The 72,089-nt window shown below is 44.3% G+C and overlaps 1 long non-coding RNA gene across 1 annotated transcript; it reads right to left on the reverse strand.

The window, feature by feature from the left end:
- Positions 1–9,216: 9,216 nt before the first annotated feature.
- LOC138917953 (uncharacterized) lies at positions 9,217–44,876 on the reverse strand. The gene is made up of 3 exons (XR_011426667.1): positions 44,214–44,876; positions 23,953–24,401; positions 9,217–9,314 (listed from the first exon to the last, which is right to left on the reverse strand). It is a non-coding gene; the product is annotated as an uncharacterized lncRNA (long non-coding RNA).
- Positions 44,877–72,089: the final 27,213 nt, after the last annotated feature.

Below are 72,089 nucleotides of genomic sequence, written 5' to 3' on the forward strand. Positions count from 1 at the left end.
ATGAACAAAATCCAGCCCCTGCGCTCGTGGAAACATATTTTAGAGGAATAAACAATAAATATATAATTATATAGTAGGTCATACAATTCTTTGGCTCAGACATAACTTCTTAAATTACTGGTACAAATTGCACAGTCACTCAGTGGCATTTGCAACTCAAACCCATGCTATTTCCATTTCTTGCTATTTTCAAATACAACGTATTTTATGATGACAAAATTCTTACCTATTTTCTGTTACTGCTCACAGTAAATAATCTCATAAGTAAATGGCACTTTCAGTTTTATATAACGTTAGGTAGTGTTCAAAAGTATTTCCAAAAGGTTCCAGTAGTCCTGTTGTATTTCTCTAAATTCCATGGGCCAGTGTGAAAACTGGTAAGCAAGGAAAGCTCTGTGTTACTGATGCTGTGCACTGTGCTTTTACATATTATAATCCCAAGAATACATTATTACATTTTGCTTTCAATAGCCGATTACCTTTTAAAAAGAATTAAATAATATTTGTAAATGTCTTTTATTTCCAATCACATGGTCGCCATTTATGGTGCTCTTCGTGTCTCTACGTAGATCCAGATTTCCATCCTGTATCACATTCCTTCTGTCTGCAGAACTTCCTTTCACATTTCTTTCACTGTGGGTGTGCTGGTGAATAACTCTTGCTTTCGGTTTTTGTGCATCTGCAAGGTCTTTATTTCACCTTCATTTTTAAAAGATGAGTGGTTGTTAAAGAATTCTAGCTCGACTGTTTTTGCTTACCTTCATTTTTCCTCGCTCTTGTTTGTCTTCCTGTGGTTTAAAGACGTCATCCTCCGTCTTCTGGCTGCATTGTTGGCTGCTTTTATGACTTTCTCTTTATCACTGTTTTAAGACATCTGTTTTGATGTGCTTTGGTGTAGTTTTCTTTGTGCTTCTTGTGTTTTTGGTTTACCTATGGATTTATAAATTTGTCATAAATGTGAAATTTTTCCAGTCATCATTTCTTCAAACATTTTTCTGTCCATTTGTTTTGCAAGGACTTCAATCACACACGGATATTTGGCCAATTGCAGTTGCCCCACTAGCTCACTAATGCTCTGTTCATTTTCGTTTAGCCCTTTCTATTTCACTTTGGATAGCTTATATTGCTATGTCTTTAAGCTCACTAATCTTTTGCTTTACAATGTTTATTCCACTGTAAGTCCCATCAAGTTTATCCCTAAAAGTCCAACTTAGGTCTTTTTTATATCTTCTGTGTGTCTGCTTAACACTCTCAGTCTTATCTCTACTTTCCTGAATATATGAAATGCAGTCGTAATAACTGTTACAATGTTCTTTTCTTCTGTTTCATCCGTTTGGACGTTGATTTTAGTTGTTTCAGTGGGTAGGTACCTCCAGTTCCTGTAACTCCATCTTGGTCAGAAGCAGAAGTTTCTTTAATTTAACTATAATCCAAAATTTTTTCTTTAAAATATGTGATAAAAATTATTCAGAAGAGAAATCCTGAAGAACATGGATTTGGTATAGAAGGAACACCTTTAGGATGGAAAACATGACAATTTAAGATGTGGGTTTGAGAAAATACACCGACTCAGATCATCTGTAAAAGCCACTTAATGATATTCTCAAGCTCATTCATTTATTTCTTGATCAATGTGGGAGTTACACAGGCGTTCATTTTACAACAATTTAAGCCACACATTTATATTGTGTGCACTTTTCTATTTCATAATTTTTTTGTTTTTTAAAAAGACATGAGGGGCCGGTCCGGTGGTGCAGCAGTTAAGTGTAACGTTCTGCTTCCATGGCCCAGGGTTTGCCAGTTCGGATCCCGGGTGCAGACACGGCACCACTTGGCACACCATGCTGTGGTAGGCATCCTACATATAAAGTAGAGGAAGATGGGCACGGATGTTAGCTCAGGGCCAGTCTTCCTCAGCAAAAAGAGCAGGACTGGCAGCATATGTTAGCTCAGGGCTAATCTTCCTCCAAAAAAAAAAAAAAGGACATGAAGTCATGTCTTCAAAGAACTTATAATACCAGAGTAAAACTACGTACACAAATCAGTAATACCTTGGAGATAACTGTCAGATGCATGATCCTAACAAGGCACTGCAAGCTTCAGGCAGGGGGAGAGCATTCCAGCCAAGCATAATGAGAGATGCTTAATACAGGAAGTAGTCCATGAACCAAGTCATCTGCAATAATAGCTAAGATTTGTAGGACTCGTTACTGCTTACAAAGTTATTTAGCATGACACATCATTTGAAGGACAGGTAGGATTTCGGTAAAGATGAAAAGGAAAGGCATTCTAGGCCAAGGAAAGGTGTAAAGCTGGAAGTATATTCAATGAATACAAAAAACACTGTTTGGCTGGGACTAGGCGTTCAGACTGGAAAACTTGGTTGGGGATTTATCCTGGAAGGGCTTAACTGTCGAACGTGGGCACAGACTTGATCAGGTAGGAAGTAGGTAAAATTCTCCTCTTCTAGTCTTCCCTGTCTCAGCTATCCAAGTCAAAGACCAAAAGCCATCCTTGATTTCTCTTTCCCTCAACCGCCACATCTATCCATCAACAAGTTCCACTTATTCTGCCTCCAAATTATATCCCCAAACTATTGTTCTCTCCTTCTCTACTGCCGCCACTCCAGGCCCGCCAACCACTCTCTCTCACTTTGGGACTTGAGAGTCCCAGGAAAGCTGAGCAGAATAGGTGACATCTGCTCCTACTCAGTATGCTGATGATGCTTCCAGGAATTTTCTGAACCCTTGGCCAAAAAAACCAGGAACTTCGGCTGGCATATGCATGTGTGGTCTCAGCCACCACTCAGCCCACGTAATATAACATAGACCTAAAATGAATTTTTTCATGGTGTTCTGTATTCCTCTCTCAGAGGAAAGACAAACTAAATATCAAAGCTCAATGTGAAAAAGAAAAGATAATCAGCTAAAATTAATGTTTCAGCTAAAATTCTAGAGAATTTCTGGTAGCAAATAGCCTGTCAAACTGTCAAGTTCAAGTTTCCTTTTAAAAGTGTCTTTTCTTGGGAAATATGATTTGGTGCAAATTATTCAGATCTCCTCTAATAATTTTTTTTAAGATTTTATTTTTCCTTTTTCTCCCAAAGCCTCCCAGTACATAGTTGTGTATTATTAGTTGTGGATCCTTCTAGTTGTGGCATGTGGGATGCCGCCTCAGCATGGCTTGATGAGCAGTGCCACGTCTGCGCCCAGGGTTTGAACTGGCAAAACCCTGGGCCACTGAAGCAGAACGTGTGAACTTAACCACTCGGCCACAGGGCCGGCCCCTCCTCTAGTAATATTTTTACAGCATCTGATTTGATACTCAAATCTCTCACTAAGTTTCTGAATAAAAGCTTCCACTCCTTCGGACGTAGCCATTCCTGCTGTGTCCCTAGGATCTTATTAAGACAGCCATGGAAGCCTGCTCCTCTCAGCTGGTGTCTTCTCTCCACTGCCAAATGAGGTTATACCGCTTCCAGGGTCAAGCTCTTTGATCCAGTGCAACCATTAGCTACAGAAGCAGGCAAAATTTCATCTTGGTCCCATGAACATCACCAACCACACTCAGCAGAAAGCAGTGCCCACTCAAGCTGCATTAGTCACAACAGATTTTCTCGGGAAAAGGAGACAGATGTTAACAAAATAACCCTTCTTTCTGTCTAAAGTTGCCCAGGGTTTGTCATCTGTGCTAACCAAAACGAACACGAATAGATTACAAGATCCACCCAGAAGCTTGTCTGGAGGAAGAAGAAGAGGAAGAGGAAGAGGAAGATGGAGGAAGAGGAAAAGGGGACGGCATGGGCAACAGCGTAAGCATCTGTACCGAGGTGAAAGAGATTGAAAACTGAGAAAATGCCGCTGAACTAATGATCAGGAAGTCACTGCTGTTCTCCGAAAAATTTCAATAGCAGAAAGGATAAAGGGCGCTGCTCAGAACATATCTCTCCCTCTCTATCGATGACCCAAACACGAAGGACTGACCTGCTAAAGTCAGTTTCAAAGTGGCTATACCAGGATACCAATAGAAACCCAAGCAGCCTACTCCTTTAATTAAAATACAACCAAGCCACTTAACCATTCAATATGATGCCTTGGGTGGACAGATACCCACAGCATGGTCCTTAAACCAAACTGTGGGGTGGTGGATATTGTTAACGCCTAACCCCAGATCCCCTTGCCCTCCTTAAGGTCACTTCAAGTTAATGGTTCTCAACAAGCTGACAGTTTCCCACCTCATGCACCTGTGTGTCTCCACCTGTCTACCTGGTGGCTTCTCCAGAGGGAACGTGCTTGACAGGAAGTAGGCTCAACCCAGAAATGCATGGAATGGACACTTCAAATCCCCAACCAATAGGACACAGAAGTTGGTAGATAACCATCCCAGCCTCCCTGTCCTCTGCTGGCACAGTTCTGAGGTGTGTCCACACAGTTTTCAGAAGGTCTCCAGTGGGAATGAACCCCATTTACCCAGAGTAGTAACCATTTATTGACTTCTCTCTCTTCCTTTTCTCACTTTTCCCACTTCTTCACTGTCCTGGGTGCAGACAACAAAATGATGCATTATGTGCAGAGAATTTTAAAACAATAACAAAACCAACTTAAAGTCAGTCTGCTTTCTATTAACACCATTGATAATTCTAAACAATGTCAGTGGTAAAATGCTCCTCTCTGGTGGGACAAACCACTCCCATAGGCCCCCCACCCACCTTGGTATGCCCCTGCTACAAGGGTTCAACACGCCCATGACGACCTTGGCATCAGATGGACTTTAGTTCAACCCAAACTCCATCACTTACTAGCAAGGGACATGTAACCTCGAGTAAACGACTTAACCTCTGTAAACCCCATTTCTTCATGTGTAAAATAGAAATACCAGTAGGACGTAGGACATAGGACACAGGGTTGTTGTATCAAATGAGAAACGCACAACTACTCACCAAAATATCTGATCTCAATAAACAGCAGGTTCAATTAATATCATCTGACCTGCGTATTTACGGCACATTTAATCTGCTGAATTTAATATCAACCATTAATGTGTACATTAGTCCTTTTATCATCCAGAAAGAACACGTGGTTAAATTAAGATCAGCACAAACTATTCATATCCCTCAAAGTATCTAGTCTAATTACACTCTTTTCCCTGAAATAAAATGTTAAAGTCACCAGATATCTCAAACTCATAACCTTCCCAACATTTATTCAACTCCTCTCTAGGTCTCTATCCGCTTCCTTCTCCTTTATCTTCATTTTTCCCCAGTCCCCACTGAACTCCTGATGGGACCTCCTGTGTCCTATTTTCGGTCCACTACGAGAGCTTTGTAGCAAAAGAGAAGTGGATTCTGAGTTCCTCATAACCCACTGAAGCTGCTGCATTACCTGTTTGAATTTTGAATTTCTTTGGCTCTTAAGATTTTTAAATATCCTTGCATCTAGCTCTAATATCTTTGAATATGACACAATCCTGCATTTTTTCATATACTTCATATCTGATATGACCTTATAATTCATAACTATATTCAAATAATATTCAATTAACTTCTGGCTATTTCTCATGGCCTTATCTGGCTTTGCCATCCCAGCTTTTAAGGTCATTCTAGACGAGCACTTGATCAGTATCTGCCTTGAGGCAGCCAGAACAGAGAAGAGAAGTGTTCACTCTGGAGTCAAAACGTGGGCACGCCAGTCACTGCTTGTTTCACCTTGGGCAAGTCACTTATACTTTCGAGGGCTGAATTTCCTCACTGTAACATGGAGAAGATAATAATAGTGCCCATCTTATGGAGTTGTTGCAAGGATTAAAAAAGAAATGTGCCTAAAATGCTGCCTCACACTTAACATGTGCTCAATAATTTTAAGCTATTATTATTTCCAACTCATAATATGTAGTTTTTATACATATTTGCTATTTTTCCTCCTTGACAGTAAATTCTTGTATGTCAGAACTCAAAACAGGTTCATCTCTTTGAGGAGGTTTCCACATGTGGCCCATAAACACAAGTGCAACTGAACACATAGCAGGATTCTTTGGCTCCTAGAAAACTTGGGCGAATGTTCATTTGAACAGTTTCAGTGCTCCGCTTCTGCACTTGCTCCACCAGCGACTTCTACTAACATAACACACAACGGCCAAAAGGAGTTCCCCCTGTTGTTTCCCTCAGGCTGACAGACCTCTCCTCACTGCAGCTAACTGTCCTTTACAGCTGCCACCCATCTCTCAGATGCAGTCCCTCTGCTCTGCACGCTACCTCTTTGAGGTGCTGATGGAGCCCCACTCTTCAGTATCAAGAGTCCTGGTCACTGATGCCTCATGCCGACTTTCCTGGGTGTGTGATTTGCTGCGTCCAGCTGGACTTGTTTATGTGGCTCCATCTAGATCCACTGCTCATTCCTACAATTAGAGTTGCCTGAATCGTTACAATCATTATACGGCTTTATATTTTATAAAATTATTTCAAAAACATTTTCTTATTTGATCCTCCTGTGAGATAGGAAGGACTCATATTATTATTCCTAATGTGGACTGGGAGAGACTAGAAAAAGTCAGAGAGGCAGTGACTAACGGCACTGAGACCAGAACAAGGATTCACAGTGTGATTGTGTTGTATGGACACTAAGAAAGCGGAAAGACAGGCCAGAGACTGTGCTGAATCCAAGAGAAACAAACCAAAGGTGAGCAGCGCACCCACCCCCCCCCGCCCCGTTGGTGTAACGGATGGGTCTCTTCATGGATTAGGAAGTACCTTGAGTACAAACCCTGGAAGCTCCATCTCTAACCCAGGCAAAGAGCTGATTCCATAAAGCCCTGATGCTAAAGGAGACACTGGATTCCCTAGAGCCTTGGCACAAAGCTAGTACCATTCTAGATGCAGAGGCGAGAAGTTAATTCATTATATTCATTGAAGTTAATTCATTATATTCATTGAGTGCCTTGAAACTTAATTCCTTAGTGGAGTCTTGGTTGAGCAGAGTAAATGAGCATGAGAGAGTCTGCAGTAGACCTACTGCGTAAAACTCACTCCACCGGAAATAAGTGCTTCCTCTTAAGTATTAAAACAAAATGTCAGAGCTGAATAAAGGATTCCAGTTACAGTTGCTGATCCAGCAGTAACCTTCTATTCTAGGAGTCAACCTTAATAAGGGCAATGCCTTAAAGTTAAGTCCTATGCGTATCAATGTGGCAAAAGAAAAAGTCTACTAACAATCTGAAACTATATGGCTGTTGAAGCCACAGGTTTTATTATACGGGCACCAGGGAACAGAATGTGAACAGATCAGTACCTTCCAGCCCTCCCAGGTGGGAGAACCTCTCCAGAGAATGTTCTCCAGGCAGTGGGCCAGCCAGAACAGCTCAGTCTATGAACAAGAGTAACTTCAGGTGTCAAGACAGATGATAAACTTTGGAAGCAGGCTGATTGAATCAGGCTGGAGAGTATTTTTCTGCAAAATACGTTCAGAGATTTGTAGAGGATGTTTCTAGAGGCTGGAAAATTGATCCCCATTGACTCCAGCAGGGAAACGATGACTTACAAGCACTGTTTGACTGTAGATTGGTGAGTCAGGGTCATCCGGCAGTAAAAACAAACCAAGTGGGCCTGTTCTAAACTGACAAACCACCTCCACACCAAAGAAACAAGTCTGCCTTTGCCATTAACACATTCCTTCACTAAAATAACAAGCAAAAGCTTGATTCTGGGGAACCAAGTTAGGGTGATTTCGCCTCCCTTTTATTTCCATCCATAAGCTCTTTTTCATAGTCTAAACATGTTTACTTTGAGGATGAAGAAAGGAAATAAATGCCCTTTGAGAGGAAAAAGAATCGCAAATTTAGAACAGACGCATAAAGTCCTAAGGAAATGGACCCCCCCCCCAAGGAATCAGCATAGAATATTATTTGAATAAATTAGCTTAATCAAGATTAATTCTGTTTATTAACAAGTAGAATTGTTATTAAAGCTAAGTAAGCAGTGGTCTGTGTCCAATTAGAGCAGACGACTCTCGTGGGGGACACAGCCAGGAGCTGAGTGAGAGCTGCCCTCCGAGTACGAGGAGAAGGTCCCTGGCAGAGGTCTCCAACGCAGGACCTGCAGGTGGATGCGACGCAGCTGGACTTGAGACACACTCCCCATTCGTTCTCCCTTTTACGAAATTAGGAAGAGATAATAATATGAATTTTACATGGAAACACAACCTGAGCCATTTATGAAAGTCACAAAAGCCAACGCTTCATCTACACCAGATGCCAAGCTAAGTGTGTGTGAGCTTTCTCCTGTAGTCCCACTTTCCTGTCGTCCCCACTACGACCCTGGAGGAAAGTACCATATTCTCTTTTGACTGAGTTGATTGGTCTCTTTTCTGCTACTTGGTACTTCTTTTCAAACACTCATTGTGTTCCTCCTGTGCACCAGGCACTGTGCTGGACTCCAGCTATGGCTGCTGCCTTCAGGAAACTTACAGACAGCACAGATTACAGGGGGGAAAGTCAGAGGACTGTGGTAGGAACAATGAGGGAGAGAGGAATCTATTTAAGTGGCCAGGTCAGCTGAGACCTGAAAGATGAGAAGGAACCAGCAACGTGAAGAGCAAGATGGAAGAGCATGCCAAGCAGAGGACACAGCATGTGCAAGGGCCCGGGGCTCAGAAGGACCGGGTGTATTTCAGTTTAAGAAGAAGGGTTGGTGAGAGAAGAGTGAGCAAGAGGGAGGGGGGTACAAGATGAGTCTGCAGCGACGAACAAGGGTCAGACCCTGTAGGAGGCTAAGAACTTGCTACAGATCTTCAGTGTATGTTAAGTACAGTGGAAGCTCCTGAAAGATCGTAGAGGCGGGTGATAAGATCTGATCTGTACTTTCTAAAAAGCACTCTAACTGATCTTTGGAGAGTAGATTATAGGAATTCAAGAGTAGAAACAGAGACAAATGAGGAAACTCTTGTCCAGGTAACAGAGACAGTGGTGGCTTGAGCTATGGGATGTCCATGGAGAGGAAATAGAGTCTATATGCTTTGGAGGAAGAATTAGTAGAACTCAACCTTCTACACAATTCTATGATAGCACCTACCACAGTTTCTTGAAACTGTTCCTTTGTCTCTTTCTGCCAGTGACAGTGACCTCTTCAAATGCAGGAGCAATATTCCACTAAGCTGAGGTTCCTCAGAGCCAGCTGCAACATCTGATAAAGTCTCAGTAAGGATTTGATAAATACATGTTAACGAGGTGAGAAAGATGCACCTACCTCTGGAGGGATGAACTCTCTATCCTGTGCGGTCATACCTCAGTTAGGACTGTGGCAGAGAAAAGCCAGAAGAACCATCCTGAAAGAGACAGAGTCATCTAGTTACTCCTCCAGATCAGGGGACCCAGGACCACCATGTGGAGTGTGGATGGATCCAGCTAAGGCGTCTGTTGACACTGTTGAGCTTGGATGACCCAGTCTCCTGCTGTTATGATATCAGAGGAGGTATATAGAGCAGTGATTAACAGAACGGACTGTAGTGTCAGGTTCAAATCCTACCGCCGATCCTTCCTAGCTATGTGACTTTGTGCAAGTTACTTAACATCTCTGTTTTATCACCTGTAAAATGGGTAATAATAATACTTACTATGGTAGACAGAATAATGGCCCCCCCAAATATGTCCGCATCCTAACCGCTGGAACCTGTAAACACGTTATTTTACATGGCAAGGGGGAATTAAGGGTGAAGATGGAATTAAGGCTGTTAGTCAGCCGACCTTAAAATAGGGAGATTACCCTGGGTTATCTGGGTGGGCCCTAGGTAATCACAGGAGTCCTTAAATTTGGAAAAGAGAGATAAAAGAGTCATTCTCCAAGCGATCCCTTGTGAAAAAAAGACTCTATGAACTGCTGGCTTTGAAGATGGAAGAGGCCATGAGCCAGTGAATGCAGGCAGCCTCTGGAAGCTGGAAAGGCGAGGAAACAGATTCTCGCCTTGAGCCTCTGGAAGAACGCAGCCCTGCCGACACCCTGATTTTTAACCCAGGGAGACCCATTTTGAACTTCTGACTTCCAGAACTGTAAGACAGTAAATGTGTGTTGTTTTAAGCCACTAAATCTGTAGTAATCTATTACAGCAGAAATAGGAAGCTAATGCACTCTGACCCTTTACAGGCACTATGAGGATTAACAGCAAGACTGTTCTTAACACACACCGGACTCCTTTGAGTGTCATCCACGATCCAGGATGAGAAGGAGGCCTGACTAGTTCAGTGCCCTTGGCTGCACAGCCCACTCAGGAAAGCACTACTTCATTACCCAACTACAAAAATTGTGTTAAATATATTCAAATAGAATTACATAAATAGAAGCCTTCAATACACAATTTTAGACATTGTGGCTTGAGAAATGGACAACGTTCTTAAGCATTTTCTAAGTTCCAAGATCATTTCTCTCTCACCAAGTTGCTCTATCTGGATAGGACACGACTGAACTGACTCTGCTGATCAGAGTCCAATGATCCCAGATGCCAGCTCTGAAAGTCCAAATTGTCATGGGATTCTTAGCTCCTCCTTCCCATCACCCAGAAAGGAGGGTTTTTATATTCATTGTTAAGCATCTTTGTCATTAATGAATAACCTGGGCCAACTCCAAGAGAATCGTAAATATTTTCACTAATTAAAGAAGAAGACACTTTCATCATCAACCACAATCAATCGTTGGTTTAGACTGAAATCTCCTTGCTTTAACAAACTCATCCCTGCCGTTCAGTAAAATACGACACGCTTTGCCAGGAACACCCTTCCACCCACATGGCCTGGCTCAGTCTCACCAGAGATTCAAACTGTAATATCAAGGGAAAATTTAACGCCCAACCCCACCCCATTCATAACTAAACCAGTCTTACAAAAATAGGGCCATTCCTGGAATGTTCCTGACTTACAAGACTAAAGATATCACTGTCTTCCTGAGGACCATTTCCCCGGCAATTTATTGAGAGGAAAGCTATGCCTATTCCAGTCAGGTTTCACCCGTCCATTTCAAGCTTTCTAATTTCACTTCTTGGTAATTGTTCCCCCAGCATTTCCTGTAACCGTGCCTTATCTGATGCCTTCACTCCAGAATGTTATTTTTATTGCAACATAGAACAGAACGCATTTTTGAATTATAATTGGAAGTCCTGACTGGTTTCCTATTTAATGCTGAATAATTTACTCCTGGCTAATTAGGCACGTGGAACTCCCACCCGCCCTGTGGAAAGGCTTCCTCTGACTTCTGGTGATGCTTCTGGAATATGGCTAATTGTCAGAAGCCATGTGTAGTGATAACGAGCACGTCTTTGCCTCACTTGCCCGCATGAGGGAAACTGGAACTTCTAAAGTGGTGTTTCGATGAGCCATGACGCTTTTTCGGCGTTCTAAACTATGAACTGGAACATCCTGAAGATGACTGGGCTGTCGTCTCACGACTCTCAGTTCAGAGGGAATGTGGCTGCCTCGAGACATCCTGTGGGATTTCCCAGGAAACAGAAAGTTAACCTTCAGTCACTTTCACTTCTTTTATTTAAGAAAAATGGGCAATTACCTTTGTTCTGCAGCCTTCACAAACTCGAGTTTATTCTTCTGAAGATTTAAGCAGAGTTACAAGGTGAAGGTTTGTGCCTCCACTAATTAGCAGTTCCACTTCAGTTTGAGGGCTTACACTGTGGAAAGACAAAGGAGACCCATAGCACCAGACTACCACCGGAATCTTTATAGAACTGCTTCTTTGACAAATGTAAATTTGCAAACTGAAAAATCACTTATAACCCTAAATAAATTTTCATCAGAACCTGGCAGTACTGCAAGTGCCTTCTGCCTATATTCACTTTGTGAAATGTTTTCATTTTTTAGAAAAGTTTCATCTGTTCCTAAAAGGAAAAAGAAAGCTGTCAACGTAATTTTAATTCTTTTTCTGACACATCTTTTTATGCTTCTATATTTGCATTTTTCCTTTTTTGCATTATTTGGTCCATTATAGGAAAGGATCTCCTTTCAAGTACTGATGACAGGAAATTCAGAAGGATATCAAATTCAATTAGTTTTATGTATTTATTTTTTTAAGGGCTGAAATGTATCCAAAGAATAAGATTTTCAGAGCTGAAGAGGAGCTTTAAGATCCTTCTACACCTGGGAGCATGTGGAAGTCCCGCTCAGCATGTATCCCCTACACAGACTTGGGACTGGCTGCTCTGTGAGGCCTGCCCAGGCTTTTCAAAGGCTGTGTAATAGGTCAGGGGTCATCCTTGACAAATAAAAATGGCAAGTAATAGGATATATTGAAGTATATGAGGAAGCCATTTTGTGTAAACCTAATTCGGCCTGACCTTGTCTTTCCAAAAGGGCCTGACTGTGGCCATTGAGCATGCATTGTATATCTGCTTTAGAGATTCCCTATGGCAAGAGCAAAGGCCCTTGAGATAAAGGTGCAACTTCTCTCCCCCTCCCAACGTTGGCGTCTCCTTAAGGATTAAGCATCTTTCCTTAGGCAAGAAACTGATTGCTGCGCTCATCTGTGACCGCCCAGCTGGAGACAATAACTTGCCTCCTGCTACGCCCACCGAGATAGCAGACCACTACCTGCTGTGTCCATCAAGTGCTGTGCCAACAGGGCAATCTTGTGACTATTGAGGGAGGGACATTTCAGTCATATGTGAAATACCCTCTTTGAGGGTATATAACCACCCTGTGTACCCCTACTTCTTTGGAGTGCTCTGTTCCTTTGTGGAAAGACTCTCCCGGGTTATAATCCTAAGAGTTAAGCTCAGAATAAACTCACCCAAATTTTCATTTATAGATTGGTTATGGATTATTTTCGTCAACATCCTTGACCACAGTCCAGGCAAGGATGTGGTCAGAGACTATCGTATTACACTCCTGGAGGCTCACCCATTTACACTAGCCACATGGGCCTGCACACAGGTGGGTTTGGCCAACAGCCTCATTTCTTAGCAAATGGCACTTGATGTGGGGTCGGTGAGCCAAGGAGTCGAAAGAAAGATTTCTTGGGCTCTCAAGATCTGGCAGTAGTGCTCTTTTATTTAGAGAATAGTGTGGAATAGCATGCGGACAGGGCCCATGGGCAGTCAGAGCTGCTGCGGGCATGTTGCTGCTGCCGCTTCTGCTGCAAACATGAGCTGAGGGTAGGGCTAATTTTAAGGCATAGGTATGTGAGTTGTCTCTTTACAAGACAAAGGAAAGAATATGGAAAAAAAGTTAAAATGGTATCAGTGCAGGTGGGATCTGGTTATTGGGTGATCCCATGACTTTTAGATAAGAATCAAATCGGATTAAGTAAAGGTCAGAAGCCACCACCCTAAATCAGTTATATGAGATTGCCAGACAGTAACCAACTTAAGTTCTTGCCTTCCCCATTAAGAGTTTCTGGAGACAAGGTCATCTCCCTTCCTCCTGGTGCAGAGGGGGAGGCATGGAGATTTCCTTCACAAATGCAAATGTCTCCATCAAAGGACAAGCAAATTCCAGGCCTTGGAGCCTGCTTCTCACCTGCAGTTTTAAAATTAACCAGCCTAAAATCCTCATCAGCACTGAAGTCCAACAATCTACCCACGATCCATCGCGGGTTAGTGGCAGTACGAGGGGCTACAAGCAGAGAGCCTCGGCCACCAATTCACTGTCCTCTCCACTCTGCTACATCCTTTGCCACATTGCACAGACTGAAAAGAGTCACTGAGTTGTTACTGTGCATATCAGCCCTGCTTCTTACACTGGGGACTCTGACATCCCCTCCTATACACAGAGACGGTGCCAGATGATTGACAGCTGAATAAAAACTGGACAATTTAGAGGCTGTCAAAAGTCAAAGACTTCTTCATATAAGCTCTAATAAGTAAAGCTCTTTTACTAAAATTCCCTCCAGTTTTTGGTTAATAGTTATTATTTATTGAGCAATTAGTATGTGCCAGCAGCATGTAAAACAGTTTACATTTAATCATTTCATTTCACTTATTCCTCGCTCTTCTATCAAGTAGGTCTTATTTTACAGATAAGGAAACTGAGGCTGGAGACCTTAGTAAATCTCCTCAGGTTACACAGCCAGCAAGTGACCGAAGCAGAACTTTATTTGAAAACAGAGCCTACTATGGTACTACAACCGGGCAGTCACTCCTCTCCCATACAGGCAAATCAAGAAAAACTTACTGAAAACAATTTTCAACCTATTTGTGGTTTGGTCATGGCCTGTCCTTGATCAAACAAGGAAAACTCCCAAAGCTTGAAAATTTTACTGTCAAACATGTTACAACTTTCTTTAAAATCCCTGGAAAAAGGACTGATGCTACATCCCAACGGTAGAACCCTTTTGGACTCTGGTCTAAATTCATTATATTGATTCTAATGATGTTTTCAATAAAATAGAGCAGAACTGCTCACCACCCATCAGACTAAATCCTCTTGTGTTCCTCTCCCTTCTGCTTTTCTCATGGGTTAGCAGCTCCCCATCCTGGAGGTTTTATCAAAGGGCCCGTTTCCAAGGGCGTAAGCACCTCCACACGCTGGTCCCGGATGAACTGGCTTCTCCACTGGGCTGGTGTGTGCCACAGCTTCCCCATCTCCCGGCTCCCAGGCCGTCCTGGGGAGACGATGCCCTGGACTCTTTCCTGATAGTGATCTTCCTGAGGACAAATGCAGTTAGGGCTCTCACACTGACTCTCTGTTCCCTGCGCCCTTCATAAGAGTCCTGTCCCCATTTTATGAAAGAAAGGCCGAGCTCGCCCCGCCCCGCTCACTCTCACAGTCAGTGCACAGCCCTGCAAGGAGAAACCTCAGGCAACAAGGGGACAATTCAAACCTCGCTGCTGAGAAAACCAGTGGCTCTCTCACTGGGCTAAGCATCCTTTTATAAGTCAGATGGTTTCCAATTTACTGCTTTTAACCTAGTTAAATAGAGACTGAGTCAAACAATTCACTGATAAAAACGTTTCCCCCACTCTAATGAAAGATCACTAGGTGATTTTTTCGGAATTTAACTTGAAAGGAGTCCAAAGAATTGACCAATACTGAAATAACAAAACTGTCCATTTATTCACTTATGAACAAGGTATCAAATGCTTACAAATATACAAATGGAAAACAGGTTTAATATTGATGCTGTTTCATCCCAGCAAAATTCATCTACGAATATAAGAACTAATTTTTAACACTTCTGTCTCATGACGTGATGCATTTCCAATTGATCTTACTTTTTATATTTAGTAATCACCCAAACCTGTAATAATAACTCTATACAGAAAAAAATGTAACACTCTGAAACTCATGGCAAGAGAAACACATTAAGATAAATCCTACTTCAGTGTAAACTGCTGTGGTCTTTGGACACTGAAATGTGTTGGCTACGTTGCAGAGGAACGCAATAAGACAAAATAAGAGGAATGCAACAGGTGTGTTTCGAAATGTTCATACCTACATGTGGTAAATTACATCTTTTACATTTACTTAAACTTACATTAAATGTTTACCTTACGTAAACTTGTGTTAACTTTTAAGTTAATTTCTTTTAATTAACTTAAAAATGTGGGAAGGAATATTTTGTTTTTCAAAATTCTTCAGAGGCAAAAAGGAAAATATTTGAAGATACTGTCTCTGAACCCACTCCAAAGGCCTTTTGATCCTTCTCAGTGTTTATTCCTACAGCCTAGATTTAAAGGTCTTTAGCAGAAATATTCTACAAATTCACGATGTCTTAATTAAATCTTAGCTCAGAGCTGCATACTGTAGGAGAATTACTTTGTAATTCCTACAGCTTTTTCACTTCCTGTTTGAACATCTCAACTTCCTAAGAGATGGTTCTAATTCCTCACTGGCCCACAAATTCTTTCCTATCACAGGTATGCTTAACGAGTGTGCAAGTATGATATTTTCCGTCATATTAAGACAAAATTAGGAGCCGGCCTGGTGGTGCAGCAGTTAAGTGCGCACATTCCACTTCAGCGGCCCTGGGTTCGCTGGTTGGAATCCCAGGTACAGACATGGCACCACTTGGCAAGACATGCTGTGGCAGGCGTCCCACATATAAAATAGAGGAAAATGAGCATGGATGTTAGCTCAGGGCCAGTCTTCCTTAGAAAAAAGAGGAGGATTGGCAGATGTTAGCTCAGTGCCAGTCTTCCTCAAACAAACAAAAACAAACAAAACACAAAATTAGCACGAACCCAGAGGGAGCAGGACACATTCACTCTTTGGTCCTCCCCCATTCGCTGCTAGGGAACAAGGAACGCAGGATGGCTTGGAGCAACCAGTCATCTCTTACTGGCTTTCCTTTGTCCCTTTCTTCCCGGGGTCAGACAAAGATGCCTGCAAACCTTGAGCCCAGTTAGATCCCTCTGTAAACAGGGATGAAGGGAAAAGGAAAAGAATGTTGGTTTCCCAAATCTGAAACATAAATCAATAATTTAAAACTTCTTAGACTGTGGGGAGCCAAGGAGTCTGGTCATGGTTGTGGACTCTTTAAAAACAAGATTAAGACCTCAAGGGACCAAGGGTCAAAGTCGCCATATATACCATCACAAAGGTATATATTCCGTCAATTTCATGAGAAGGATAGATCTATTGGCTTTCAGAGAGGATTGGGGGAATTATTGTAAGTCTGGAGCTTAGATCTTTCTCAAATCTGAGATCTTTCTTGGATCCTCTCTCTCGGAATCACCTCCACTCTTTGAGAGTTGGTTGAACTCATGTGGTCAACAAAATCTCCTAAGATTCTGTCTGACAAATGTTCCTCTTTTCTCACCCACAACAGGGGGGGTCACAGCCTGCAGAGAGGATGGGCCTAGTTACCCCAGTACCCAGTCCTTTTACTATGCCTCCCACTCAGGTTAGGGTACATCTAACCACAGAGGCATTCAAAGCAATCTTCTTTTAAAGATATTAATGGAAGACATTCAGTGAGCATTTTGGGGCCTCTACGTTCAAAAGCTGCAGTGGAAAGATGAATTGGGGAAGGGGGAGTGGGCAGGGGGAGAGGACAGGGGAAGAGGGCGGGGGCAGGAAAAGAAAAGGAGGAGGAATGTCCCCAGCCATAAAGAGCATATCATCTAGCTGGGAAGACAAGATAACAACAGAGAATGTGTTCAAGTAAAAGATACTATTCAGATGCTTAGTCATGACTTCAAACCAAATACAGTCTACAGACACAACAGGGAATAAGAATTAGCGAATTTCTTAATTAGGATATGTCTTAACCTTCTAGAGTCAATTCTAATTTTTTCGTACAACCAAGAATTCTTGCTACTTGCTAAATACAGGAACACCCATGAACAAAAGTGAATGAATTTCCACCAAGATGTTTGCATTTCACCATCTCACATTGCACCACAGGGACCCAGGTTCGGTCAATGTCACACTGTGATTCCCACAAGTAAGGTATAGGGTGGATGTGAAGCTGGCATTTTCCTTCCAGATAAATGTGTAATTAAAATCCTGATTCACGGATTTGCTAATTGAACTTCCTGCTGTGGATAGAGGATATTCTAGGCAGGAAGAACAAGGAACTGTTCCAGAGGGCTCAAATTGCCTTATTTTTTAGGTACTTCAATATGCCTGTCATTGAACAGTGATTGGAAATAAAAGAATGTTAGTGGGAGCTAATTCAAGAAGGGGATAAAGAAGACAAAGGGTTGTAGAAATGTGGTGGGTGCTTCTCAAATGAGAAGAAATTGGAAGGGGAGTTCATCGACTACAGTGGGTTTCTCTGCTCTGGAAACCCAAGAAGTCATTTGGCAGCAAGGGGTTTGCTGTTGGTTTCCATCATGGCATGGACAGCAACGTCAGCCCCTGGCCAACTCCAGCTGCCAGCTGTTTGTGCTCTTACTAAGTCAGGAGGCTGTATGTCAACAGCCCACATCCTGCCAGGCAATGGGGTTTGGAAATTACAGAGAATGCTCCTGGCCCCAGGGAAGAAGTGCCAGGCTGCTACTGAGCAGGACTGCTCTGGCAGGCCACCCCATCCATGCTTTTCAACACCTGCACAGGTGTCTTGAGTAGCTGGCTTTCTCCATTCCTCTCCCTCTCCACTCCAAACTCTGAACTTCAACTAGCTGGCAGGGTCTTCCTTGGTGGCCTCATTGCTGCAAACCTTATCTCTAATTCATAGGAAATGCTCAATAAATATCTGTTGAATTTATGAATCATTATGCCCCTTTCCATCTTTCCCATCCTGGTTCTCTGAGAATTTTAGCACAGCACTTTCAAAGCCATTTCTCTATTCCACAAGCTCCTGATTCTACCACTACACTCGGCCCACTAGACTCTCAATGCCTATCTGGAACTGCCAGATTTACTGCCCACTGGGTCTGGATCTCCAGTGGCTGGTAACTTCATGGCAATGCTCTCTTACTGACTTCCCACTAACGCATCTATTCTCCACCTCGGAACCCAGTTACCCCCTTCATTCCCAGCATGTGCACAGCCAGCATCATCTATTCGTATAGCCTAATTTAGCATTCCTAACATCTGTTCTGTTCTACTGAATGCTAATTCTGTGGGATGTTAACAGATGTTACAAGGAAAAAACCTGTGAGCAAGGTGTGGAAACACCATGTATTATTTTCCCGTCTTGGAGATTCACGTCATTGAGAAGTTCTGGTGAGGGAGTCAGGGGTTCAGGGGGCAAAACTTTGTCTACACAGGATTCCAAACTTATTCCAACGTGCACCCTTTTGTCATGGGATGCCCATAAATATCCCTCAGAGCTTTATCCTCCAACACATTTTCAAATACACTGATATAACCCCATTCTGGGAGTAAATTCTGAAATTCAGTGTGGAGGACACACCAGCAAGAAAGCCATCAGTATACTGATCAGTGTAACTCAAGGAAGACTGGGAACCAGCTGAGGCTGGGGCTTGATCTTGAGAAAGTGAGGGCTACAACTGGGAGAGAGGAAGCAGGGCGCTTCAGGGTGGGGGGATGTAGGAAGGGTGAGTGTGAAACATCGCAGAGTTGGCAATGAAGCTGGAAAGGAGGAGACTCCGGGGGATGTGTTGTGTCTAACGGGCTTTGGTGAGGTGAGAACTCTCGGGGGTGGGACCCCCTGACCATGAGAAGGATCAGGAAGGAGTGGAACGAGTGAGCCACCAAAGGAGCAACAGCCCACACCCAGTAGTCTTTTTTTAAAAAAAAAAAGTTTTAGGTCAAAAATAGGCTATTCTAAGGTCTGCAGCCATAGCCTATTGTCTAAAAAATAAGCTTCTTTTTACATTCTTGGCTCCCTCTGAGCCTAATTTTTCACATTCTGATTGAACTCTCCTCTATCTGCTCTTGTCCTTCAAAAACCTAAAATACTACTTAGAAGAAAATGGTGTCCAGACTTGCTATTTACCTTTCTGATTTTACCTATAATATAACCACATTTATCTCTCCAGGGATCTGCAGTGTAAACTGAATAAATCTCTCACTTCAATAATACAGCCCCGCGGTAATTTAAACCTCAGCTCTTTCCGAAATATCATGTTGGTAAAGTAATCCTACCACACAAAGTTTTCCTTCTCACACATATGCCAAAATGAGATGTACCCGCTAAATTGTACCCCAGGCGCTGAACAGCAGTCTGTTATTACTAAGAAAGGTTGCAAAGATACCTGCTCTGCCAAGTGTTTGCATATATAAGTTTCTAAAAGCCTGAGATGACAGCCTATCTGTTGTGCATCTGAAGATAAACGCTCCTACGTTCGTTATAAGCAGGCGATGAGCAGCATGGAACATGAGTGAAGCTAATCCCCGGCTAGTGTTTCTGCCTCCACAGAGGGTTGCTGTTGTGTCCAACAAAACATGAATCAGTTTTTCTGTAAGACCTTCCTCAACTCTCACAGAGCACATACAAGGCTCAGCGCTCCTACTCAGAGGACAGATCATCTCTTCTCTTGCCCAGTGTGGAACCCTCACCGGCTAAGGAGACTTCGTGTCAAAGCCGTCACCTGTCGAGGGAACGCTCCTTTCATTGTGGAAAGGTCTTCAGAGGCCGTAGAACCAGGATGGTATAGGCAGCTTGATTAGCATGTGGGCTTTCAATCCACCTTTTCATCCTTGACTCTTGCAAATCCCTCAAGCAGCAAACTCTGGGACTGTGATGTTGGCAGAACTATACGATTGACTTATGCCCTCCCAGGAACTATATTCTTTGGCATGCAAATTATTTATTTTGTTGTTCCCTTTTGTAAGTGTTTTTCCCCAACCCACTTGTTGTTAATCACCCCACTGGTTCAGCGACTGAATTCAGAATTTCATTATAATTCCTCAGTAACAATAATTAGTTTGAGCATTCACCCATACAGATGGCATACCTGCAAAAGGGCGGCGAAGGAGAAATGCTTTTAAGACAAACTCATTTGTTTCCCTTCACTTCCCATTTAAGAAGGTGCAGCCCCCAATCAAATACAAAGAAAATCCACCACTTTAATTCCTTCAATCAGAACGTATCTATTAAGTAGTCTTATGGGTTAAATACTCTGCTAAGTCCTGGGGAAGCAAAGGTCACACAATTCAGTCCACACACTGAATCAGTGGCTCTCAGCTGGGCACGATTTTGCCCCCCAGGGCATTTGGCAATGTCTGGAGACATTTTGGGATGTCACAACATGGAAGGGGGGCTGCTAATGGCATCTAGTGGGGAGAGACCAGGGATGCTGCTAAACATCCTACGGTGCCCAGGACAGTCCCCCACAACAAAGACTTATCTGGCTCCACATATCAACAGTGCCGAGGCCGAGAAACCCTGCCCTGAGTTAGAAATGCGGTTACATAATAATTTGAAATACTAACCTATTTTTGTTCCCTGGCTTTTCCCTTTCCCTTCCACCACAGCCAAACAGGTACAGTCAGCTTTGTGCTCCCTGCCTCGGGGCAAACAGGTGCATGGCGTGAAAGCAGAAGCTTACAAAGCTTTCCAGGGATCTGGAAACCTCAGGAAAGAGGTTTTGAAAGCAAAGACAGAGTTTCCTGCAGAAACTTGAAAGAGGCAGGATTTCCCCAAGACTGGAAAGAGGTGCCTCTGGATGAGGGGGAGAGAGAAGAGGAGAGGAAGTCTATGTGTCTCAGTACAGAGGGAACCCAGGCCTCGCTCACTGGCGGCACTCTCAAGGAGCTGGGCAGAGAGGAGTGGCCATGGAGTGCACCTGGATCACAGGCAGCCCCGCTGGAGAGTCCCATGCCCCAAGCACGGCCAGACCTGAGGAGCAAAACCCACAACCCCAGGGCATTGGGCCCCCCGAGTAATTGCAGCATGAACCTAGGGAGGTATTTGGGGAAGTCTTCCAAGGAAGGCTGAAGTGGTTGTGTTTTTTTGTTCTTTTGGGGTTTTTTACTTATCCAACAGAATAGAGGCTTGGAGGCAGAGTTGTTGTAGAAATAAAGTCCATTCAATTTCTTGAACACCTGGGTTTATGAACTAAAGAGGTTTAACTCCACTTTGGGAAACCAGATTAACACAGAGAACACAGGAGTTGCTGAGTGAGTCTTCAGAGGTAGCAATCCCCACAATCTCAGAGACTTACAACAACCCACAATTACTCCATGCTCACATGTGAGGTCAACTACTGCAGCACCGCCAGAATGCGCTCTCATTCTAGGCTCCAAGCTGAAGGAGAGCTCCTGGTGCAACAAGCCATTCTTGTGGCAGAATGGATAAGAGCAGGCTGGCAGAAGCTCACAGTTTCTCCAAGAAGACCGTGGTATATGTCACATTTGATCACATTCCATTGGCAAAAGCAAGTCACATGACCAAGCCCAACATCAGTGAGGTGGAGACAGATAACCCTCCTTGAGGGAAAGACAATGGTAGACAATACTAATAATTACTACAAGGAGCAAACATCAGAAAATGCAACACAATTACGGGCTGAACTGAGAGACCATGGGAACCCTGAGGAGGCGAGAGACAAGATGGTCAGGAAAAGCACCATGGGCTATGCGGACATTGCAATGGAAAAAAGAAGAAACAACCTTGTGTGATGGCCTACTACGTGCCCGGAACTGAACACTCTCATGTCATTTTATGATCATGCTTCTCATGTTGCTTCAGTTAATCCAACCACCCTATGGGGAAGCAAACTCATGACCTTGCCCACGATCATCCAGGTCGTAGACAATTAAACACCTGTTCTAAGTCCATGTTCCTTCCAAGACATCAAGACATGGCACAAGGAGTGAGACTGAAGACAGGTGAAAGGAAGAGGGGAGAGAATTATGGGCAAAAGAAAAGCTAAGAAGAGAGTCACGGAGGCAGGATTTTCATTTTCTCACAAGAGTAAAAGTCTGCCCTGATCAGAACAGCTGGCCAATTGGAGAGCTGTAAGAACTAAGGATCAGCAGGAGCCATCAGGTCACAGAGGGCCTCTATAGCGCAGAAGAGTGACAAGAGGAGAAATGATGGATTGCGGTCCAGACATCAAGCCACGAATATCTGGGTGAACTTAGGCAATTGTCTACGGGTTCCGGAGTGCAGTTCACTCATTCACGAAACTGGAAGGCATGGGGAAGAGATGATTTCCAAATTCCCTCATGGAGGCAATGCAGAGAGGTTGGGTAGATTTTAGGGGAAGGCCATTGACTTGACCTCTTGATTTCTGGTCCCTTCCCAGTTCCTAGGTGGCCCAGCCCCAGGCTGCAAGAGACATCGGGGAGGAAACAAGACCCACCGACTCACAGACCTGACTCTGAGAGTAGGGGAAGAAGCCAAACTTGTCCCTGATTTCACAGGCCAAAAATTCTGACTTTCTGTAGGAAACCACTGTCACTGACGTGGTGTTTGCAAGAGATAAATGTGGCAGGGAGATGGGATACAGAATGGAGAATGTGGGGCTGGCATCAGAAAAGGCAACCTGAGGGATTCTGCAGCCGTTTTTGGTAAGGAGGCTTGGAGGTGGGAAAGCAGTGAGAACAGAGAGGAAGGGGTGTGGAGGCACTTCCAGGTGCCAGTGGAAACGCACGGGTCTCAGAGTGCTAATTCAGGGTGTGAGGTCCAAGCTGACTGCCCTTCTGAAATGGATTCTTGACATAATTTGTGAGCGACTCAAATCCTGCCCCCATCTCCTTCTCAGGGTAAAAACTGTGCTGTGCTTTTTAACAAGTCAAACAAGTCAGAACTTTGGCCACTTTCAAGTGCTCTAATACCACACAGACGGGAGCTGTCACTCCAGCAAATTAGCTAAGTACATTTTAGGCACAATTGTGAGGGGCCCATTATTTACAGCAGCCTGGCCGCGCCAGGCACCCTGTGGTTGTGCATTGAATAGGGAATGATGGTGATTGCCTATTAAAAGTTTTAAATTCAAGTCCCACAGATTTGTCTACTGGCTCAACAAGAAAAAAAAAAGATTTTTCTACCGGAAAGTTTATAAAATACGTCCTCCATAGCCATGCCAGCTGAAACATGACACATCTCCAAAATCTTAGGTGACTTTTAATTCCATAAAATCCAAATGTCAGAGTGAGGCTGGCTGGGATCCTAGTCTAATCGCCACCTTGCATATGTATCCAGACGAGAAGGCAGACAAAGATGAAATTCAACCACTCTGGGAAAGGGGAAAGGAGGGTGCTAGTCCTCTCAGGAGAAAAGTGTGAATCAGACAGTGCTCAAAAATCAATTTTCACTGGGAATTTGAGGTAAAAGTGTACCAGAAATGGGAAGTCGAAGAAAAAAGCCAGTTCCAGAGCCAGCGCTCAGCCATGATCGGCATTCGGCAAAGGCGGCTCCCTCCTCAGAGCCGGTGCTCCCACGCGGGGATCCCACGTAAGTATAGGTACCTTCTGAAAACTCCCCAACAACTTTGCTCACAACAGGCGGTCTGCCAGGACTTGGGGTTTGAGGGGATACAAACGAAAAGAAAAAAAGATCCTCATCCTTGAAAAGTGGAAACAAAAAGGAAGGGGCATTTAAGAGACAGTTCAAGATCATTGAGGAATTAAACTTAAGAATAATTAAATAACCATACAAGAAAAACTTACCCAGCCCTGTAGACAAGAGCTACCCTGAGAAGACCGTGCACTGGGAGCATCCTGAGGACCCTGGCCCAGGTCTGCTGCCAACGAACCGGGCCTTGGTTTCTTCCCGTCTCCCCACTGTGCCAAGCACTGTGCAGGTGTGGGAAATGGCGACGCCGGCCCCGAGCCTCGTGGAGGAGAATAACAGTGTGAAACACAGGACCTACAGGAGAGCCAGCGGATCGGTACCCGCTCAGGCCTCTGGCAGTTCCAACATCCTGCAGAGCCTCGGCGCTCAGAGAAGGGCCCGGTCTACAGGGGCTGAAACACACAAAGAGGACTCCACGGAGGGACGAGACTTGAGCTGCGCCTGAGGAACAGGCAGGACTTGAATGACAGCACGGAGGGCCGAGGGCACAGTGTAAGCAGGAGGGAAGAGGAAAGTCCAGATGCCACCTTCCTCGAGAGTGGGTCTGCGTAGGGAGAAAAAAAGAGAGAAATTGCAGTCAGATTTTTTTTAAAAAAAAAAAACCTTAAAAGCTATATCAAGAAGTTTGGAGCTTTTCCTATGAGGAGCCAATAGAGGTTTTTTAATTTTTTTCTCAGCTGGGATCACAGAATTTGATGAAAACAGTACAGTTTGGGGAGGATTGAGCCTATACATAATGTTGAACACAAGATGGATTGAAGCAATCGGGACCAAAGCAAGGAGACGAGGCGGAAGCTTACGGCAGAAATCTGGGGGCCTGAGCCCGGGTGTGCGGGAGCCTGGAGGAAGGCACAAGTCCTCCCCGGGGATGAGATGGGTTTTGAACAGAAGAATGGACAGGACCTAGAAAGTGACCAGAATTATGGACAAACAATGGAGTGTCAAAAGTACTCAGCGATCTTAGGGCCAGGTAACTGGGCATTCATGGGGTTATTCACAGACATAAAAAAAAGCAGAGAAGGGACACATGCATATGGACAGGTGACAGGCTTGTCCAGATGGTGCCAAGCTTCAGATGACATACAGCAAGGGGCTGGTCTTATAATTGGTGTCTATCTACTACAGATCTTTATTTTCAGAGCCATTCAAAAATCATAAAATGACTTATCTTGGCTAAAAGACAAACTATTCCATTTTCAACTGCTCATGTATTTAGATTAACTTTCAGCCTGGTCATTTACAGCCACACTTGAATCCTTGCTATAGTTAATTGTAGACGCTGTACAAGGTTACTCTTACCAAGAGAGAAGTCCAATTGCAATACTTATGCCATTGTTTTAATCACATCTCTGTATTACACAAAGGTACACACAGACACGGAGATTGACAGAGTAATTGCAATGCCTTCCCCCAAAACAAAGAAAAGTCCTTTTACCAAACCAGGTGAGACAATTATCACAGGGACACCCTTGGAAGGGGAGACCAGTGACGGGATACTAAAGTAACTCCCTTGGGCCCCTGAAGTCTCCAGGAATAAGTAGTAGAAATGGCAAGAAATGAGTCTTTTCAGAGAAAAGATACAAAAGACAGCATTCCCAATAAACAAACAAAGGGGAGAAAAGAGTTAGGACAAAGTGGTAAAGAAGGAAAACCCAGTGACTAGAACTGTCCCTTGAACAGTAACTATTGAAAATAAGACATTTTGTGAGAACTTTGGGAAAAAATAAGTAACAAAACAAGCACGAGTCAGACAAGACCTTTGGGATGTGAACATTTAAAATAGAACATGAACACTCTCAAATCTCAGACTCCACTGAAATGATCAAAGCCACTTTTTCCAACTACAGACCATTTTGTTTAACCTACTTAATGTATTTTTGCAGCTAAAGAATATGATTTACGGCTTAGCTCTCGTTGTAAATGCTTGGAGAGTGTCTCTTAAAAGGTGCACATTAAAGTATTAAAAGTATTGGCTTAATATCTTAATTCTTTTCTTACGGGAATTTTTGAGACCTTCCCTCCTTTAAATCTGTATAAATATTTAACAGCTTCTTGAAACCAAACGAAACAGGGGCGCCACTGAATTTGAGAGAAGCTACAAAGCATACGTTTCATTCCTTCAGGAGGCGAACTATCAAATTTAAAGGCACCTTCCCATTTGGTCCTTGATCTACCCACACCTGTTCTCCAGGCACAACCTGCGCTACAACTAAACTGTTCAGCATCAGAGAGTGGAGTCTCTCTTTGTCAAGGTTCCAGTATCTTCCTGGATTCACCACTCCCCATTTCTCAATTTACACAGGGTTTCACACATAAAAAAATTCTCCCACTCAAACGATAAAAATATTATTAAATTCTTGGACAACCTGGAGATTATCCAGCAGTCATTGTCTTCAAGGAAAAAAGAAAAGGAGAAAATGCAAAAACTCAGAAGGGAAAACGCATTCACACAGCTACTTTGAGTTTCCCATGAACCAGAACATCAGCTCGCTATTTACCACATTCCGGAAGTTGGCAGATCCCTGCTAATGAAGAACAGAACAAGGAGTTTGACAATTGGGGCCTCTCTATTCCACTCACAGTCTTGCTGTGTGGGAGACTCTCTCTGATGCATTCCAATGCTCCCCAAAAAAGAAAACTCACTTGCTTGAATCTGGTAAACTTCTAACCTGATTATATCTCAGACTTAAAAGTATTCTTTCCAGCAGGAAAGAACTAAAACAGTACTTCCCTTACTCCGATTGCCAGTAGACTCATAGATATCTAAGCCTGGCTCCATGCTCAGTGATTTGGCATAAAGCACAAGAAAACAACTAATAACAAAAATATGTAAATAATAATGGTTTTCTTATTTTCAATGGCTTCATATATTTTCAGCAAAAAGCAATTTTTAGGAAGATAGATCCAAGCAGACTCAAGCCTAATGGCTTCCCATCAGCATCCAAATGGAGATGACTCATACTCACCTTTTTCCAACTCATATTTGAGGTCAGCATGGAGGCATTGTCCGTGGGACAGACTGCTAATTGTCCCAGAATATCCACCCTGCCCTCCACACTTACTGCAATAGAGCACCAAAGTTTTAGCTACAGATATGGCCAGCCTGCCTGTCGGTCATGTGACCATCTTCTGACCAATGGGATGGAAGTGAAGCGACGTGCGCCTGCAGCTTCATCCAGGGTTAAGCATGAGTGTGTCAGAGGTCCCAACTCCAGCATCTTGAATTAAGCAACGTCAGAAGTGGTGTTTTTACCCTACAGTGATCCTGGCTACACAGTGCTGAGCCTGGCTCTCTCTCCCTCCCAGAATTCTGTGAGCTGTCTGACATCCTTTTTATAAGGCCTTTTCTTGCTCAGATTAGCTAAAGTTGGTTTACACTGCTTGTGACTGAGAACTCTGACTGGGACTCCAGTCAGCATTCAAGGCTTACATGTGAATAAACAGGAGTGGGCCCTGCCCTCATGGAGCCTCTGGGTCGAGCATCACAGTTTTTTCTTTAGCACCTTCCTCCCACTGTGGATTCCCTCTGTAAGATGAACTCAAAGTAATAAAGCATTTCTTTAACAAATATGTCAGAACATACACACCCCAGCAACCTGTCTGTCTTAGGCCCCCTCTAAGGGGCAAATCTTTGTTCACAGCACCCTTATTACTTATTTATTTAAACAGTGGTACTGCCACAGTGTAGAACGTTGAGGAATTACTTGAGAATCACCCTGTGTCCGATACTTATTCTTTTTTATCTGTTTTTTGAAATATGTGTTTAAAAATTCAAATATTACAAGATGAAAGACTCTCTCTTTCTCAAGCTTTCCCCTCAGTTTCCAAGAACCCCTCCCTCGAATGAGTATACTACCCATGTCTTCACATCCTTCCGGAGATGAGTTAACATGGAAAGAGAGAGATGCTTATAAGCTTGTAAATTAATATTTATATTATTTCTTAACAAAGGTGGTAGTACACTCTTCTGTACCTAATTTTCCATTTAATATCATGGAGATTGTTCCTTATCAGTACATATAGCTCTGCCACATTCCTCCTAATGATGGAGTAGTGTTCTAATTTATGGACACTCCATAATTACTTAACTTGTCTCTCATTGTTGGATATTTATGTCTCCTCTAATCTTTTCGTGTTGCAGTAAATATTCTGTACGAGATTCTTTCTGTACTTTTATGAGTGTATTTGTCACATAAAATCCAAGAAGTGTATTTGCTGGGTCAAAAGTTAAGTTCATTTATAATTGATGAGCATGTCCAAATTGCCCTCCAAAGAGACTGTGTAAATTTACACACTCTTAAACAATGCACGAGAGTGTCAGGTCCCTCTCTTCTCCCCCCTCCCCACCCCTGCCTTTTTTTAACTATCTTTGGAAACTAGATTTAACTTATGAGAAGTGTCCCCAAGTCATTGGAGGCCAACTCTGATAAATAAAAGCTGCTGTTGTTAGGTAGCACCATTCTGAGTACAAGATGAGTGACTCTGTGACTCTAAAAGAATTAAACGAGTTTCTTTGTTTGGTTTGTAAAGTGATTCTGAAGTTAGTTCCAAAAGGAGATCCAAACGTATTTGGGGCAACAGTAGCATCATTCAGATCAGCGCACCGCCTCCCAGGGGGATTCTGCTGAAGGGGGCAGTGCCCAGTCAGAGGTGGAAGAGCTGGTCTGAGGAGTCAACAGTTCTTACTGCATCACAGCCACACTGCCTGTGAGGCGTAAAAAGCAAGCAATGAGGCTTCTTGGGGTCCGGCTTATGCAAACCAGCATCATTACTTTACAGCCAGTTTTTACTCTTTTATCCTTATGAATCCTCACAACTTCCCTGTGTTGGAGATGACAAAGGGGATTTTATCTCTGCTGAGATAAAATGAGAATTGCAGAGAATCTCAGGGTCTCACTCACAATAGCACTCGCTCACAATGCCACAGATCACAGTGTGTCACCTGGGGAATAATCAGTGTGCTTTTCTGTTGACATAAGAAACCCTTAGGTTCCATTTCATTTCCAAGGGTCCTTGGTAGAAAGATGAGTCATAATTCCGAGAATGATGCATGTGTTAATTGAATTATAATTAATTAAAATTCCTCCAAATAGAGGATGAAGATAAGTAAAACTTAAATAGACATACAACTAGTAGTGTGCTAGTATTGCTTAACAACCAACTCTCAGGAAGGGAAAAATCATTCTTTGTAGCATGTGCCAATATCTGTGGTGTAAATGCCCCTACCACAGCTGGTCTCAAACCACCTACAGGACATCAACTGGCTCACAAAAGTCCTGAGACTCTAACAACAGGCTCCCGCACACCACTGCACAGCAACCATGGAGCTTTCTGAATGTGTTATCACATGGGATTTTTATCTGACGAAAAGAACTCAAACTCTCTGGGCTTCAATATACTACACCTCTGACTTCTGTACTACTGTGGATTATTGTGTCCTTATTTCATATATTTCTGAACTCAAACTTTGCTTTAAGCTTCATTATCCTCAATGTACTGTGCTTCAAAGCATGTAACCTCAATTTTCATAAAAATATATTTTTTACATAGGTTGATATGTGAGTCTATTAGTGTTCACTCATTCAGCACTTCCTTTCTAACTTTTTCTCTATCCCATAAATATGAAATGGGAAGAGAGCAGGAAGCATGCACAAGATCATTTTTCTATATTTACATAATGAAAAAGTTACAAGTAATGCGAACAAACGAGTCAAAAGGGAATTCAATTCATAGCAATTCAGGACATCTTGATAGATGGGACATTTTGCGGGGAATCTGCTTAAGTAGCTGTTGAGTCAACACATTGCTCTTGAGAAGATTATTTTTTAAAACCACAAAAATGTTTAAAGATGACTTAACATGCTAATCAACTCAGTCTATGCATGTGTAAATGTGTATGTGCAAGGTGTGAGTGTCAAGAAATAAAACTCTGTGTGGACTTCCCTACCATAACCTTCAAAGTGGTCACCTCAGAAGGATGGATAAGTTCAGTCATTCTTCCACTGTCCAAGACATTCCTGGTCCTGCCTTCAGAGTGGTGTGTAAGTCACACAAGCAAATTAAGTTCATACACATCTTTCTAATCACATCTATTTAGATGAAAAACTAGAACCACACAGCCTTCCAACCTGATGACCCACGTTATTCATCAGACTCAACTCCAAGTGACTTGTAAACATTTCAAAAGATCAAATACACCCTCGAAGGATAAAGATTTGTCAACATTCAAAGGGACGCTAAAAGAAGTTTCAAAAATGTTTTGAGCAGTAGCTGCTTCACTGAAATAACGATATGACCTTCCAAGATGATGATTTAGAAGGACACAACGCTTATTTGGAGGTACATACTCTGACACTCTGTTTTAAAATCTCATTACGTTATAGCAGGTCACATCACAGAACGGTCACAACGCTTATCTGGGAGTCACTTGTGTGTTCAAATCCTGTCTCCAACATTTCCCAGCATGTGAATTGAGCAAGTTATTTACTCTCTCCCTGCCTCGGTCTCCTCACCGTAATCTGCAAAATAAAATGATAATATTCACCTCATGGTATTGTCTTGAGACTGAAACAAGGATGATATATGTAAAATGCTTGGCCCTATGCCTATAGTGTGATAAATACTATAAACAGTAACTATTTTTCTTCTTATCTTTGTCATCAGTCACACCTCACGTGGTCCTGCATGTCCTTTTTTGCAGATGACTTTCTTTCTTCTTTTATCTCGTCTATTAGAAATCAATCAGGAGGGCTAAACTGGGCACATGTGAGTACCTCAAACTGGAAAGTAGAGACACGAGAGTAATAGTTACTCTTCACATATGGTAGAGAAGTAGAGAGAAGTAATACCTAGATAGTAGACCATATCCTTGGGTAGAAATTATGATTGAAATGGAGGACTAATGGAATGTAATCAACTCTACTCTTAGTCAAAAATATAGTCGTGGTTTTCATTAAATAGATATCTCTTGTGGGAAAATAAGCAGTCTCATTACTCTTAACCTCTGTGTCCTTGTACAATACCATGAGTTCTGATCTCTTGTTCCCGTTCATGTAACATTATGAGGTCTATTGGCCACTCCATGGCCCCACACCCCAAGCCCAACAATGAACCAAGCCCTGGAAGAGCCATTACCTGGGGACGAGGAGGAGTGGAGCCAAGCTCCACCCGCCCCAGGAACAAGCTCTTGGCCAGGGCACCAAGAGGAGTTGAATGCACCTGCAGGGGACTCTGTTACTCTCCGGACACCCTCAGATTCGGGGCTGGAGGAAGGTAACTCAAAGAAGCAGGAAAGACTGTCAGCTCCCTCACTTTACTTTACAGTTGGCTTTGCCTCTTTGCCTTAGTAGAGTCTTCTGGGGCATCCTTTAACATTGGCCAAAACCTCAGGAAGTGCTAGGCACAGCCCAGAGCCTATAGAGAACATTCTCTTCCCACTAGGAAGTATTTCTAAGCATTAACATCTGCGAAATGATAAAGTGCATACATTGCAAACATAAAGGGTTATATAAATACTTAACAATTGAAGCATTTCTACTGCTCTGCCCACAAAAAGCCATTACCTCTGTCTTTATGACAGAAGGTTTAATATTGCTGAATCTTGCTCAAGTGTATTATTCACTTGAACACTGAGGTCCAATTTTATAGTGGCAATTTTTTATCCCAAATCACAGTCACAGCCCAATCCAATTCAAGTATCCGGAGTCCACATCCTCCATGGAATAGCTTTTCTTCAGCCATGCCTACTTTCCAGCTCTCTGCCTTCCCACATCCCCAGAGCCTGGCCTGGTGCTCACCTCATAGCACGCATGCAATAAATTATGGGTGGATAGATGGACACTTCAAAATCATAATCTGTGTCTCCTTAGGAAAGCTGCCCCAAACAAAAGAAATAATAGTAATAACTACCAGGTGTGGCAGGCACTTCAATTATGATTATGATTTAAAAGATTATGTCTAATCTTCCCCACCACCTTGCAAGGCAGGTAAAATTCGTATCCACGTTACATACAGGAAGCTGAGACATAGAGCAGATCAGTAACTATCTTACCCAAGAACTCAGAATTATTAAACAGCAGAGCTGGGATGTAAACCCAGTCTGTCAGCCTCTGGATTCAGGACTATTAACCACTTTGGCAAATTGCCTCTAACCTGGGAAGTCCTCTCGAAGAGATCTCCCCGCTAATATGTAACAGCCCCAATTTCCTCACCTCCTGCCATGGATCAACATGACACCACGTCTTCAGTCTCGAAAAACACTGCCAAACCTTCCAATTCCACCCAGTCAGGACCCATCATCTGCTTCCTCCCCATCGGCAGAGGCGAGGGGGGAAGCCCACGGCTTGGCCCTCACACCCACATGGGTTTCCACAGACTCAGACAGGAAAGAGCCCTTCGTTTCCCCTCATTCTGTTCCCTTATGTGCTGTAGGGTAAGCCCAGCACCAGTGAGCTGTGTGAGGAACACCAAGCTGTGTCCAACACCACCCCTTTCTCCCTTACATCCAGCTCACTCTCCCCGGAACACCCTTCAGTCCCTCACTCAGTCTCCCAGAGCATGTGCACACTTAGGTTCTAAAATCAGTGAGTACAGCAAAATACAGTAAATAAAATTACGCTTAAAAAACATATATAACATATGTAAGTGACTAAAACATGTTATATATAAATAAAAAATATATGAATTATACACAAATAAATAATATTCAAATTATATACAAATAAATAGTATGCAAATTATATATGTAAATAAAATTACCTTTAAAATCACCCACACAGTAGAGTGTTTATGATTTTGTGTATTCAATTCTGTGGTCACAATTCTTACGTAGATTTAACTTTGAAAAGCACTAAGCTAGAAGGAAAGTCTAGACTCAGAAGCCCACACATTCCAAGCAACCTGCCCCTCAGAATGGGAAATGTTCCTGGCTGCTTACAGGATTTACTCTACTCATTTTTAACATGAAATACCTTTCCACCATATTAAAAGGTGTGTTAGCTGTTGTGACATCTTACTCTGGAGTAGGTTCTGAAGCCAGCAAGTAGGCTGAATGGCGGCAGTGTCACCCAATTACTTGCTCAGACAGAGCAAAGAATTCCAGGGATAAACACAGCTCAGTTTCTCCAACTGAGGTCTCGGGTAGATTGGGAAGGAAAGTGAAGACGGCAGCTGGTCCGGAAATTCTCCCCAACCACTTGCCTCTGTCTTGCACTGCCGTGTCTCTTTCCTCTCTCTTATTTTTTCATTTCTTCCTGCACGTATAGCTCCTTTTCGCAGCTATTTCCTGGACACCTTTATTAAGAGCTTAGCCCTGGGCTCTGTTACCACGTAAATCTCCACATTTCCCTAGACGTTTTCTTTCCCTGGAGGTTTCTTTACTCAGCCAGGCAGAGCTGGAAAGGAGCAACATCACACTCTGATCCTCTGACACCGTGCCCTACTTCAGATTCACATCTCCCAGCTCTACTTATTGACCAAGGCTGTGAATGTTGCAGAGAAACCGGCTGGCTAACTCTCAGGTGCGTCAGAGAAAGAGCTAGTCTCAGGGTGACCCAGCGCAGCCCGCGAACCTGGGAAGAGCAGGCTCCGTGCACGACTCAGGGCGCACAGCCGCCCGGCAGCGTCACGGGAGGGGCCTGTCTCTGCGCTTCCGCCCCGTAAGACAACGTCCAATCTGTTGCTTTCATTTCCTGAGTAATTCCCAGAAGTTTTAAGCAATGTTCACGATAGTCATTCTTCGAGGAAAAAAAATCACTTGGAGAAGTATGAAAGGAGACCAAGGTAAACTGGTAAAGGACCAACAAAAAAAACAGACCAAGGGTCCTTAAGATGAGCGGGAAGCCGGGACTGCCAGGCGGGAGTTCACTTGGTGAGAAAGTCACAGTCTTAATAAGAGGAAGCTGTAAAGCTCTGGTTAAAACTCCCAGTGCTGGCATATTTCTACCCCAGGCAGGTGCTCTCTCACGAAGGAGGGCGTTTGGTTAAGACACTGTACATCACTGAGTATGTTCCCCGTTCTTCTCTTTGCTCCTCCCGCCATCCTTCTATAACGATATAAACTAAAGGGCAGAGGCATCAGATGATGATGGGTTTTCTCAGCTATTTGACTGGTGCCACAACAAACCTTAATATTATTTTAGCGACGTGAGTTATTTGACCTAGTAGGATCAGCCTGCTCGATATAGACGGCAGTACCGCTGAGGAACTAGCTTTCTTAGCCTAGGGCAATTGACAGATTGACAAACTAGTCTTTTTTAAATCCAAGACCTATTTTATAGGAATATTAAGCTTGTGGTGTTCACACAACAAAGGAACCTGAAGTCTGCACAGGTTTCACGGCTGAAAGCACTCACAGGACGTTTTATATCTTTAAAAGGTTCTCGTATACACAGAAGCCGCCAAAGGCGGAAGGGGGAGGGAGGGCGGGGGGTGGGGGGAGGCGGCTAAGGAGACACAGCCATCCATCTGAAATAACTACGGACAGGCTTAAAAATACACAAGCACAGTCTGGAACATCTGGGAGGGAAAAAAAAAAAAGCTGCTTTGTGTGAATGATCCGGTGGCTGTTGCAATTTCAAACAATGCTCCTATAGCTATTTTGAAAACATTATGTGAAAAGCAAAATAAGTGAGTAAAAGATGAAAAACCGAACTAATGGGAAGAGGTGATATTCACACCCTTTCCCCGGAGCTCACACGGAGCTTTCAAGCCCCAACCCATGCTCCCCTGGGTCCCAAGGTGGAAAAGTATTTTAAGTTCGTAGGAAGCTTGCCCTAAACTGCACAGACCTTCCTGGCAAGTCACCCTACGAGGCGGTTCTGGTCAGCAGATGGCTTGGCAGGGAAGGGTCGAAGGAAGGGACCTCTGGGATGCTGATTGTCAGGAGTTCAGCCTCCTCAGAAAGATGCCACCGTTAGCTTCATGACCAGTCACCAGGAACTGCTTAAATGCATGTCCCCCTCAGAAAGCTAATAGAGAATGTCAGTCTCCTCAGTCATTAAAGGCCATGGGGGGACTTGCTTTGGAAAAAGGGGCAGCTTTCTCAAGGGAAAAAACCTTCCTTCACGGACTCCCTCACTATTATCATGGACTTCCGGTTATGATGATGTTTATTGCTTTCCCCCCTCCAGGGTTTATAAATGTCCTTTATTGAAAAGACAGAACCTCACGCAGTGAATTTTTATTAGAAGCTCATATCATTGCTCTCCTAATACCAGGCCAGTGTTCAAAGGGCTCTGTTCCAGAGGCCTGTAATTCCTAGCTGGAGCACGGTCATATTTCAAACAAAGGATATGATAAATGACAAAACAGGCAAGAAATTATTCGATTAAAAAAGACAGTGTGAGCTATTTCCCTGTAGAACATATTAATAGCCCTCCAACTGATCCCTCCAGTACCCATGTAGGGTGAAATCGAGCTTTTCCAAGCAATCTGCTGCAATGCCAATGCCGGAGAAGGGAGCTGTGGGAGGAAAATCAGAGGCAGGGGAGGAGCAGGCACAGCGGTAACGAGAAACATTGATTACACTCCAAATCAATGCAAGATGCTGACAGGGCTCCATGCAGGAAAAGCTGGCAACCCAACTGTGTCTCCTGTGCCCTGCCCATCAGGAGGTGTTACTATTCATACATGCAAATCAACAAGCACAGAGCAGAGCTTAAAAGAGAGAAGGAGGCAGAACATGGCAAGAAGAAAAAGACTTCAGCTCAGGCTGTGCATCAGAGTGGCAAGCATTATCATAAACATAAAAACTGAAATTCTCCCTCCATTCCAGTTCACAGGTGTTTTGCTTTTAAAAAAAAAGTAAACCACAGATTCTTTTATACCAAAAAAACTGCCTAAATTTTGTTTTATCATTGAACAGCTGTTCTTTCGAATTCTGGCTAACCCCCTAAATCTCTGTGTTGGTTAGTCTGATCATGCAGTGGGGGCATCTACTCATAATCTAACGGCCAACCTTGAATTGAGTTCATCAGCATCCACAGCAACATCATCATTCATTCTGTTCCATGGATCTTGTCCTGGAAGTGCCTGGGGAACATGTCTGAGGATAAATAAATCTAAGGGCATATGTGATGTTTAGAATAATTACTCAGGTACCTGGGTAACATACAGTAGAGGAACTTCATGAGTAGATTCCTACTGGCATAGGATTTCTCCATGATGAAGAAGTTTGTGCTTGCTCTCCCTGGATGCTTCCTTGAGATGTTAAAACTCTGACTTTTCACTGTGATTATGCACATACAACATCACTGTAGGGGACGTTAGCTGATGGGGACAACATGAAACTCCACAGCCAACATCAAAAGAGCATCTTTGGGAGACATAGTGTCAAGATGGCAGCATAGGCAAACTCAGAACTCACCTCCTCCCATAGGCCAAACAAATTTACAACTACTCTTGGAACAATGACCCCTGAGAGAGAACTGAAAGCTGGATAAAAAGAACCCCTACAAAAAGGGGCACTACTGACTGAGGTAGAAGAGGAAGAAATTCATTCTGGAGAGGAAAAAAGCCACCTTCACAAAGTGCAGCACCTCATGGCCAGCCAGGAGCAATCCGAAGGTATGCAGCCTTCCCTGGAGGAGTGGGGGATCTAAGCAGGGGAGCATTACCACAATAAGCAGCTTGTGCACTCAGCACAACCAAGATGAGTGTCATAATATTTGGCTTTGTTGGTGACTAACAAGGACAGGGAATACCCAAGAAAAGTTATCAGACATAAGGGGGTGAAAAGCCTGCTTTTAAAGGGCCCACACACAAATTCACTCATTTTGGAAAGCAACCTAAAATCACAAGAAAGAAAGGTGTACAGCCCTTTGGTGAATAGAGACTCACCTGATAGGCTCTGGGTGCATCTTGGTGAGAGGTGAGACCTCCCCAGACTGAGACATAAGCATCAGCTATTATTGTGACCTAGTATAGGCTTGTTGACACAGATGCTGGCAGATGCCATTGGAGTTATTCCCCTGGCCTGTTAGCCCAGGGTCTGACAGACCCACTACAGCACTGATTTAATCCAGCTCAGCCAGGGAAGGCAGCCCACTCTAGGGACTGGCCCCACCCAACAGCAAGCCCTCAGGCAACTTGTGGGCCTAAATAGGCAGGGTGCCTGGAACCTCTGCAGCCAGGCGAGGGGGTCTGCCTCGACAGGGCAGGGCATGCTCAAGGAGCCCGTGGAGTGGGTGGGACATTGGTGGAGTGTGTGAGGCCTCTGCAGTGGGGCAACTGGGTCCACTTCAGTGTGTCAGGGCACGTTCATGGGGCAAGACTGTGTTGACAGTGTGTGTGGCCTTGCAGGCAGTGGGGCTTGTCAGCTGCAGCAGACTTCTGCTTCTCAAACAGCCACATAGGGGATTGGCCCCACCTTCCAAAGCCTGAAACAATTGGGTGTTCCCATGCCTAGGACCAGCTCCACTCAGCTGCAACCCTGAGAGAGCTGACAAGAGCCTTGCAGGCCAGATGCCTACAGCAGTTGTAAGCCCATGAGCCTAGAAACCAGCCATGGTGTGGGACTAGTCACTTAACAGAAAAACTGCAACAGGAATGTGCTATTAGACCTTGAAGCCAACTGTGCTGGGGTTTCCCATGCCTGATTAAATGACTGAAGGATCCATAACAACCACACACAGCTGAGCATTACAACCAGCCAGGGAGACAGCCTATCTTCCCTGGGTACCTGGAGCAAAAACAACCCCGCCACAACAGGACACACATAGCCCATGCAGGGGGAACTCCTGTAACATTTGGAACTAGTGATGATGGGGAAGCACACTGCTGGACCTCATAAGGTATCTCTTACATAAGGCCACCTCTCCAAGACAGAGAGACATAGCTGATCCACCTAATACATAGATATAAGCCCAGAGAAAGCAACAAAATGAGGAGACAAAGGAATACATTCCAAGTAAAGGAAAAGGACAAAACCCCAGAAAAATAACTAAACAAAACAAAAATAAACTAACTGACAAAGAGTTCAAAGAAATAGTCACAAATATACTCAGTGATCTTGGGAGAATGGATGAACTTAGCAAGAACTTCAACAAAGAATTGGAAAATATAAAAAAGAACCAATCAGAAATGAAGAATACAATATTGGAAATGGAAAATTCACTAAAAGGACTCGATAGCAGAGTAGATGATACAGAAGAATGGATCAGCAAGCTGGAAGAAAGACTGAAGGAAATCTCCCAAGATGAACAGATAAAAGAAAAAAGAATTTAAAAGAACAAGGACAGTCTAAGGAACCTCTGGGACAACATCAAGTGCACTAACATCCATATCATAGGTGTCCCAGAAGAAGAAGAAGAGAGAGATAAAGGGGCAGAGAATCTATTTGAAGAAATAATAGCTGAAAACTTTCCTAACTTAAGGAAGGAAACCAACATCCAGGTACAAGAAGCACAGAGATCACCAAACAAGATGAACCCAAAGAAGCCCACACCAAGACACATTATGACTAAAACGTCAAGAATTAAAGATAAAGAGAGAATCCTAAAAGTTGCAAGAGAAAGGCAACAAGTTACATACAAAGGAAACCCCATAAGGCTATCAGCTGACTTCTCAGCAAAAACTTTACAGGCTAGAAGGGAAGGGCACCCTATAATTAAAGTACTGAAATGAAAAAACCTACAGCCAAGAATACTCTACCTGACAAGGTTATCATTCAGAATGGAAGGAGAGATAAAGAGCTTCCAAGACAAGCAAAAATTAAATGGGTTTATCACTAAGAAACCAGCCCTAGAAGAAATGCTAAGGGGACTTCTGTAAGTGGAAAAGAGAAGACCACAAATAGGAATAAGAAAATTATCAAAAAAGAAAAAGCAATAAAATCACTGGTAAAGGTAAATATACAGTAAAGGTAGCAGATCAACCACCTATAAAGCTAATATGAAGGTCAAAAGACAAAAGTACTAAAATTATCTGTTTCCATGATAAGACGGTAAGGGATACAGACACACAAAAAAATAAGAGGTTAGATATGATATCAAAAACATAAAATGTGGGAGGAGGGTAGTAAAAGAGTAGAGCTTTCACCAAGAGGTCAAATTAAAGAGACTATCAACTTAATATAGATTGCTATATGTGTAGGTTATTATATATGAACCTCATGGTAATCACAAACCAGAAACCTATAACAAATACACAAAAAAATTAAGCTAAAGGAACCCAAACATAATACTAAAGAAAGCTATCAAACCACAAGGGAAGAGAGCAAGAGAAGAAGAAAGGAACAGAGAAGAACTACAAAAAAAAAGTAACAAAATGGTGATAAGTACATACTTACCAATAGCCACTTTAAATGTTAATAGATTAAATGCTCCAAAATGCATAGGGTGGCTGAATGGATCAAAAAACAGGACCCATCTATATGCTGCATACAAGAGACACGCTTCAGACCTAAAGACACTCACTAACTGAAAGTAAAGGGATGGAAAAAGATACTCCATGTAAATGGCAATGAAAATAAAGCTGGAGTAGCAATACTTATAACAGACAAAATAGACTTTAAAACAAAAACTATAACAAGAGACAAAGAAAGGCTTTACATAATGATAAAGGGAATAATCCAATAAGAGGATATAACACTTGTAAATATCTATGCACCCAATATGGAAACACCTAAATATATAGAGCAATTATTAACAGACATAAAAGGAGAACTAGATAGCAACACAATAATAAGAGGTGACTTTAACACTCCACATACACCAATGGATAGATCATCCAAACAGAAGATCAATAAGGAAACATTGGCCTTAAATGACACATTATACCAGATGGACTTAGTAGATATATATAGAACATTCCACCCAAAAACCACAGAATACACATTCTTTTCAAATGTACATGGAACACTCTCCAGGATAGATCCCATATGAGGCCACAAAAGAAGTCTCAATAAATTTAAGAAGATCGAAATAATACCCAGCATCTTTTCTGGCCACAATGGTATGAAACTAGAAATCAACTACAGGAAGAAAAGAGAAAACCCACAAATATGTGGAGATTAAACAAAATCCTACTGAACAACGATTGGGTCAATGAAGAAATCAAAGGAGAAATCAAAACATACCTGGAGACAAATGAAAATGAAAATAGAACAAGCCAAAATTTGTGGGATACGGCAAAAGCAGTTCTAAGAGGGAAGTTTCCAGCAATACAGGCCTACCTCGACAAACAAGAAAAGTCTCAAATAAACATTCTAACTGTGCACCTAAAGAAGAATAAACAAAGCCCAAAATCAGTAGACAGAAGGAAATAATAAAAGTCAGAGCAGAAATAGAGACTAAAAAAAATAGAAAAAAAATCAATGAAACCAAGAGCTGGTTCTTTGAAAAGATAAACGAAACTGACAAACCTTTAGCTAGACTCACCAAGAAAAAAGAGAGAAGGCTCAAGTAAATAAAATCAGAAATGAAAGAGGAGAAATTCCAATGAACACCTCAGAAATACAAATGATTATAAGAGAATACTACAAAAAGCTATACACCAACAAATTGGATAATCTAGAAGAAATGGATAAATTCTTAGAATCATACAACCTTCCAAAACTGAATCAAGAAGAAATAGGGAATTTCAACAGACCAATCTACAGTCAGGAGATCAAAACAGTAATCAAAAGCCTCCAAAAAAAAGTCCAGCAGCAGAGGGCTTCACTGGGGAATTCTACCAAACATTCAAAAACTTAACACTTATCCTCAAACTCTTCCAAAAAATTGAAGAGGAAGGGAAGCTTCCAAACTCATTCTACAAAGCCAACATTACCCTGATAACAAAACCAGAGAAGGACAACACAAAAAAAGAAAATTACAGGTCAATAACACTGAGGAACATTGATGTAAAAGACTCAACAAAATACTAGGAAACCAAATACAACAATACATTAAAAAGATCATACACCACGATCAAGTGGGATTTATTCCAGGGATGCAGGGATGGTTCGACATCCACAAATCAACCAACGTGATATACCACATTAACAAAATGAAGAATAAAAATCACATGATCATCTCAATAGATGCAGAGAAAGCATTTGACATGATCCAACATGCATTTATGATAAAAACTCTCAATAAAATAAATGGGTATAGAAGGAAAGTACCTCAACATAATAAACGCCATATATGAGAAACCCACAGCTAATATCATTCTCAATGGAGAAAAACTGAAAGCTATCCCTCTAAGAATAGAAAACAAACAAGGATGGCCACTTTTACCACTCTTATTTAACATCCTGTTGAAGTCCTAGCCAGAACAATCAGGCAAGAAAAAGAAATAAAAGGGATCCAAACTGGAAAGGAGGAAGTGAAACTGTCACTATTTGCAGATGACATGATTTTATATATAGAAAACTCTAAAGAATCCACAAAAAAATTATTAGAAATAATAAGTGAATACAGTAAAGTTGCAGGATACAAAATCAATATAGAAAAATCAGTTGTATTTCTAAACACTAACAACAAAGTAGCAGAAAGAGAAATTAAGAATATAGTCAATTTACAATTGCAACAAAAAGAATAAAATACCTGGGAATAAACTTAACCAAAGAGGTGAAAGATCTGTACACTGAAAACTATAAAACATTGTTGAAAGAAATTGAGGAAGACACAAAGAAATGGAAGGATATTCTGTGCTCTTGGATTGGAAGAATTAACATCGTTAAAATGTCCATACTTCCTAAAGCAGTTTACAGATTCAGTGCAATCCCTATCAAAGTTCCAACAACATCTTTCAAATAAATAGAACAAAGAATCCTAAAATTTATATGGAACAACAAAAGACCCCAAATAGTCAAAGGAATCCTGAGAAAAAAGAACAAAGCTGGAGGTATCACACTCCCTGAAATATACTACAAAGCTATAGTAACCAAAACAGCGTGGTATTGGCACAAAAACAGACACTCACATCGATGGAACAGAATCAAGAGCAAAGAAATAAATACACACATACATAGACAGCTAATTTTTGACAAGGGAACCAAGAACATACAATGGAGAAAGGAAAGTCTCTTCAATAAACAGTGTTGGGAAAACTGGACAGCCACATGAAAAAGAATAAAAGTAGACCATTCCCTTACACCATGCACAAAAATCAACTCAAACTGGATTAAAGACTTGAATGTAAGACCTGAAACCATGAAACTTCTAGAAGAAAACAGGCAGTACGTTCTTCAACATTGGTCCTAGCATCATATTTTCAGGTACCATGTCTGACCAGGCAAGGGAAACAACAGAAAAAATAAACAAATGGGACTACATCAAACTAAAAATCTTCTGCATAGCAAAGGAAACCATCAACAAAACGAAAAGACAACCTAACAATTGGAAGAAGATATTTGCAAACCATATATCTGATAAGGGGTTAATATCCAAAATATGTAAAGAACTCATACATCTCAATAACAAAAAAACTAACAACCCAATTTAAAAATGGGCCAAAGATCTGAACAGACATTTCTCCAAAGAAGATATACAGATGGCCAACAGGCACATGAAGAGATATTCAACATCACTACCTATCAGAGAAATGCAAATCAAAACTACAATGAGATATCACCTCACTCCCATCAGAATGGCTATAATTAACAAGACAGGAAACAAGTGTTGGAGAGGTTGTGGAGAGAAGGAAACCCTCACACACAGCTGGTGGGAGCCCAAACTGGTGCATCCCCTATGGAAAACAGTATGGAGATCCTTAAAAAATTAAGAATAGAACTACCATACAATCCAGCTATTCCACTGCTGGGTATTTATCCACAGAACGTGAAAACACGAACGTGTAAAGACACATGCACCCCTATGTTCACTGCAGCATTATATACAATAGCCAAGACTTGGAAGCAACCTAGGTGCCCATAAAGGGACAAATAGGCAAAGAAGATGTGGTATATATACACAATGGAATACTACTCATCCATGAAAAAGGCTGAAATCTAGCGATTTGTGACAACATGGATGGAACTTGAGGGTATTATGCTAAATGAAATAAGTCAGAGGGAGAAAGCCAAATACCGTATGATCTCACTCATAAATAGAAGGTAAAAACAACAACAAACAATCACATAAAGACAGAGATTAGATTGGTGGTTACCAGAGGAGGAGGTGGGAGGGAAGAGGGTGAAAGCGGTGATTAGGCACATGTGTGTGGCGAGGGATTGTAATTAGTCTTTGGGTGGTGAACGTGATGTAATCCACACAGAAACTGAAATATAATGATGTACACCTGAAGTTTATATAATGTTCTAAATCACTGTTACCGCCATAAAAAAATAAAATAAAATACCATTTGAGATTAAAAATAAATAAATAAGTAGGACAAAATAAATAAATAGGATAAAATAAAATAAATAATTTTTTTTAATTAATTAATTTAAAAGAGCATGGGGAAGTCAGTGACAGGCCAAAAACAGGGCCTAGGCATGAACTCGCCAGGAACCATCAGAAACACCAGTATGAAAAAAATGTTATCACCAGCTTGGATTAACTGCAGGGCCATCACTACTTCCCAGCCCTACCACTCAACAGAGACCTGTCTGAGAGCCAGATGTGTGCTACCCTGACACAGCCAAGTCTGGTTTCCCTGGAATGAAAATAGGCCTCAAACAGGATCCAGGTTTGATGAAGGATCAGCATCTCCCCTTCCCGTTTGGAGAAAAGTATCTCTTCCAACAAGTTGCGTCAATGAGCTCTATTTCATTGGAAAATGTTTTCTAGACTTTGAGGCTTTTTGGAGTGGTGAGTGCGGGCCCTATACATTTACAGGATGCTTTCATAGACAGATTCATATCATCCCATCCTACCACCTAGAAATTCTCCATCTAGACATCTGTTGCCTTGACTAATTCTCCAACTATAAAGTACCCTCTAGAATAATTACCGTCTTCTGCCTGGCTTTAAAATGTGCTAATTATTTTTGCCAAGGATGTTAACACATCCCACGTACTATCAGAGCTCTCTTTAGAGCTGAGGAAACAGAGCCCTAAATAGCTGGAGGAGAGCTCTCATGATCCCAAAGTTCAGAATTAGTGTTTGATCAAAATCAGATTTGACATTTTGGTAGGAAAAAAAAGACATTTTAAAGTCAAAGAAGATGCACATCACAGAGGAAACAAAGTAGGGTCTTTCTCTCGCCAACCTCATCTTGTGTTTCTAATCGCATTCTATCCCCACCCCAGTTCTGGAGACGAGTAGACCTCACAATCGACAGAGAAGCAGAGGCTTTTTTTTTTTTAAAGAAGAAGGTTTGAAGTAAGTCAAGGGGAAAAAATGATTTAAATTAGGATCCTGATGTTAAAGCAGGGAGCAAATAAATAGGCCTATACCCCACACACAAACATCCTTCATGAATGAAATACCTCCAACTTGTCTCTTCTCCTCAACTCAATGTAAAATTCATCACCATCCAAAACTTGAAGAGTGAATCCTCCTCACATTGAACACCAGAAAGTTGGCTTCTCTTCTCATCCATGTCCATGAAAAGATAATTCACTGTCCATCATCATTCTTATCCACTTGTTCTATGACAGTGACAGTCTTTCCAGATTGATCTCAGAGACATTTTCATCCTCAGATGAAAGCAGTTGCTCTTGTAAGGAATTTAAGTATCTCGTTTTGGACAAATCTTAAAGGTCACTGTGGTTTTTTTCAAACATGTCTGCAAATTCTTTGATACTCCTCCCTTTGGTGGAGCGTAATTCCCCTTCTTTGCATGTGGACTATACTCAGTGACTCTCTATTAACAAATAAAATGTGGCAGAAATGGTAGAACATGACCTCCGAGAGTCAGTCATGGACTACACAGCAGCTTCCCTCCTGCTGTCTGTCAGCTCACTCACTCTGGGGAAGCCAGCTGCCGTATTGTGAGGACGCTCACCCAGCCCTGTGGAGAGGTCCACGCAGCAAGGAGCTGAAGCCGCCTTCCAACAACCTGCAGTGGTTTGCGTGGCGTGTGAGCGAGCCACCTTAGAAGCAGATCCGCAGCTCCAGTCCAGCCTTCAGAGGACCGTGGCCCTGGCCATCGTCTGACTATGGCATCCGGAGAGTTCTGAGCCAGAACCACCTAGCAAAGCCCCTCCTGGATTCCTGAACCACAGAGACTGTGTGAGATAACAAAGTTTTATTGTTTCAAGGCACAAAGCTTCAGTGTAATTTGTTATACAACCATAGACAACTAATACAGTCATCATCATCAATGAAAATTTATTGGGTGCCTACCCCATGCGTGACATATGCATGTGACCCACATCTGTGTGTACAGCACCCATTCTGAAGATGTCACGCTTTTTCTTCAGCGGCATTCCTGGATCTTGGGGGGAAGTTTTGAAACAGGAGTCTGCATTCAAACTATCAACTCTACTCATTTAGAGAAACTGGCTTCCCCACCCACTCTTTTCTTCACTCTGGAAAGGATTCTGTTTGTCATTTAAACACGAGTCGTGCTGTTATGATGGGTGTCTTCAGCATCTGACACTGTGCCATATTTATGTTTTGTCCTGTTTGTTGCCTTCCAAGTGCAGCTGAGACACAGCAACATTTTCAAATACCAGGCGAAGAAAACAAATTCTTGGAAGAAAGCTGTCACCCGATTTTATTGGCAGCACAAGACTGAGATTTTAGCTAACAGGGCACACATAAATATTCCCGAGGCCTGCTTATTCTGAAGGTTATGTCTCCCTGGCTTGTCGTGAACAATACAGATCAACACCCCAGACTCACGAATAAGGAAGGAACAGCAACAGCAACAGAACGACGGTGCCGGTGCATGGCACAGAGGAGCAGGCGACGCTTTAGGAAAGCTCGGCTCAGGAACTAACCCTCAGCTGTGAACAGAACAGGCTCTTTCATCTGATTTACTCTTGACGGCTGTTTCGCTGTTAGGAATTCCTGAGGAACAGCTGCCTGTGTCTCAAGAATTGTTTCTCCTCCTTCTGGCCTCGTTCTCTGAGAGACTCCACCGGCCAGTGTCCTTCCTCTCTAGCGGACTGGCCGTCCCAGACCCAGCAGGGCCTCTCTCCAGATCCCCAGTCGGTGTGGCACGGTCAAAGGCCTGAGGGCTTGGGCTCCAGCCTAGGTACCAGCTCCTGAGGGAGGCAGCCCCTCTGGTGTTTCCCGTGCCTGGACATTGGCATTTCAGACTTTAATAGTTAAAAAAGGAAATAAAGAAAGGAGGGAAGGAAGGAAAGGGGAAGGGAAGAGGATAAGGAGGAAGGTGGGGGAGGGAGGGAGAGAAAGAGATATCAAAGGGATCAAAAGCCCCTCGACTCTGTGTCCTGCTCTTGTTTACTCCCATCGAACACCATTCAGAGGGGAAACACATCAGTGCTCAACACTCTAAGCCAGAAGCAGGAGCAGTGTAGACAGCCCGGTTTGAATCCTGACTTAGCCATTCCTCGGAATCATGACCCTCAGCCAGTTACGCATTCTCTCTAAGCTTCAGGTTCTCAGCTCTAAAATGGGAGGACAGACTAGGCCCCATCTCTCCAGGTTATAAGGAGATTTAACTGAGGCTGTGAGGGCAAAGCACTGAACAATAGCTGGCCTCTAGCCTGTGCTCAAGGCATGATAGCCGTTACTATTTTTATCATAAGCGCGAGACCGCACTGCTAGCAGGAGCTGAGTCTCTCAGCCCTCTGGAGGGAACAAGCACCCCTCTGGGGTTAGAGCGCAAATCTCCCAGTTCCCTGGCTTCACATAACCCTGTCGGCATCTATAGAGGCAACCACGCTGCTTTGCTGAACACCAGCCAGGAGTCAGACGGGGTCCCGGTGAAGGCAGATCACAGGTAGAGGAGAAATGTGGGCGTGGAAAACCCATAGCTAGTACCACTCCAGGTAAGGCCAGACGCCTGGACGGAAACGAGAGCACGACCTCAACGCTGGTTCTAAAGCATTGCGGGGTTCAGCACACAGAACAATAACACCCTCTCTTTCCCATAAATATCTTGAAGGAGTAAGCCTTTAAAACCACACGCAGCCTCTGAGAGGCGCCCACTCCAGAGCCAGCCTCACCATAGCAGATTCGGGGCCAGCTCAGCACCTAGTCTCCGGGGCACCCGACAAGCTACTGAGAGTCTCCAGTTTCTTTATTAGGGACAAAGCCTTTTATTCCACAAATAGAGACTTTTCAATATGTAAATATGGCTGGAAGAAGTCACCCCAAATAGCTGGTATCAGATCCTCTCTGCTGAGAGTGGGTATTAAGGGAGCCATGGAAGGGGGAGGGGGCAGACAGCAGCTGGGAGAGGACTGGGCGGGAGGTGGGACGTCACGAGGCGTGTTCTCTAGGAAGCAGAAGCCAGAACAGGATGGCATGCAAGAAACGGAAGAGGGAGAATGCCATGCCGGAGAGAGAACGGGGAGGGGGCCAGCCGAGACTCGAGAGCAGTTGGAGGACAACGTGAAGGGGAAGGAAGAAGAGGGGCGGAGGCTCTTAGCTGCAGGGCAGTTCAGTTCAGCAAGGCCGTCGGGGGTCCCGAGCCAAAGCTGCCCGTCAGGGACCCCAAATCTCCCCAGAGCGGGCCTGCCCCAGTGTCCTGCCTTGTCGAGTTGTGGGTTGGGAGCAGCCACTGGAGGGAAGACAGGGCCTCGGTGGAATGTGGTTAGCAATCGTGTTTTGTACACTCGAAAGTGGCTAGGAGAGTAGATCTTAAATGTTCTCCCCACAAAAAAAAGGTAATCATATGAGGTGATGGAAGTGTTAACGAACCTCACTGAGGTGATCATTTCGTAATAGACACAAGTACCAAATCTTCCCGCTGTACACTTTAAACTTACCCAACGTTATCTATCAGTTATATCTCAATAAACCTGGAAAAAATAATAAATTCAAAAATAAAGAGAAATGTGGGACAGGCTTCAGAGCCCCGCAGCCAGGCCCTCTGTCACTGTCTCCTACAGACAGACCTGAGCGGGGTGTCCTCAGCTGCCACATGAGGGGAGGGTGGGCTGGTGGAGACCAGCACCATCTCCTGGGGGGCTGGAACCAGCCCTGCCGGCGTCAGCGCTAGACAGCACCCCCACCAGTTCACCACTTCAGAGCTGCATCTCTTGCTTCTGGTCCCACCCAGAATCCACGAGGACACACAGGGCCAAGCAGCCTTCCTCAGGCCTCTGTCGTTGGTTGTCAGGCTTACGCCTCAGACCTCCCACCCACAGCCCCCGGAGGAGGGGATCCAGAACAGGACAGGTGTTGCGAGGGCAGCGCCCCCCTCTCTGCTCACCCCTCTCCCTCTCGAGCAGCGGGGAGCCCTGGCTGAGAAGGAGGAGGAGCGGTTTCTGAGGCTCTCCTTCCAGGGAGATCCAGCCCAGGGTGTGCCACCTGCTGGGCAAAGGGGGAGGAGCAGGCTGGGAAGCTGCAGCCAGGTTTCCCTGTTTCACAACTTTGCCAGGGGTCCGCCTCCACTGGGAGGAGGGATCGCATCACCCAGGATAGCGTTCACCTGGATCCCACTTCCTCTCGCATCTCCTGGCTCTCAGCCCCTCAGGGGACAAAGGGCTAGACAGGGTCTGTCTCCCTTGAACCTGGAATTGACCCTCATTTGCTACGAAAAGGGGCCCAAGTTGGCTAAGAAAGTTATTTATTGGCAAATAACTGTTTTCAGCTCCCTAACAGCCATGTCCTGAGCCTGCATGTTGCTGGTGAGAGAGGTGCTTGACTGGAGAGAGGCACCTTAACGAACGGCGAGGGAGGAGAGAGGGCGTCCCACCAGGCTCGCTTCAACAGAGCATCTCGGCAGCCCGCGCTTCCTTTTCAAGCGTCCTTGAAGAAGTTTGCCCCATGCTCTATGATGTTTCTAAATTCTGACAGGAAGCATACCCATAAATTCTATCCAGATCATAGACAGCATGCAGAGGATGCTTGCGGCCAGATAGGCAAAGACAAAACAAGTGGTTCTACCCGGGGAGTAAAATCAAGACAAAACTACCCCAAACCAAAGGAAAGTAGGAAGCACTTAACTGGGATATTTTTGTATTAATTTTTTCTTTTAAAGGTAAGATTTTATACACAGATAAATAGATAGGCAGACTTTATATGTAAATGAAATCATTTCTTCTTCAAATACACATAGGAGTTTGGGGTATTTTTTTCCATCCTCTATAGAGCTGTTCTCGTTTTGCATTTATTCCTGGGACCCAAGAGATACGTAACGCTTACTGCAGAAATTATTTATCCCGTGTATTTGCTAGGTTTGAATATTCATCTATTCTTGAATAGCAGACTGATTGTGACAGTGAAATCTTGCATAATTTTTTTAAAGATTTGCTTAATAACTAAGCTTCATGTGCATTCAGAACGGCGTCTGAGCAGCGATGGCAGCATTCGCTCCTGCCTTGCTGCCGCCCCCGACTAAGTCAGGTGACTAGACTCGCTCTCTGCCCGCCGGCCCATTTGTGATCAACTCTCCCTGGCGGTGGGGAGCACGTCAAGCCGCCATGTTCCACTCCCAAACTAAACATGCACCAGAGGAAGGGGGATCCAGGAGACGCCTCCTGTGAGCCCAGCAGGCACCACATGGGTCTTTCTCAACCTGTTGCCATTATCGACCCCCAAGGGGCCTTTTCAGACCTTTTTTCTTAATTGCTCCCCTCCCCCATTAATCTTTAATACCGCAAATATACTCTATATATGTGTTATGTACTGTATGAATATCTGTGCTTTATACACAAAAAGTGTAAAACCTTTTTGCCCCCAAGAACCACTTTTTACCTCCCTGGGGGCGACATCACCCATTGAGAATGCACGTGCTGGATGCCCCCACACTATCCACTTAATTCGATCTGCAGCAGTGCAGTGTCGTGATTAAAGCGTAAATCTGAGCCAGACCGCGTGGACTCAAGTCCAAGTACCACTTGCCAGAGGTATGCACAATCAACTTCAATGCGCCTCAGTCTCCTCATCTGTGAAATGGGGATAATGATACCCTGACGTTAATAAGACGACCGTGCAGGTTAGTTAGTATAGGCAAAATAGCACCTAGCTCTTAGGAGGCACTATACAAGCGGTTGTTGTTTTACTAGCAAATCCAAGAACCCTACGATGTCGGTATTAGAAAGCCTGTTTGAACAAGGAGGAGACACACATTCAGAGAAAGACACAACGAGTGGCCCAAGGCCAGGCTGTTGCTAAAGGCGGAAGCTTGGACTGAAGCCCAGGTCTTCAAGACCCAACAACATGCATTTTCTGTCTGTGTCACCTCCTTTATACCATGAAACTCACAAAAGACACCTTTGGATACCTGCGACCAATGCCTCCCGTGGAACACAAACCACGGACAGAATGCTCTCCTGCCTCCCACCTCCAATATTTTTAAAAAGCACATCCATCACTCCTTCAAACGCCAAGAGCCAGTCCCGAGTGCGTTCGGGCTGCCAGAACAAACCACCATGGACGGGGTGGCTTATGAACAGCAGACAGTTACTTCTCACAGCTCTGGAGGCTGGAAGTCCAAGATCAGGGAGCCAGCATGGCGGGTTCTGGTGAAAGCCCTTTTCCAGGTTGCAGACCACCAACGCCTCGCTTCCTCCTCATGTGGTGGAAGTGGCGAGCATCCCTGTGGGGCCTCTTTTATAGGGGCACTAACCCCATTCACGAGGGCTGTACCCTAATGACCTAATCACCTCCCAAAGCCCCACCTCCTAGTGCCAACTCACTGGGCTTTAGGATTTCCACATATGAATTTGGGGGACACCGACGTTCAGGCCACAGCACACTGCCTTTCACAGTCTCCCTGGACACACACTCGTGCTTTCGCAGCAAAGACCCTGAGTTCCTGCCTCTCCTTTCAGACGAGGGAGGCCATTTGGTGTCATGCAAAGTATCCTGGTCTAGGAATCGGGCAGCTGGTGCCAGCCCTGGGTCGGCAGGCTGTCACCTTGGGCCCGTCACCCTCCCCTCTGGTCCTGTCTTCATTTGTTCTCTGAGCGGAGCCGGCTCTACAAATCCCACAATTCTGGGACCACAAAGCTAAAGTGAGAGGTGGGAGTCACGAAGGCATAAGCCCAGGACCGTGCGAGTCTGCATTTTACCCACATCGACTCAGCAAGCCAACCCTAAAGCCGAGAGGAGCAAGCACAACCTTCCGTCACAACTCCAAGAAGGCAGCGCCTCGTCCCTCTGACTCTGGCCCCGCCAGCCAAGTCTTCCAGACAAGAGGGACCCTCCTCCCCCTCCCAGGCCACCAGCAGAGGAGCAGGGGTGAGTAAAAGCAGCTCAAAATAACTCATTGGCAGATCCAGCCCTTCCAAAGATGCCCTGTTTCCTTAAGTTGAAAAGACTGAGTAGGGATTAATAAAATGTCATTAAATATTAACAAAAATGCTTTTATGTATATTTGATATGATGCCAAAAAGTGCTTACGTCCTATAAGCGTCTTAGAGTGGCCACCAGGCATTTGTTTACTATTAACATTTTATAATATTGGACTGGTTCTGTGCACATGGTTTGGAATTCTTATTTTTAAACTTAAGTGCTAGCGTGAACATTTTCCCATAGCTTTAAATAATTTTTAAAAGCAATGCTGTTTATGTTCCATCATGGGGTAAGCCATCAGTTACTTAGAAATTTCTCTCTGGGGCCGGCCCCGTGGCTGAGTGGTTAAGTTCGCGCTTTCCACTTCGGCGGCCCAGGGTTTCACCGGTTCAGATCCTGGGTGCGGACATGGCACTGCTCACCAGGCCACGTTGAGGTGGCGTCCCACATGCCACAACTAGAAGGACGTGCAACTAAGATATACAACTATGTACTGGGGGGTGATTTGGGGAGATAAAGCAGGAAAAAAAAAAAGATTGGCAACAGTTGTTAGCTCAGGTGCCAATCTTTAAAAAAAAAAAAAGAAATTTCTCTCTTATTGGACCATTAGATTGTTTCCATTTTTTGGTACTCTGTGTAAAGCTACCAGAACATTCTTGTGCATAGAATTTTTGTGAATCTCTAATTGTTTCCACAGAATAAATGCCTAGAGGTGGTATTACAGAGGCAAAGTAGGTGAATGCTCTCAAGGCTCTTGAACATAGTGTCAAGTTACCCAATGAAAAGATAATACCAATTTTCACCCACCAGTAGCACGTGAGAGCCCATAGGCACGTGCGTGCCTCAGTTTCCTCATCTGTAAAATGAGGATAATAATAGTGTGTGCCTAATAAGGTCATTGTGCTGATTAAGTTAGTTGATATAAATAAAGTGTTTAAAACAGTGCCTATACTCTTGTCACCGAAGCTCTTTTTCAAAAGTCACCAATTTGCTAGGTTGCAAAATAATATATTGTTGCTTTAATTTATATTTCCTTGATTATTACTGGGGTTGAAGACGCTTCCATATATCTTTCTTCCTTTGTGAAGTATCTGTTCATGTCCTTTGCTCATAAAAGGAGAATTTTCAAATATCCCCCTAATAATTTATGATACAACCTAGTTTATGATTCTTAAGACTACCGGAAATTTTTTTATACATCTTTGAGGCTCAAAAATTCAAACAAGTCCTAATTTTTCATGACTTAACTTTTGTTTTATGGCAATTGTTTCTTACTTTCCTGAAAAACCGACAAAAAAAAAACCTAGCAGAGGTTTGGGTTTTTTAGTGCCTTTCAGCATCAGCCACACCTGAACCAGCCCCTACCGTCTCAAGGAGCATCACCTGTGGTTTCTCTGAAAGAATTGTGTGGAAATGGTAAAAAGCATTGTGCAAAGGAACAAATTCTGCTCCCCAGATTCTGAAACAGCCAGACTCTCAGTGTTTCTCTGCTGTGGTCCCCCCGTCACCCCAATACCCTGGGAGAATTCCTGGGAGAGTTTCACTCAAGAGGCAGATCCCGAGGCCCCTCAGACCTCCTAAGTGGAATCTCCATCACTGAGCGCTGGATCGTGCCTATTTCACAAGCTTCTCGAGTGACTATCTGAGAATCCCAACGCCAAAGTCGGTCTCGTTTGCCAAAGCACATGGTTTGTCATCAGTTTTACAAAGAATAGTTGAACCAAAGGTGGAAAGCCTTTGTCAGAACTATGGTAGATATCTGCCAAGTTTGAAGTGTTATTATTTCTGTTAAGTGTAGATCTCCCAGTAATTTGCTAACTGATCAACACAGATAAATAGTTAGAGGGACGGCCCCCACCCCCTCCCTGTTTCTAGCTGTGAGTTTAGTAAGTGACCGAATTTGTTGAGCCCCGATTTCCTCATTTGTAAGTGGGGGAATCATGGTACCTGTCTCATAGAATCATTCCAAGACTCAACTTAGACTATGTATGTTAAGTATCTTACACAATTTCTGGCACAAAAAAAAAAAAAATGGCAGGTTTTACATCACTGGGATAAAAATTATGCAGCTGAGAAGGAGCAGAAATTGGTCCATAGTAACAGCTAATAATTATGGGACACCACGTTTATAAACCCCTTTCACCGGCAATATCTTGTTCGATCCTCTGAACGTTTCGCTGAGACAGGAAGGAACACGCTGTGATCACATCCCTTTTTCAGACTGAGGCAACGAAGGCCAACCAAGGCTATGAAGCTATGCAGTTAGTAAGTGGTAGAGCTTGAACCTCTGACTTTAGAACCCAATGTCTCAACACTTATTAAAAACGTAAAAGCACAGAGTCTCCCGGTCTCGGTGGCCTCCTCCACGTCCCACAGTCATTGAGGATTGGAAATGTGCTCTGGTGTATTTGGTCTAAAGAATACTTTTTCAGCGCTTAGAAAATACAATAAACAACAGCTAAATGAAATTGAGAGCAATTATTATTTCTCCAGAATCTTAGGTTGCTCTAAATTACTTTCGAGGTTACCTACAGGTCAAGAGACACCATCAGGGTCATTTCCAAAACTTCCACACTACAAAAACCCTTCAAGACAGGCTTAAAGTTCAAGGCAAAGTGCGGTGCCCTGCTCTGAGAGCTCGCAGCCTCTCACACTCAGAGCTGGTGGTTCTTTCCTGGCTCTTGTTACAGCTCCCAAGCACCCTCCTCATTTCTTTAAAGAGTGTTTGCATAATATTCATAGTAAGATTTAGGTCCAAATTATCAAAATGAAAATCCTCTGTCCTGAGGCATAAGCTAATGAAAACAAATCTTACTGTTATTCAATTCCCTAAACTCCTGACGTGGAAGATGCTCTGTCTGCACTATTTTCCTTCAGGTCTCTTCACAACAAAAAACATTATCCGAAGAATCATAAAACTATGGCGGAAACAACTCATTGAGATTGTAAACAGCCTATCACTACGTATGCCTCATTTGCATACACCTTGTTCTTTGTTCCCAGCTTCCAGTCAGGACCATTCATAGTTCCGCACTTCATAATTACACACGATTAACAGCTCAGAGGCTGAGCTGCAGAGTGACTGGGAAGCACTGAAAGCTACAAATCTGTTCTGCAGGACTGTGTATTTTTTTCTCCTTTGATTCTCTTTGTTGTTGTTTTGCTTGCTGCCTATTAGCATACCTCTGGGGAATGTTTCAAAGATGTAATGTTAAGGAGCAAACACTTGTGAGACTGCCAGCCATTTCAGATGACTTTCTTTCTTCCCGGGGCACAGAAAGGGGAAAAATGAACTGACACACTGTTATGCAGCAAAATAGAATTATGCAGAAAATGCAAAGTTATGCAAAATATTATTGATGCAGAGCACATCCCTGAAGAATTCAGGGCGTCTTTGATTAGCAGTAAGAAAGTAGGAATAGATGTGGATATTACTGTCTACTAAAGAATGTTGTTGATACAAGAACAGTGAGGAGGTTTAATGCAAGAGGCAGGAGTTACTCTATCTGTCCCTAAGCTTACAGACCAAATGACAGGGCCGTGACCTGAGTGAGGAAAGGAAATAGAGATTTGCAAGAGGAGTTGATATACAAAGGCCTGGCAGAGACTCGAAGATGATCACTAGATGACAATAGCAAAACAACACAATAGCATTAACTGAACACAGCTAACATTAATTGAATGCTTACTGTGTCACAGGCATTGTTTTAAATACCTCACATGCATTAATTCCTTTAATCCTCATAACCATTCTGTGAAGTAGGTAAAGGCATCAACCTATTTTACAGTTGCAGAAACAAAGTCTCAGCGAAGGTAGGTAACTTGCCCAAGGTCACACAGTGAGTAAATGAGCAAGGACAGAATTTGAACCCAGAGGCCTGCTCTGAAGCCCCTTTTCTTCATGGCCGCTAAAGAATGGGGCTCCACTGTTGGGGAGTTCTAGAGCCATGCTTCCAAATTCTAAGGTTTATAAACCTTTTCAAAATTGATTAGAGCCAGCCCTGATGGCCTAGTGGTTAAAGTTTGACATGTTCCGCCTCAGTGGCCCAGGTTCAGTTCCTGGGTGCAGAACGACACCACTCATCTGTCAGTAGCCATGCTGGGGCAGCGGCTCAGGCAGAAGAACTAGAAGGACTTACAACTAGAGTATACAACCATGCACTGGGGCTTTGGAGAGGAACAAAGAAAAAAAAGAGAGGAAGCTTGGCAACAGATGTTAGCTCAAGGTGAATCTTTCCCAGCAAAAAAAAAAAAAAAACAGAAGCATCATAGCTTTAAAAAAAAAAAAACTAATTAAAACAATGGACATCTCCTCAAGAAAATGCATATAAGCTCATGCCAAATTTTGCAAATCATTCCGAGGGCACAGGGAGGCCTTGAGCTGCTTGATTGGACCCTTGTGACCACCCTGTTCGAGATGAAACCAGTAATGAAACTGGCATATGGGATTGATTCTGGATACTGGCAGATGCAATAGATTCCTAATAAACCTCCAGCCAGCATGCTTGAGGTGTGGTGGGACCCAGGACACGTGGAGCCTCACCTTCCCCCTCAAGAGAAGCTGAGACCACAGCCTCCTTTTACAGTGTGACCCTGCGCTAAGATTTTGCACTTACAATTGTATGTTGTCCTGTGGCTCTAGTTTGCTCAATTAGCACGCATTGATGGCTTCTTCCCAGTGCTCTTATTGCTCAAGAGCAGTTCTTAACACCGTTGATGATAAATGGAAGGAAGGGAGGGAGAAAGGAGGAAAGTTAGTCTTGTGAATGTCATCTTGCTATGGAACTCCTCCAAGCCCTGGGTCCTCCAGACAACTCGGGTCTCATCATGTCCTCCTTTGTCTCAGAAACTTTGTTCTTTCAGAATTTCCAGGTGGAATGGGCAGCAAACTAACAGAACAATTCCGTTTTCTCTGCAAAAAATTAATGATTATAAAGGGACTTTACCAATATTTCCAGCATCCTCTTACAAGTAGAGTCAGGAGTCCCTCCCAAGACGGAATTGAGGACGATGCCCAATGTGCCCGAGTCCAGGCCCTAGCCCGAGGTGCTCACAGCCTGAGAGCACCGTGTAGGAAGATAGGATGGAGTGGGAAAGTCTTCCTGCCAGACTCGGAGAGACGCCACAAGGACTCTGACACCTGAGCAGGTCTTGGAAGATAGATAGGAGTTGGTCAGAAGAGAAAGAAGAAAGGGCAAGGCAGGCAGAAGGAGAAGCAGGAACAATAGCCTTCAGTGGTGGGAGGAGACCATGAGACGCCCTGAGCCCTGGAGAGGAAGCCAGATGGTGAAGGGCACAGAGCTTGGGCCAAGAAACTAGAGTTTTATCCTTTAAGCCATTGGTTCTCACACTTTAGTGTCCATAAAAGTTACCTGAGTACTTGTTACAAATACAGATCCCAGGCCTGCTCCTAGAGCTTCTGAAGCAACAGGAGCATATTTGACAAGCAGGCGATTCTGATGCCGTGGTCTGCAGCCCACACTTGGAAGAAAACTCTGCTGAAAGCAAGGGGAGCAGACTAAACGGTTTGCTGATGGAGGAGCTGTGGTCATACCACTGCACAGAGCATAGAGCGCACACAGGAATCCAGAGCCACACGGGGCCACACTCATGGTGATTTCTGAGTGTACAATCCATCCAAAGACACTCTGCCCTCACACCAGGAGACAGGGCTTAGAAACCATCCCCACCACCCAAGACAACCACACTCGTGGCCCACACCAGGAAGACTTACCCACGGAAAGTGCCAGTCATGTGCTGGCCTTAGTAGGTGCTTAGTGAAGACTGTGCACAGAATCTCCTCTGTTCCTCCTCTGGCAGAGGAAGCCTGAGATCCTCATCTCAGCAATTCAGAAATCTCGTGGTAATGAATACCCAGCTGGTGTTTTTGTCAGCAAAGACGCCATTTCCCCAGGACAATGCAGGTGAAAGGGCCGTCCCACATAATGGGTTTATTCACCCTTGCTTTATAAAGGAGTTTGGGAAGTTCTTCTTGGAGAGAAGTTGGACGATGGCAGCATCTTTCTCGGCTTCAGGCAGTTTCTGGCTGCTGCCGGCTGAGCTGGGAAGACAGTGCCTGATCCTCGTACCTGCTGGGATCAGGGGCCTGCGAACGCCAGTGACAGTCTGAGCTGGGTCCCCGGGAAAAATTGGATTTGCTCTCCTGGACACCAGCAGACCAGAAACATTCATTCAGCCCTTCCGGAGAGCTGTTGAGACCCTCTATGCCACACCCTAGTGGGCACGGGACCCACTCTGAGGGGCACCGATCGGCCTCTGAGAGATCACTGCAGACCACCCCGGATTCATCACATCCCAAGGCTGGACTCTCACAGCCTCACGGCAGGAAGGAAAGTGTGACATCCCTTGACTAAGAGCATAAATCTTTGCCCGGGGTCACTCTATTAGTCAACTGGGCTGCTGAAATGGATCAGGCTTCTTACAAGACATGCTGGAAAAGGGTAAATACCTTCCCTCTAGGACTGCGTTTGGGGTTTACTTTGCTAAAACACTCCATTATGGCACAGTGAGCGACAGAAGGGACGTGGGGAGGAGCTGATTTTATGGTGATTAAATGCAGAGTAATTGTTGAAATTATTTGCATTTGTCTGAATCACACTAACTTTAAGACTCTGTCATTTAAAGAAAATTGTTGGATATTATTTTTCTGGCAGCAATAATCAGGCATTTTTCATAAAATGGCTTCCTTGCAAGAAAATCGCCGAATAATGGCAGAAAAATACCCGGCTCTAAACACAATGAAGCGTGAGGGGCGAAGTCAAGACTGAAGCGGCTCCCACGCTGTGGGATCAGACTAGAGCCGCTGAAGCGATGTCTTGCTGTTCTGGGCCCGCTGGGGCCGGGGCCAAGGCACTAATGGGCCCCACGCGGGGCTTTGGAGCGGCTGCCTTGCGGGGTGCCTCTAATAGCTGGGCTTGGGGCGCACCAGATGAAGGAAAGGCAGGCCTGGCACTCTGGGAGAACAAAAGCTGCTCTTCACTGGAGGCGATGCTCAGGCCTGTTTGCCTCCTTTTCCACAAGCCTAAGAAACGCGTCTCCTGAGCCCCCCAGGAGGCCTCTGCAGAGCCCCGTGGTGGCCAGGGACCCCCGGAACCTCAACGCTGCTTATGTTCCTCTTGCCACCTGCCCTCCCTTGTCCCCATCAGAAGAGTGGGAGGAGGGCAGGGCCCTTTAGAGGAGTGTCCCCTTTTTAGACGTGGTCCTGATGTTATGCCTCTTGCCACAAGCCTAGTCCCCTGAAGAGCTCCCTCTCATTCTTGGTGATAACTTCTGAGTCATATTTTCAAATAAGAACTACAGATTTAAACCCTTTCTGATTCGTTTTACACATTGCTTTTCGATTTGCCTTGAATTCAGTTGGACGAGTGTGTACTGAGTGTCTTAACGAACCTGTGCCTTCCCAACGCTGCTCAGATCGAGAACCAGCTGGCCCTGTGTGGTCAGGCCATCAGGGAGCCAGCCCCATCCCCTGTGCAACCACACCATCTCCTATTCCTCATCAGCCGCCCCTCCCAGAAGGTCGTCCTTCAGTAGCTCCACCACATGGCCCTCTGCCAACTTGGGAGCTGACCCACAGCCCCTCATAGTGTCCTTCTCTCCTTCCTGTCATGCGTCATATTCATCCCCAGCTCCACACCTTCCCAGAAGTCTCTGCCCAGCCAGCCCCCCACGCTCTCTCAATTTATTCCTATCCTTCCTTCCAAGAGCACCCCACAATTTGTCCCACATTCACCAAGTGTCTGCTGAGGGCTGCTACTCAACAATGCTCTGTCCCTTTAGGTGTTTGCTCCATTTAAATATCCACTTTTTCTCTTTGATCTCATATATGTATAGTTTCCTCCAACTGAGATTTAAAATGTGTAAAACAGGAAACCATATCTTTTACTTCTTTTTGTGGATTCATTTCACCTTCCTCTAATGCCTGCTATGTGCCCATCATGCTGTCTCTCAGAGGATCCACAATGGTACCTACTATAGAACATGCACTGAATAAATGAGTAAACATTTATTGGCTTAATAAACTCAGAACCCAGTAAGCTCATCTGGGTTCCGTAGTTCCTTTTTATTCTTATAGGGAGGAAAAGCTTAACAAATACGTACACATCCACTCTGTGCCTATTTTTAACAGCAGGATGCCGTCTCTGCATGAGCAGGGATGACATCATTTTAAGCACTGAGCTTGATATGCCCCACCGGGGCAGGGAGAATAGTCCAATCAACACCAACTAAGTCATCCCACTGCAGGGAGGCGACGAGCCTCAGACTCTCTCAGGACCCTCTGAACTTGGTGGGATGCAGAGTCGGCTTGGGGACCTGGCACGAGAGAAGCACCGTCCCAGCTGGTCAGCCTCTGCAGGCTGACTCCCCTGTGACGCCCCAGAGCCTGCACAGCTGCGAGCGGCGGCAATGGCCCAGCCTCCTGCGTGAAGCAGAGGGGGAAGGCACTCCCCACCCCAAGCTCGTGCTTTGCTCACCCCCAGACACCGACACACGCCACAGTCCACAGTGGAGACGGCAGTTCCCAACAGTGGCCGAGTGGTTAAGTTTGTGCGCTCTGCATCGCGGCCCAGGGTTTCACCTGTTCAGATCCCGGACGTGGACCTAGCACTGCTCATCAAGCCATGCTGAGGTGGCGTCCCACATAGCACAGCCAGAACCTACAACTGGAATATACAACTATGTACTGGGGGGCTTTGAGGAGAAGAAGAAAAGAAAAAGAAGATTGGCAACAGATGTTAGCTCAGGGCCAATCTTTAAAACAAACAAAAAAAAAGAAGTAAAACATAACATAGAACATTAGTTTAGACTTTCCTGGAATTCGGCGTGCCTGCATATCTCGTTCTATTCCCCACTTACTGAATCTTTTGTTATTAGTATTTTAGTCTCTCGGTATGTTTCTGCTGCAGTCATGGAAAAGCATTTTGCCTTCTGGGAGCCAAATACAACACCTAATGGATCTGTTAACACATCCTTCAGTCAATTAGCAAAGAATGTAACTTTATCCTTTATTTATTACATTGTGAGATTGCTTTCATAAACGGCACTTTTCTTTATTTAACACATACTTCAAAAGACCATAGCAGTTGAATAGTCTCTCCATGCTCTACTGCGGCAGCAGAACCCTGGCCCCAAAGATGTCCACGTCCTATTCCCTAGAACCTATGCCTATGTTACTGGGTATGGCAAAAAATGTCTCCAACGTTAAGGACTTAGAAAAGAAGAGATTATGCTGAATTATTTGGATGGGCTCAATCTAAGCATATGAGTCCTGAAAAGTGGAGAAACTTGGGGCCGGCCCCGTGGCGTACTGGTTAAGTTTGGCATGCTCTGATTCGGCAGCCTGGGTTCATGGGTTCAGATCCCGGGTGCAAACCTGGACCTACACAAATCGTTAGCCATGTGTGGTGGCAATCCACACACAAAGTGGAGGAAGATTGGCACAGATGTTAGCCCTGGGCTAATCTTCCTCAAGCAGAAAAAAGGAAGATTGGCAACAGATGTTAGCTCAGGGTTAATCTTCCTAAGGAAAAAAAAAAAGTGGAGAAACTTTCCTAGCTGTGGTTAGAGAGAGATGCAATGACAGAAAGGGTTAGTGAGAAGGACTCAACCTGCCGCTGCTGGCTTTGAAGGTGGAGAGACACAAACACAGGAAGGCAGGAGCCTCTAGAAGGTGGAAAAGGCATTCTGCTCTAGAGTCTCCAGAAGGGAACACAGCCCTGCCGACTCCTTGATCTCAGCTGTGACACCCCGCTGGACTTCTGAACTGCACAACTATCAGATAATAACGTGTCTTGTTTAGCCCATGAAGTCTGCGACCATTTGCTGGAGCAGTAATAGAAAATAAATACACCAACTAAGAACTAACCATTTGCCTTCGAAGCCAATCAGAATGTGAGGTTCTTCTGGCAAGTCAGAGAGCTCCCGTTAGACACGGACTGGGGTGCAGTTGTAGCCGTTCTTGCACATGCTGCCCAGCTGCTGGTGCACAGCAACTCAAATGAGAGAATGTCTGCTGATTGGAAATTCCAAATAGATGCACAGAAAGGGTTGGAGGAAATAGAAAGACAAAGTACTGGTTTATGGATTACACAGGTTATGAACTGTATGATCCTTAAGAAATAGCCACTACCAAACCAATCTCCCCACAGAAAGTCTCTATTCCTTTATTTGGAGTGATTATAACCATAATTAGGAAGCTGGTATTATATGGGCTGGTATTATTTTCTAAGGACATCAAACAATTACATAATTTGATGTTCTACTATCGTAGAATAGTATTGCTTCTATTAATGAAGAGAGAGAGTTCCCAAGCACAATTGTTTGTCAAAACTTGGTTAAAATAGGAGGCAGAGGACTCCCGTGAGTAGAAAATAAAAGGCTTAGCACAAATGCCTGGTTGAGACGGCACAACGATGAAAACACAGTGAACAGACATAAGTGATTGGCCTCAGACTTCCCCAGCTTTGGACGGGAGGAGAAGGCAGAAGTGGAATGGGCAAGGCTGATGGAATGCGTTGACGATACTGAAGTCCAGCCTCACAGAGGGGGTCACCATCGATTGGAGAGAGGCAGCTGGAGGCTAGGGCTATTTATTTCTTCAAAATGGTACAAACTCAAGTCCAGCACTGCACAATTATATAGGCTTGAGGTTTATTCTTTCTAACACTGCTATTATGATAGATCTTCCTTTCCAGAAAATTCCATCATCAAGCTATCAGCATACATTGTGAATTCCAAAAATTGTGTACTTGCAAGGGTAGAAGAGTAAACAGAAGCAGCCACAGTTAGATTTTAGATTCAATGAGGTTTCTGCAAAGTTGGCTATGTAAGGCGAAAATTCCTGGTTGTGTTCATTCTCCCCAAAAACCAACTGAACTCACAGAATTACAAGCAGCAGCTCCCCCTGAGGTTTCATGATGCTGATAAAAATGTTATAAATTTGAGGAAAATTTAATTTTTTCCATCAGGGACTGAGCAGCAACCACGTTTTGTTTTTTTCCTATTTGGCAAATTGACAGATGACAGAGCCCATGGTGATAATGGTGGCTGAGCTCCCTGATTGCCATTCTGAGTAAATTAACACATTACCACTCTTAGCCTTCCTGTGGCAAGTACAGCCAAGCATTCTCATTAAACGTGGGCAAAACAGAAAGGCGCCTTCTGGGGAGTTTTGACAAAATGCAATCAGAACATGCACCAGAGAAATCAGACCATACGGACATCTGGGGATTTCAGAGTCAGGACCATTGGACTGCAAACTTACCCCATTTGTCTGGGATGCAGTAGCAGTTTGCTGGGGCCTGAATTGTCTCAGTAAGCTGAATTTTTATTACTAACGCCAGTCTGTCTGACTTCTCTCAAACAAATGGAAAGAAACTTCTGATTATAGCTACCGTAAGACTCAGACACTCAAGGACTGTTCCAAGTTCCAAACTTTCTATTTCACTGTCCCCAAAACCAGTAAAATGTCCTCAAAACTATGATATTTCTATATCTAAAAACACCTACTGCACAGCTTCACACACCCGAAGCAACACAAGAATCTTGCCACAGGAGCTGAATTTTAATGAAGAAGATGGGATCAACTTGCCTCCCTCTCAAATCAAAGACGACCCAGACAATGTCCAGATCCACCAAAAATTAAAACAGTAAATACAAGTGGAACAAATTCTCTACTTCTGCTCTGGACAGACTGCTTTCCAATTACACAAAATGCATTCTTGAAGATTTTTCAAAAGATATTAGAGAAAACCATTCTCCTTCCTAGATTGCCATTGAAATGTGAATACGTGATTTTTCCCACGGTACATGAAGGTAGCCAAAAGTGAAATGGAGTATTAAGGTCTTCATACTTACGCGGGGTTCCTTGTCCATCCCCCTCCCTCTGTGAAGGACCATATATCCATCAGACAATGGAACCAAAGGAACACTAATAGACCTAGTCTCGTTTAGCACCAAAGATGTTTGCAAAGACAGGAATGCAAAGCAAGGTATAAATTACGGAAGACATTTTAAAGATGTAAGAACGTCAGTCCTGGAACAATCCTGGCTTCCTGGCGGTTCCTGGCTCGGCTGTGGTACTAATCGTCACTGAGAAATGTCAGGCTTTTGTGCTTAACTTCAACAGCAAGATTCAAGATGCTGAGACCAGTTTAAGGCGTGTGGGAGTGGTGTAGTGCACTGGCTGAAAGCCTAGGGTCTAAATCTCACATCTGCCACTTACCAGCACTGATTTAATCTCTTCAGCCTCAGTTGCCTCATCTATAAAATGGAGATAATAGTGGAGTCTGTCTCATAGGATTGTTCTGAGGATAAGCGCATCATTCGAGTCCTCTAACGTACTCTGGAAAGCCAAAGTGGTTCATCCACAACGTGACTTCTGTGAGAAAGGGGATTCGATCATAGAGCGGAAGGAAAAAACTTCAGCACAACGAGGGATCCCCAGCAGGATGAGGGGAAGACAAAACAGGATGCCTCTGCTGGGAGTCTCTGAGGATGACGCCAGAAAGTGGAACGTAAGCAGAACAGTGGTGTGTAATTGTTAGAAAGACCTAGAGGCACGACCACCATTTGAACCCAATCCCAAAGTCCATTAGGCTGAATCTAGAAGGAGAAAACTAAAAAGGGGGTTGCAAACATGTGGCTCACTCGCTCTCCATGGTTGAGAGGTTAACAACAGAGGTAAAAAGCTGATAACCTGGAGCAATAAGGCTCCACTGTCTCATCCCACACGTCCCAGGGATCCCGGAGCTGTGACTGACAGGAGCAGGTGCCAAGGTCTGGGGCAGAATCCCAGGGCCGGTCCATGTGATGAAGACCACCAGGACCATGGGGTTCTCAGCAAGCAGACACATCTGGGACATTTTTAGAAACAGGTAACTGACAACACTCAAGCCACATCTACCACAGAGCCTGGCCTGATGGAGCCACGTGCCATTTGGGAGACAGGCTATGACTTGGCAAGCACCAGCTTGAACCTACCCGACAAGTGCTCTCACGGGAGCAGTGTAGGAACAAAGCTGAAGTCCTCACCTCCTGGAACCTCCACATACACAAGACCTCTCCTGAAACTGAATTGTTTTTACAATTCGAAGATGATTCGAAGTTCACAGATGGCACTGAAACACCACCCAGGTGCACAAGCATTGATGAGTAAACTCAGGTGTTACTATGTAGAGCTGTCAGTCAGTCATATTGAGCGCATAAAGCCAGTTGTGTGCCAACCAACGCAGCTGCTCTTCATAAGAGGACGAACCCAAGTAGCTACCCACACAACAGGACGGGTGCCTACAAGCGGCAGGAAGCCAAGAGTGGGGAAGACACAGGTTCCTGCTCCTGCCTGGAAGGCCGTGTGACTTGGGTAGGTCCCTTCTCCGGGCCTCAGTTTTCTCATTTGTAAAATGAGGTGTTGGGATGAAATCATCTTTAAAACTCCTCCCTGTACTTTCCATTTATGCATCAGGAGTTCGGGGTTTGAAGCTTCAGCCACTATTTCCTGCTATGATGAAATTCAGCACTACGTCCAGGACCACAGCAAATGTCAGGGGAAATTGAATCCATGCCCAGAAATGGTCCTGAGTTGATGAGGGGGTTGGGGGGGGGGGGTGGACACACACCTTCCCTCTAGCTTACAGCGGGGTCTGGCGGGGGGGGGGGGGCATCCTCTGGCAGCAGAATGAAGAATATGGTTCTAATTTCTTACTTGCACTCCCTTCCCCTCTAGTCCAAAGCTGCCTGAGGCAGTTACTGACTTCGGAAGAAAATACTAGAAGCCGAAGCTATTTCAACTAAAACTATGAACAAGTCTGACCATAAGGAATGTTTATTAAAAGAAAACAATAAATTATGCAGTGTGCCTGAACTACAGATTGTCTGCAAAGTGGCCTGTGTGGTATAGCCATATAAACTTTACTACCTAGTAAAATTTGTGTCTTAAAACTCTTGGCAACAGCCTTCATTTGACTAACTCGGATTTTTTTCCCTTGGCTGGCCTAGATATAGAGAATTATTGCTACTGAATAACACATTAAGCACTTGCTTTTTGTAGTACACACACTATTCTTTGTCCTGTTCTCGTGCTTTGTCATATAACTTGTCACCTGAACAAGGAAGCAACAGTTCACGTTTTTTTTTATATACATCTCGCTGAAGATTCAAACTGAATTCAGGATCATTCAACTCCTGAAAAGTCCTTTCTTCCTTTGGATCTTTGATTCTCTCCCCTCTTTGATATATGTGTTTATACAATCGGCACACAAATGATTATTTAAAGTTTGGATTTTTTTCTGCAATGTGTTGTCTGTTGAATTCAAATGAAATGCAGAGCAGTATTTTAACATCTCACTGGTTTTAGAATTTGGATTCTGGCTGGCAAATCTTACATTTCTTTCCATTTTCTTTGAATTGTTAAGAAACCGTGCGTGTGTTCTTTTAAATTTACAGTCAGCTCTGAAATTACAGTGTAATAGCTTTAAAACGGTCCAAAGTGCCTCTAATGGGAACGAATTACAACGGAGAGTATCAGAAAGGCGCTGAGCATTATTCAGAACGCAGCTTTGCTTCTATCTGGGTTTATCCTTCCCCGACGGCTCCATCAGGGCATCACTCCGTCAGTCTCTGCTGGAAACAAGCTCACACACATCCACGCAGCAACCAGTCAAGGAAGAGCGGCTCTCTCCTGGGCCCCCTTGAGACACGAGAAGCTTTCTGTTAAATAGTTTCTAATTCCACCAATGGCAGAAATGCCATCTGGGACAGTTTCATCGCTCTTCTCACAAAATGTATTTCATACCTCTTCCCTTGCCCCTTCTGTAAGAGCTCCACTGAACAGCAAGACTAACAGCCTCTTCTAAATAAAGCAGATATTCCACAGCACGGGGCGTGATGAAGGGAAGCGCAGCTTTCCAGAGGCACACCCTGTAGCTCTTGATCATTAAAAAAAGTAACAATGGAACTAACATAATAGTCACGATCACACACAGTTATAAAGTACTCATTACATCCAACACCTTGCGCTAAATGCTTCACAGCCCTCAGCTCATTTAATCCTCACTCACGCAAACTCGAAGGGGCAGCATCGTCCCCATTTTATAGGTCAGGAAATTGAGTCTCAGAGAATTTAAGTGATTTCCTGAGATCGCAGAAGGAAACCTCACAGAACCAAGTTCTGAGCCTAGTCTGGGCCGGAGCTGGTACTCAGCCAGTCATGTACACTGACAAGAGTCAGACGGCACCTTAGAAAATCAACAATGCCTCGGAATTCGTGCGAGGAGGAAAAAGAACTGTTGCTTACACAGCTTTCTGAAGAATTCCTCCCACGGAGAAAACTGTCCTGATTATGCAGACACATTAATTAAAAAAACAGGAAGACAGTAGGTGCTTACTGTGTGCCGGACATTTTTCCAAGTATTCTGCACGTATTAACTCATGGGCACCCCGTTACAATTTCCATTTTATGTCATTACAATGACCATCTCATGGACGAGGAACCTGAGGCAGGCAGGAGTCGAGTCAAGGGGGAGACCACACAGCCAGCAAAGATGGAGACTCCGTTTGGAATTGGGTTGCTTGGCCCCAGAGCCCCTTCTCTTACCACAGCCCCTGCTGCCTCCTCTTAGGGATCATCCACATGCTTACCCAGATAGACCAGAACCTGGGTGAGCCAAAGGCAGACACTGAAACAGATACGCTAGGTCTGCAGAAAAAATTAACAGGAACTGGGGATTTAGGAACAGGGCAGAGACAAAGAGGGGCCCAGCATCATCACAGAAACCTGCCATCCAAGTCCAAACGATAAACAAGAAAAATCTCGAAGGTGGGAACAGACACAGCACCATTCCAAAAGGACGTGTGTCGTATCTGGTTTTAAGCTGCTTGCTGTGCTGGCTGCTTAGTGACCGCTCCTTGACACGCAGAGCTTGGAGAGGGGCACCCTGGCTACTAAAGGAGCTGGGATGGGGTCTGGCAGAGGGCAGCAGTAGAGAAAAGGCCCAGTAGGCACAGGAGGTAAATTGCAACAGTCAGCAGAGATGCTCGGGAGAAATGGAACCATCCTCCAGTGATCTCCAGAGCTGCAACTACCCACCACAAATGGGGTAGAGACTCAAGTCAGTTTCACTCCATCTTAATGCACAATCTCAGTGCAGCAAACTGGAGGACGTGGCTGGAATCTGGGCCGGGTGGATTAAAAGCTGCTGGTTTCTAAAATTAAACTCTCGTTCAGTAAGGATTTATTGAGTGCCGACTGCATGCCAGGCCTTGTTTGAGATAATACGGATTCAACAGTGAGCAAAAAGACTTGGTCCTTGTCATCTGATGGGGAAGGCTGGCAAGCAATCAGATGCAGTGCAGTGCGACAAACAGTAGGATAAGGGAAGTCCAGGTGCTCCGGGAGCAGATAGCCAAGGGCACTTACCCTCACCCAGAAGACATGAGGCTTAGATTGAACTGAAACCCAGAGCAAGGGGAGGAGGGCCATTGACACAGACGGAGGAGAGAAAGCACCGAGGAGAGAGCCCGCATGTGTGAGAACAGAGAGGTGCACGGCCGGCACTTCACGCTGGAAAAGGGAAGATAAGAGGAGTGTTGGCAAGATGAGGCTGGAGAGGGCAGGTGGCGTTTGCAAGCCATGTTGAGAAACTGGGGTCAACACGAAGACAAGTCAAGTGTTAAACTGGGTAGGGATGTGATCAAAAGAGAGCTGCCTTTTAAAGGTTAAAAAATTAGGTGAAGGGGCTTGCCCCGTGGCCGAGTGGTTAAGCGCACGCGCTCCGCTGCGGTGACCCACGGTTTTGCTGCTTCGGACCCTGGGTGCGGACATGGCACTGCTCATCAGGCCACGTTGAGGCGGCGTCCCACATGCCACAACTAGAAGGACCTGCAACTAAGATATACAACTATGTACCAGGGGGATTTGGGGAGATAAAGCAAGGGGGGAAAAAAAGAAAAATAAAAGATTGGCAACAGTTGTTAGCTCAGGTACCAATCTTTAAGAAAAAAAAAAAATAGGTGAAGAGGGCATTATAATTATGTTTTCTTGTCCTGAGCTGAAGGTCTGGGGTGCTTTTCAGTTGATGATAAAGAAGGCTTCAGTCCTACACTGAGATCTATTGTGGAGTCATCTCTCACCATCTTCACACAGGATGTGAATTTGCATGGCATCCCTCGGCAAAGGTCACTCTCCATACAATCTGGGGACTGGACCGATAGTTATCACCCTTCGGTCTATCGTGTTGATTCAGATCCCCCCAAATTCTTCTATTTATTTAAAGCACACCTTCAATGTAAGTCAAATGCTGTTCTAAGGACTTTACCAATATTAGCCCATTTAATCCTCATAACAGCTCTATGAGGTGAGTACTATCATTATCCCCACTGTACCGATGAGGAAACAGAGGCTGAGAACCGTCACACAGCTAAGAAGTAGTAGGTGCATGGTTTCCACCAGCAGACAGTCTTCCCAGCCCGTGCACTCAGACCACTGGCCCATGCAGCCTGTCCTAGAGACAAAACGGACCAGACAGAGCACAGACCCAAGTAGGCACAACGTGCCCGAGTCCTCTGAACAAACACTGATTGAGCCTGAGCCAGGCCGGGGGGACAACCACAAGTGGCCAGTGCCTCCCCGCACAGTGCCTGGTCCAATAGCAGAACCACAAATCACCATCCTTGAGAGAGGAGTGATGAGCGAGGGTGTTAGCCCCAGGGGGGTGGGGGGGTGGACCTCTCCGCCTCTGAGGCAGTGGAGCCGCCAGCAGAGCATTCCTGCAGAGGATGGCCCTGGAGCTCACGTTGAGGGGCTAGTGGGATTCGACCAGCTGGCAAAGAAGGAAGGAATATGGGCATGCATGAAGGTTTTGTGTAGGGAACAGCAAACTGTTCCACTTGGCTAGAGACAGGGGATGGCTCAGGGGAACAGCAGGAGATGGGGGCAGGGTGGTCCAGGCTGTCTGAGCAACCCATCCCCAACAGACCCTCAGAGCACAGCCACGCCCTCAGGAAGCACACGCTCTGCTCCTGTCACGGATCAGCTGGAAGAACAGCCTGGGGACAGAGGGCCAGGGACCTTTGCTGAAGTCTTTCCCTCCAGGTGCTGGGCCTTTGCCCAAGAGCCCAAGTTTGGAACTTCAATACCCACCATGTTCCTTCCCCACGGGGCTGGTGTCCAACCCTTGTGTGTAAATTACAGATTATCTCATGGAAGGTGGAGTAATACCTCACAAAAGGAGTGACGACTCCACCTCAGGACTTCTGAGGACTCCGGTCCCTGTGAAAAATAACTCTATACCAAGGATAAAAGTAAATCCCAAAATCCCAACACAATCATTTTGAAACATTGTGTCAACTTCTGTCACACAAAAGACCCAGAGCAGAGCTTCAGAACCTCATGCACACGTCGTCACAACACCTCCAAGCCAGTGTGGGTTTAACGTTTTCCTTTCATGCTAATAGTCAAACAATCAACGTTTTAATTACTCGTTTTGATTATTTTAAGCATCATGCCTGGAAGAGACTTTAAACCAAGAAGATAACTTGACGAACCAATTCCTCACCTCTCAAACAGTCCCCACAGAACCCCAGAGGTTCGCAGGGGCTCACAGGATAGAGTTCAAGCATACAAGGGTGTGAAGACTGGAGGGGAAATAACACTATTTTATTTATGCAACTTTTACATCATTCTAATAATTAAGTATTAAACAACTCAAAAATAATATGGACTTAAAATTTTGTAATTGCATGAATTTTTTCAAAATACAGCAGGAGACTTCAATGAAAGGTTGCGCTTGCAGAAGCCTCTTTGGATGGCCCCACAGACTGCCCAGAGGAGCACAGCACAGTGCCGCCTGCAGCCCAGACACAGCAGTGTCTGCTCCCGGCCTCAGGCGGCCATGGAAGCGGGACAAGTTCTCTCACCCTCCCTCACCAACTGCGTCGACCCCGCCCGCGGAGCAGAAGGAGCACGCTGGGAAAGGGAGACCTTTGGGAGGGACTGATCCAGGGCCGATGGAAAAAAAAGAAATGAGGTTGACTTGCAGGAGAAGCAGGGGTGGGAGAGGGACCTTTGGGAGAGCTACAAAGCCACTGTGAAGTCTCCAGAAAGAGGAGCCAGCCCGTGAGACGTGCTGACGTCCAGGAGAGCAAAGTATTCTCTGACACTCTAGGTATAAAGGCCTTGGGTTTGCTCTTGATGGCACTGAAGAAAGGCTGACGCCACCACTGGTCAGGAGGAAGACATGAACCAGCCACATGGCGGGACCCAAGGACCACAGAACCCACCTACAATGGAGCCTCGCAAGACTGTCCTTAGAATATAAGGGACACAGTCCCGGGACGGGGCTGTCTCACTGTTCCCTCAGCAAGGAGGAGATGGCCCCAGTCATGGCTCAAAGCCGTTGTGGCCAAGTGGCACCTCCTGCTTCCATATTAACCATGTCGTGCTCCATGCTATAGGTTTTCCCTCCCTCACCATGGCTCCCTGCTCTTGGCTCTAAGAGAGAACTCTGCTTTCTCCCACACGGCCCTCCTGGCCTCTGGGTTTCAGAGGCTGCATCTGTGAGTTTTCTGTGCTTCGTCTTCTGTTTTTGTTTCAAACCACTCATCCCATCTTCATCGTGGCTCCCCACGTGTGAGTGTCCTGTGCCTTAGCGCACTCTACATGGCACATAGCAGCTTAGGAACACGTCTTTCCTATTTTCATTAGTTGTATTTATCAGATCAAAACTTAAATCTCCTGGAAACATCTTTGCCTAGAGTAATGCCTCCTCCTTTCTCTAATTTTTCTCTTTGCATGTATCTTTTTAAAAGTACTTGCTGTCTTTCCAGAATGTTAAATGTGTTTGGGTTTTTTTTAATTCTATTAACTTATCAGTCATAGAACCTCAGATATCACCAGTAAAATAAATTTGAATAGAACTGAGAAATACCAGATTATAAGCCTTAGAAAGGCAGTTTAATCAGCATTATAATCACCAGGCTCAGAGGCTCTGAGAAGAGAGGCCAGGAGTCAGATGCTCAACTAAAATCAGGCATCAGCTGAGAGCCTGCTCGTTGAAGACTCCGTCCCACATCCAGGAGGCCGACAGCCAGGCAGACACCTCAGGCAGGAGACTGGGGGATTCTGGGTAGAAACTCGATGGCTCAGAGAAAAGAACTAAGGATCCTGATCTTTAAGGCTCCCCTGAACGCAAGGTCTGCTGTAACCTGATCACCATGCAGAGAAGCCCACCATCTGTTTACAGAGTTTGCCATCAGTGCTTGTGTGCCACACATTTAAACGGGAGCAGACAACCAAGGATCATTAGAAATCTGAGGAAAGACGTCAGTATGTCAGAGTGAGATCATAAAAACAAATGGAAAAGGAGAACCTGGAGGAAATGGATAAACTGCAAGGAAAGGAGAGGAGAGACTTGTTAAATCCATATGAACGTCCTCGGTGAGTGAAAAGAATGTAGCATTCACAAAACAGAAACAAAAAGCTGTTTTTTTAAAAATGAGAATGAGAAAACAATTCCAATTTAATTGGAAATTTTAATATAGATGCAAAAGCAAAAAGAAAACCTCAGTAAAGCCTGGAATGTGATCTCAGTCAAGGAAATCTCCCAAAGTAGAACAAAAAGACAAAGAAATAGAAAATAGGAGCTGAGTGATAAAATTAGAGAATTAGTCCAAGAGATGCAATACTGACATAACACAAGTTCCATTAAGAGAGAACAGAGAAAAACAGAGGAGAGGAGCATTCAAAGAAATAATACAAAGGCTCCATGTTCAAGCACAGTGAATGAAGAAAGATGACCTAAAGGTTTCCAGGAGGAAAAAGACAAAAGGAAGCCTAACACAAGAGACCTGAGAAATGGCATTCTGCACACACACCAGTAAAAGGAAGGCCCAGGACGGGCTGTGTTTCAAGCCTGGAACTGAACCCAGGCGGAGCGGGGCAAGAGGCAGAGCACAGGAGGGAGGCCGCG

Source organism: Equus caballus, chromosome 1 (genome assembly GCF_041296265.1).
Source record: "Equus caballus isolate H_3958 breed thoroughbred chromosome 1, TB-T2T, whole genome shotgun sequence".
Classification (NCBI taxonomy): Eukaryota; Metazoa; Chordata; class Mammalia; order Perissodactyla; family Equidae; genus Equus; species Equus caballus.